Below are 59,265 nucleotides of genomic sequence, written 5' to 3'. Positions count from 1 at the left end.
ATTTGTCACTGATGATTCAAACGCGAGTTTTTTGGGCAGTGTGGAGTAGCACTTGTTGTTTGTCATTTCTCTGATCACAAATGCAGACAGGGTTTTATGTTTGCGCGGCGCAATGCAACGCAACGCGTAAACAGACAGTATAAGTCATTATAATCCGTATTTATGTCCCCACTGGATGCAACAAATGCCTTGTTTGTAATGGGTTTTAATGTTTATGCCTCGTCGCTCCGGCTGGACACGGCATCAGCAGTATGTGAGGGGCGTAACATTTCTGTCTCACGCTTGAGGTATTCGGCCAATCACAACGCATTGGATAGCTGGCCAATCAGAGCACACCTCGCTTTTCAGACCGATTAGTTTTGTAAAAATCGACGCGTTTCAAAAAGGCGGGGCATAGAGGAGAAACAATAATGTACAGTATGTGGAAAATAATGTGTTTTTTGAACTTTAAACCGCATAAACACATTTCATTACACCAAATACGCAAAATAATGTTCTTTTTAGCAGCATCATATGACCCCTTTAAGTAACAAACATATTTTAAACATGCATTTAACCTACACTACTGTTCAAAAGCTTGGGATCATTAAGATTTTTTTTTATTATTATTGCTTATACATATAAAGAATTATTACTTACTCATCAAGGACACATTAAATTCCTTAAAGGTGACAGTAAATGTATCAATTTCAAATAAATACTGTTCTTTTTAACTTTCTAATCATTAAAGAATGCTGAAAAAAAGTTTCCATGAATTTCTGAAGGATCATGTGACACTGAAGACTGGGAGTAATGGCTGCTATCGCAGTAATAAATTAAATTTTAAAATATATTGAAAACTTACGTTTAAAAGAAGTCTCTTATGCTCATCAAGTCTGCATTTATTTTATCAAAAATATGCAGACTTGATGAGCATAAGAGACTTTTTAAAAAAATCAAACCAATCCCAGTGGTATTCCACAAGCTAAACACATGATACGAGTCTCCAAATTGAAACAAAACAAGCAAACAGATGGTCAAACCGCAGTGGGGGGTGATTCCATCCACAAACACAATTTACACAGGCTCATTAAAAATGCATAGATCTATTTCAGGTGTCAACGATTCTGCTACCAAAAATGTATACGTTTTTGCCAGCAAAATCATCGGGGCTTTCCACTAAAGATGGTAAAGTAAAAAAAATTTAAAAATACACAACGAATCAGTATCTCAGAGGATCTGCCAAATTACGCATCAGGTTTGGCTGCAGAAGGCCCTCTCTCTCTTTCTCTGCATGCGTGTCCCTGCTGCTTAGACATATAGCAACTCATATAGTCTCTATAGAATTGAATCAAAAGCTAAAGACACTAGAATCCAAGCAACAACAAACGCAACTCATCTGAAAATACATAACACACTTCAGCCTTTCTGATTACAATCCTGCAGTGCAAAGATCACACACTAGTTAATGCATCATCTGATATACATCAGCGAGGGTGGGGTGGCTGAGTCTTTAAATGGACAATACCAACAGAGTTACAGTTACAGTAACACCATTGCAGTAAACTCAGGGAGGGGAGGAGACCGTGCATTCTGGCGCTGCAGGTCTTTTCCATTACCTCACAAAGAGAGAGAAAGTTATTACTCCAGGTTGTACAGACCCTGCCTGGAGCTGTGGAGAAATAGCAGAGCGAGTCACCTTAAAAACTAAAAGCAAACAGTGGCATGAGCACTTCAAATGCCGGTATCAAAGTCCATCCAACCTGCCGCAGTGTGTTCGCACCTCACTTGAGCACACACACAGTACAGTGCGAATGTGAAATGAGTGTGTACAGTTCGCTGGAAACCCTCTCATGCAGGTAAAATAAGACTCAGCACTTAGGATACAAGATTAATATATAAATTAGCTTTAAATATACATCTGGATCTTGTCTACCACTTTGTTCGCTATGTTTCTGGAATCCCTCTGGGATGATGTTTCACGTGTCATAGACATACACTCCCATCCGAAGGCAAGTTTCTTCACATTTATCACTGTTGTGTGACATCTGTGTATTTTATCAAGATCTAAAGCCCTTTCCCTCTCTGATTAAATCCTGCTTGCATTCTCTGCATTACATATGCATGCTGAGTCTTCATGGGCTGCTGAGATGTTGAGAATAATTGATTAAGTACTTTGGAAAGGTGCCCAAAACTGCCACCCTATCCTACTTATGAATAAAGAACTTATAACCCCAAACAAAAGAACTGTTTGTGTTTTTCATACCGTTCAAGAGCATTTAAGGCAGACCTGCAAAGAATGAATGTTTCCAATGCAACAGATGCATTTCAAAGTCATTCAAATGGCCAGTGTACTTCCAAGTCAACTACGTTTGCACGAACAGCATCAGGAAATCTTCGAAATGGTGACTATGCAACATGACTATTTTACATTTATTCATTCATGCTTTCATCCAAAGCGACTTAACTGCCAGTCAAAATTCTCGTATGTTTGCCGAGGCTGCATTTATTTGATCAAAAGGTGTTTCCAAAACAAAAATACTAAGCAGCATAAACATTTTTCAACATTTATAACAATAAGAAATGTTTTGAGCACTTAATCAGCATATTTCTGAAGATTTCTGAAGGATCATGTGACTGAAAGCAGTAATAACTGCTGAAAATTCAGCTTTTCCATCACAGGAATAAATTACATTTGAATTCAGATATATTCAAATAGAAAAGTTATTTTTAATTGTATTAATATTTCATTCTATTACTGTTTTTACAGATTTTTGTTAAATAAATGCAGCCTTGGTGAGCATAAGAGACTTCTTTCGAAAACATAAAATGTAATTATTCCAAACTTTTGACATGGTAGTGTAAATGAACAACAATATATGTAGCACACAATGCCAAGTTTTAAGTATAAACTGGATTAATACTCAAGCTACAGTAGAGCAAAAGTGGAATGTTGAAAACTCTTCCCTTACGGTTTTCAAAATGGGACTTCAAACCTACTGTAAGGTTAGAGCTCTAACCTTGTCTGAACACATCGGATATTCTCATTAACTCTGAGGGAGTCTGTAGCACCAAAGATGAAGTGCAGAGAAAGAAGATAAATCCTGCTGGATCTTCAGGTGAGTCGATGAATATGCTCAAATCGAGAACAGGTTTAGTTGAAAACTAAAGGTCCAGATGTCATTGGGCCAAGAAGAGAGATGTAGAAGAAAGTTTTGTGGATGGCATTCTGAGGTGGGATATTTGGGTGCTGAGATCCACCGCTTGTTTGACATTTTGTCGACATCTAACGCAGCAACTCTTAATGTCAATTATTTGTTCATGCTGTGAACAAGACTGAAAATCAGAGAAGAATGAAATTCGATTTCTACCCCGTGAAGCAAATGATTATGGGATGTCTTGATCTTATTGTATTGTAGAACTGAACATTAACTTGATCTACCAAATTAGAGAAACACAAGACTACACATCATCACCCTCTGCTCTGGAAAAAATCCTAACTTGGTTTGCTCATCTTATTTAGTCTTCCAGGCTGGTCTGTTGCCTGGTTTCAGATGGGTTTGCAGCACTTTACATCTGGTCAGGGCCTCTTAAACCAGCTAAAAACAGCAAAACAGTTTAGGCTGTTTTAAGCAGGATTTCTTAAGAAAGATCAGCTTGGCATAGGCAGAAAATGTCTTCAGAAGTTCTTTTCGATGGAAAAGGTACAGCCAAATAAAACTCAAACTTCCACAAATCAGATCCCAATAATATTGAATCACTCTGAGACATGTTTAAAATCTCTCTGCGGCATCACACTGCGAATCGCTGCTGTGTAGAGAGCCTCAGGTACATCAGTCTGCTGTTATGTGCTGAACCATTAAAGAGTCCAGAGCGATGAAGAGCCATGGGGTTTGTTTTTTCTCCACATCCAGCAGTCAAGGTTCCACAATAAAAACAAACAATCTGGAACTCAGAAACAAACCGCTTCAGTTAAAAGAGGTCACTCTAGACTAGGGATATGCCGGTATCAAATTTTCATGTTGCGATTAATTGCTAATGCTTTTATTACGGTATACGGTATTATCACGATATTGAAATTAAGTTAAAAAAAAGTGCTGTCATAATACAGTATAACAGGTTTAATAACTTTTTTCTTATAACAAAAATAACTGAACATTTAAATGCAAAATTATCTTTCACGCAGCATACAGCGGTGTTGTGCATTTTGACCAGTTTATTGGAAAAGTATTCTTAAAATGCATTCAAAATTCTGAATAATTTGTAATATATATTATATAATAATAATATTCACGGTATTTAGAAGTGCCCACGATAACAATATCATGCATATTCATTACCGTGATATATCCCATTACCGAATACAAGCACAAGTCTACTCTAGACGTGATTCTAACATGATTCAAGTCACATTAATTTAGGACTACAATTCCCAAGCTCAAATGGAATAATTTCAGCTACTTGTCGCTTTTATAACCAGATTACAACACTGAAAGTGTCTTTTCACTGCAAATTGACACATTACATGCAAGTTCACTATGTATTCCAGAGATGAAATTTTACAGCACCTGCACACATGCTCATACATATGAATACCCACAATGCACACCTGCTCAGGCTCATTTGCATGAGGACACTATTGGCTGTTGATTTAAGTCCATAACCTTCATGCTAGCAGCTTTTACAAGAGTAACAAGTAAAAGTAACGGGGAGAGGAGAGGTATGAAACTGTGTTGCCTGGGGGAAAGATAGAGTGAGATACAGAAGAGTGACGGAGGGAGGCAGTTCTGCAGCATGCCAAAGTGTCAGTGATTGTCATTTTTACATAATTTATCATATTCAAAATGGATAAAAATGAGCGTAATGTGTGTGATAATGTGAATATAATGTTTACTAATGCTTTAGCAATGTAAACCTGGGGTTGTCATGCTGATCGCTTGTCATGCCAATAAACCTTTGAGTGTGAGCATGTGATGACTAAATTGTTCTGATCTGAGGACCAGAGATATTTTTTTGTTATATGCTATTATAGTTACTATTATAGTATTATATTTTTTAATAATATTTTCATTTATAATAGTTTTTTATAATATATTTTCCATTTTCATTTTTGCTTTGTGTGTTTGTCATTTTATTATTATTATTATTTAATATCATTAATATTAATATATATTTTAAAATATGTCTATATAGTTTTTATTCATTTTTATTCCAGTTTTAGTGAGTTAACACTAAAACATCAAATATTTAGTTCATACTAAATAAAAAAAGTTTATTTTATTTCAGTTAATGTTTATTTTATTTCAGTTAATGTTTATTTTATTTCAAGTAAGAAGTGTTTTTATGGTTTTAGTTTTCTAGTTTTCCTGGTATCTTCCAAGACATGGATGACCTTTTTTAGGGTCATGTGCATTTTTTTTTTAATAATTATATTTTATTCCTTTCTTATTCACATTCTCTTGCATAATTTTATCTCTATATAGATTATTTTCTTCTATCTTGTCTATTGTCTACATAAATATTATTTGTCTAGTTGTATTTTTATTTTTTCTATGTAGCCTACTGGAAGCTTCAAGACCATTTTGTGTGTGTGTGTGTGTGTGTGTGTGTAAACATACTTGGCAATGAATCTTATTCTAATTCTGTTTAACATCGGATTGTTTGCTGAATGACACATGCCCTGCCAAATTCCCTCACAGATAGCTCAGCGGACAAACACATGTAACAACCATTTCTCCTCATAACATGCCTGAGATCTCACAATAAAACACACTGATATGCGTATAAGTGTGGCCATAAACGCTGTGGAGGGTTATGATGGTGCCGAGAGGGGCTGCATGCTGCTAGCCAATGACTGCAATGGTCATTATTTACCAGCAGAGTGGACTATGAATCCCACATCTCATCTCACATCACTGCAAACACACAGCACGGAGAGTCGCAACTGGTTTAACACATTTTCTCAGCACCTGCTCGCTCTCGCATTACACACTCTACACTTTCTGTGTCTCTCTCACACACACAGAAAAACACCCATATTCATTTAAACCTGACGGGGTTACGTTGCCTCCAAACATGAGTGCTCGAGGCCGCTGCTTTACTAACGTTACGTGGACCAACAGTTCACTCACGCGCTCGCGCTAATGTACTGCTATTGTTGTCTGAGAGGCGCTTTCACGCGAACATCTTTTATCAAAGATAGAAACGAGTAGCACATGCCGATTGAAATGAATCGCGGTAGAAGATGTGGTGGAGATAGTTGACAAACAAAGCAGCTGACAAGGAGAGCCCGCGCGGCGTTAAATGCTGCAAAGGCAAAGCGGCTCTCCTGGCATCAGTCGCCACGCAAGGACATAATAGAATTCGCGCGGTACACCTACAGAAATGAATGGATAAAAGCATATGGCAGTAGTATCGGATGGTCAGCCAAGCAATAATGCAACGGGGTGTGTGACATACCTTCATAATTCCAGCCTTCCCCCCCCGCGACGTATTGCCTTATGGCTGTAATCCTTAACAATTCTCTATCAATATTGATTGCCCATTGGAGTCGCAGGTGACTGCAGATATGCTGTATTGGAAGAGCACTTCGGTTTCAGGTCCATAGCTCTGCGCTGCTGAGGATGAACTGGCCGGAGAGGGAGGACAGTGTAGCATTACAGTCCCGCGCGGTAGCCTCGTGCCCTCAGGGCCGCTCAGCTAATGGAACATGGGTCAAAATTACGCTGCATTCAGTACAGCCCTGTCTTTGCAGGTTTGGCAATAAGGAAGCGATGATAAGGCAGCCAAGCGGAGGGGAGGAGAGGAGGAGGAGGAGGAGGCAGGGACGGGGAGGAAACGCTATGTGAAACAGGGACGGATCGGACCGCCTATGGTTGGAGGTGATTGGACAGCGCCGCGCGACACTGGGAACACATGAACGCGCCGTGACTCTTTACCCAAATACTTCAATCAAGAAGATGTATTTGAATTGATAATGAATAGGACTGCATGCCTCTCATTAAGCACGCGAAAGCCTATCAAATATATTTATTTTGGTGACACTTTGAAAATCGCTCATCTGAGATATACTGTCAACAAGTGCAAATTAATTCACGGACGAATTATTTTTTAAATAATAAGCACTAATTGTGCATTTTCATTCTTGGTCAGTCTTCTTAAAACAAGAACACTTTTACTTGAGTTTATATTATTTTATTTTATTTTATTTAACCTCATGTTTGGCTAGTTGGTTTATGCAGTTATTTCTATTTTTGATTTTATTTTTTGTTAAAAAGTAGAAACGTAAATACATGCTATTAACATTAGGCTGGCTAAATAAATATCCTAAACAACACAAAAGTTAATTAATAACAAAAATAAATAAATAAATAAATTATTTTAAACATAAGAATCCAAACAAACTTGGAGGTTCCCACAGAGGAATGCCATTAGATCATTAAAACGTATTACTTAAAAAAATATATGTTTTACAATGTACTATTCAGTTTGTCAATGAATAGGTTTAGCATTTTTACTCTTTTTTCACTTTTACAGTTGAGAATATGTACAGATTGAGAAAATATTTTTTAGAGTGCAAAAAAGACTTCAAACCATGTCTATGAAATTTTACTCCTAAATTTTACTCCTTTTGACCTAAACTGACATAGTCTATGCATTAATAAAAAGCGTTTATATACATTTATAAAAGTTTTGTATTTGTAACGAACTGTGGCTGTTTTTTTCCCTTCACATTACGTCGATGAGCTTGCAGGTGGGTGACACTCTTGGTGGTCTGCTCGCTGCAGCAGCCTATCGTTGATCTAATGGCTCCGTTTCAGCTGACATCAGCGGAATACGTTCACTTTTTACGGTTCGTTATGACGTCGGCGCAAACTCTACTAAAGACAATCGAAACTCTCTGTTCCAGAACCACAATGACGTGTGTGTTGTAAAACACGGCATGAACATTATTGTAATCCTCAAAGATTCGCCCGCCATTATTACACCACTGTTTTGGAAGAAAAAAGGAAGTGTCGTAAGCGTCATTACTACTGCGCACACTTTATCCATGTGCTCTCTCCGGTTGCTAAGGAAACTGTGTGGGTATCTTGGAAACAGTGCAGCAGCAGTAGCGCATGCAACCCGTAAGCAGCACCCACCCCAAGCAAGATATCATCTTTGGATAGATTATTTTCCAATACGTCCAATTGCCTCATAAAATACATTAGACGATATCAACGAGAGTTAACGGACAATTGCATCGAGCTGCTTGCGAAGAAACACCCGAGTATTTCTTCAATAATGCATACAGCCCTTCGGTATCATAAATAACATGGGGCAATTAACAAGCCATTCTCTTCATAACAGAGGGGGTGATGGAATGCCAGTGCCACAGTTGTGTGGAAGCGTGTATGTGTTTGACTGGGGGTTAAAGTCAATGAAGTACCTAAGAAAGTGCTGACTCAGTTTTAGTACAGAAGCGCCTGCTTACTGCAATCCCAGTGCACCTCTGAGTATAGACTGTACATGATAGGAACAAACTAAAACGCACTTACATACAGTTAAAAAAAACAACACATCACTCAGATTTAAACACACAATAGTGTGCCCATAGTTTATTATTCTTTCACGCTACTAGCACTTGTATTAGGTTCAATATCTGAATATACAACCCAGTTATGTTCCAGGTCAAACAGACCCTTATTGGATTCAATAAAAAATAACAAAGTAACAAAAATAAAAAAAAGAAAGAAAGAAAACCTTGTAAAACCAGCAACTGTATTGCTTCTCACACATTACAAATTAAATGTTTTCTTGCAACTCTCCCATACAAGCCACATTTGTGGAGAATTTGTGATATTGCTGTCACATGCACACAATGACCACTCTTTGTCATAAATTCCTACAACTGCTTCAGAGTTGCTGTTGGCCTCTTGGTAGCCTCTCTGACCAGTTTCCTGATCCAGGGAGGGTCTGTGTTGTACCAAATACCTTCCACTTCTTAATAGCCTAATAGACTTCATTGTACTTCTTTGATAAAGCCAAGCCTTTAAAATTTTTTTTGCATCCATCTCCTGACTAAAGCCTTTGAAAAATTTTTTTGCATCCATCTCCTGACTTGTGCCTGTCCACATCTTTATCCCGGAGATCTTTTGACAGTGTTTTGCCACCCATAGTTGATTGTTTGCTTCAGTTGCACTACCAAGGACTGACATACTCCGGGAGAGCTATTTTCATGCTGAGCTAAACAAAATGACCACAGCTCATCACAGTTGAAAGTCAAATGGTTTTGTGTGCCATTGAGAAGGTGATAAGCTACACCTGATTGAGTCATTTAGGAGGAAGGTCATCCTTTTTCCAACTCATTGATTCTGTTTTTTTATTTTTTATTTTTCTGACATGTTGGTGTTATATCTTTCACTTGGATGTTATAAAATACAGTTAGATAAAACAAAAACTGTGTCCGTCTTAATTTCAGGCTGCAAAGCAACAAAATGTGATTATTTTAAAGGGGGTGATTCTTTTCTATACCCACTGTATATGTAATATATTGGCTAAATATAGGAACTGCAGTTCTCAAGAATAGGTCAGCGAATCTAACATGCTAAAATTAGCAGGTGAAATCACTGACATTAAAATGCAAAACCAAACCCCCTTGCTTTTATACCAATGTCACATGCATTCATCTCATCTCAGTTTAAGCTCTAATCTAACAGAGCACAACATGGCACTCACTGAAGAGAGAAAGAGACACTGAGGGAGAAATAAAAAAAGAGAAAGCAAGAGAGAGGGAGGATGAGTGAAGACAGTGAGATAAATCAAAGTAATTAATCTCTTCAGAACACGATAGCAGATAAATAGGCGAGATCATGTGTGATTCAAATGAGAGATATGAGGAAAATAAAGACTTATCATTTTCTTGTGTTATGAAATGTTATATGATATCATATGAGAATAAAAATCAGGAAAGATCTAAACATTATTAAAACAAGGTGATTTAAGGGAATATTTTGTGAAAGCTGAATGCATATTAGTTAAGAAAGCTGAATACATGTTAGGTAATTATGAGAATCTTTGAGTTTAAACAGTTCAAGACAATTATTTATTTATGTAAAATGGCTTTTGACATATTATCAGATTATGAGGTAATCTTTCAAAATCCACATGCACCTTGTTTTATATATTTTTACATATTGTATGACGTCATCCTGCAGAGAGCTGAGAATGTAACCACTAGAGGGCAATAACTGTCCACTTTTATGTGTCCATTTTAACAAGCATTTGTTTAATTAATTCACTACAGCAGTGCATAGCAGTCTATAGTAGACTGGTTTATACCTCTGTTCGTTACTATATAGTAAGTATATATTTAGTAAGTAGGCTAAGATCATTCCAAAAATTATGAAAAATGTTCTCACCCTTAATCAGAAACAGAGAGAGCCCTCTGATTGTTTTCCTTTATTCAGATGTGTTTTGTTAGTGTTTATAAAAGAGTGACCTTGACTGCTAAATAGGCATAAGACTTGAGAAATAAGATAATTTGCACTTGGACATCAATATAGTTGTGAAGCAAAAAGGACATCAAAGTGCGTTCAAATGGGGGCATTGCCCTTGAGCAGTGCACTGCACTTAACCCACTGTTACTCCAGAGACTGTCTCTGCAATTAGTGTACTGTACATCCCTCTGGGTGACAAGTGTCTGCTGAATGGTGAATAACTGACAGCACTGTCTATTTAGACCATCATAAGATGGAAAACATTAAAAACTGTTTCTTGTTTGAAGTTAAAAGTTACCCCAGCATTTTGAGTTAATATTAACATGCAATATGTTTTTTAAAGGTGTTCGAACTTGCCTTGAATCAAACATGGTAGGCCTACATGCATGCAGCGATTACAGCGACTTAGACTTAGAGTATGTCATGGGATTGTCAGGAGGAATTCATTTGCAGACAAAAGCTTCAAGCTGATTTTAATGTACGACAAGTGCAGCAGGTAACCTCTTCCCCAGGGATAATTGGGCTTGATAAGCTGACCTCTGTTCCCACTTGTCTTTGAAAGACAGACAGAAGGTTCTAGGTCTTTGTACAGGTCCAATATGTGTTTAGGTTTAGTGAATGCATGCAGTTCCAGAATTCACATTTGTTTGAATTTTAGCAACTTTTGTTTATTTGACAATTTACTTCTTTTTCTTATTTTAGTTATCAGTAATGTACATTGCAGTGTTTTATGATGATATGATGATCATTTTATATTATTAAGTTAATGTTTACTGCAATATATTTTTAACAGCTTACAAAGGTTGGTACATTAACATCATGTAATTTCATGACATGTATTGCAGCTACAGGAACAGTATTATTTCCAATGTGGAAACACAGCTAACAGTTTTATGTATAATTTACAGTCTATTATTATAGTCCATTATCTGGGTTGAACAGCTTGAAGTTGATTTTTTTTTTGGAAGGGAATTTTTTTTTCTCCCCAAATACCTTCTCCTATTATGATTAAGGTACTTGTTCTCTGTGAACCTTTAAATTAAAATAAAGATGGAATTAGTACAACTGACTTTTGATCTGCCATGCTCACACATCCTAACATGCAACCGCGCGCGGACACGCGTAGAGCCAGCGCTCTTGTGTGTGTGTGTGTGTGTGTGTGTGTGTGTGTGTGTGTGTGTGTGTGTGTGTGTGGACCGATCCGTTGCGTTAGAAAATGAGAAAATACTCGCCCACATTTACTGTCGACACTCCATAAAATCGTTTGCCCAATATCCCTCCCTTTAATAAATTTCTAGGCTGCCTGTCCCTTTAAACGAGTCATTTTTCTTTAATCCTGAATTGATGGCTTAAATGCGGAGATAGACTGAGAACAGAGGATGCTCTTTATTTATCAACGTCTATCATTTTTATTTTTGTCCCAAACGTCCTCAAAGTTCATTTTTAGAAGACGGGAAATAAATGAACGCTTCTGTTTTTTAAACCATCTGAATACAACTTGATTCAGAATGAAAAGCCTTTAGGAGGTGACTGACAGGATCCTTGGATACAAGTTCAGGACTGCACAACTGGAAAACTTGACGCTTTCTTAAAAAAAGCTCATTTTGGAAATATGTCTTTAAAAATATGAGTGAAGAAACTGCCGTGAGGATCATGCGTTCTGCTCCAATGAGGTCAAAGTGACAATCTCCGACATGTATGAGGAGAACCGAAAAAGTAAGTTTTATCACTTAATTCATGTATTTTGGTTTAGTTTATATATATGTTTATATATATATATATGTGTGTGTGTGTGTGTATATAATATATATATACTGTATATAGTTTTACATGAAATGTGCACAGTAATTTTATTTCAGTTTAATTTAGTAGTTAATCGTCAACAGTTTTAACTAAACGACTTAAAGACTAAACGTTAACTAAACAACAGAAAATATTATAAAACACCCAATGAACATAACTAAACAAAAATAATAAGAAAATAACTTTAAAAAAATTTCAACACTGTTATGATGGTTTATGCAGGAAATTTTGGGAATATCTCTTCTTCATATATTAAATTTAACAAGTATGTTAACTTTTGGATGGGTTACTTAATAACTGAATTTTAATAGTAATTTGCTGTAACAATTGTACATATTGCCTTGATAAATATATATATATTTTTTCAAAAATATATTTTTCACTTCTAAAAACATATGTTTACTATATACAGTATGTATAAACACACGCACACACACACACACACACACACTTTATATGTATAGGTAGTTTATTAACAGGTTTTTACTGTTACATTTTTGCATTCTTGTTAAAATTAACACTTTAACCATTTTAACCATGTCAAATGGTAGTAGAAATAGGGAAACAGCACCTCATCTGTCAGAATAATTGACAGTTGTACTAATTACAGGAACACAAAATGTTATACATGTTAATTATAATGAAAGATGAAGGTTTTGAGCCATGAGCTCTGTGGAGATCAAAGTATGAATTTATTTTTCCAATTTATTTTACGTGTTCGCAGCACCAGATGTTTCACCGCCACAGGGTCATTTTCAGAGCACAACCTGCACATGCGCTTTATGAGGACTTTCTGATTGCAGGCAACCTGCAATTACAGATATCATTTGACTTCCATCATAGCCAAGTAACCCCAGCACTGCAGGTTAATTCACAAAGTAGAGTGTAGTACAAGGCCTCTGGAGACGGCAAATGAATATTCTGCTGGTAGTAAATTTGATTAAATGGGCCTCAAATCTTTGTTCCCTAACTAGCTCAAGAACCAAATCCTTCTGCTTTAGAAACAAGCGTGCACATGAGAATTGTTGTATGTGTCTCTTTGCACATGTTTCTACACCCTTTAGGTCACTCCATTAAGATAAATAAAATATATATAATATACAAAAGCATTAACCTATGTAATATAGCAATATGCAGAGCACTTAAATTGGTGTTTTAGCCATTAATTGAACAAATAATGCCATACTGCAAGGTAATAATGAATTTTTTTAATTTATTTTTTATTTTTTTGATTAAGTCCAAACCAACTGTCTCGCCAAATAAACTAAGCTTCATGCTTGTTTAATCATCATCTATCAGTGAGAATCATAAAATTGTCTCAGTATCCACAGCCACACAACTAAGAGTTTGCAGCTCGCTGTCATGGTCTTAAATTACTGATGAAAATTAAATGAAAAGTTTATGCTTTTGAGGTCAGTTTTGTTTATTCGTTATGTTCAGAAATAGACATGGATAAAAACTTATTTATGTAAATTTCCTAACTTTAATTTTCCAGCTCACCCCTATGTGAAATTATGGACACACAGCAAATATAATGCCATGATTGAAAACTCAACAAACCTGTCTTTAAAGTAGAAAAGAGCCTGTTGGCTTGTGTTAGCCGTCACAGTTGCACAGAGGGTTACACAGAGCTGCAGCCAAAACAAAAACTCATTTTTCATAATACCTTCTTTTAATGATGTGCTAAATTGGCCCCTCAATTTCCATTTGGAGCGTGTCCTTATCAGCACAGCGCAGCAGTCATGATAGCTCACTTTACAAACCTCACACAGGAGTTTATTTCTCTCTCCTGCCTGCCCATTTGAAATGTTCAATGAAAGTACTGATTGCTGTTATCTCTGGCTGATAGGATTCCCTTCGGTCTCACTGAGGTCTTATGCATATAATGAAGTTATAATTCGCTATCTGCACAGTGTCCTCGCGATTTCTCTCTTACCCCTCCCCCTACCTATGACTCTCTCTGTTAGCTGTCAGCTAGCTTTGCTAGAGGCTAACATCATGAATCCACAGGTACTCACATATGAAACCGCTGGCCCAGAATCCCGCTCTGCACCCCCTCTCACAGTGGGAAGTAGGTCACAGCTGTTACTGTGTGGTTCTCCTCAACTAGTACAGAGGCCTCTTGTTCATCAGAGACTGTGGCAGATTAGAAAGCTTTGTCTTCTTTATCTCCCTCACCCTCTTTAATATGACCGGAGTCAATCGAGTTTCATAGTTTTTAGTTACTTCGCTCTCTATCACTCCTTCCCGGTGTCCAGATGATGAGGAACATATGCTGTAGTACTAGTGACTATTGAAAAGATTAGACAACACCATGGAAAATATAGTGACTTGCCGTACTCTTTCTAACCAATACTTGTTACTCTTTATGCTGTGTCCTAAATAGGTGTGAGGTAGACCCATGGCTCAACAATAAGGGTGACCCACTGGCCTGGGGCAGTTTGGGGAGAGTTTCGGGGCAGTTGACCGAACTGTAACCTGCCCTATTGGGCCAGTTCTATATCTTAAGATTTGATGAAAAATTACATGTATGAAAAATGTATAATAATAGATAATATATATATTTCAATTATAAAATAAGTAATAAAAATGTAATATTATATATTTAATATTATACATTTCAAATTCTAAATGTAAATATAAAATTATACATTTAAATTCATAACATTTAAAGGCATACTTTTTTATTTTTAAGAGTTTTTATAGTTATTATTATAGTTATTATAGGTTTAGGGCAAATAAACAAGTAGAAATCTGAACAGGAGTGGAAGTAAGCTGAAAAATCCTGATTGTTAAGCTCTGGTGACAAGTAACCAGCAATTTCTGTTGACACATGAAGAAAAATTGTAACACATTCCCAGCCAATCAGGACTGACATAATGTGGAGCAGGATTTTGGATATGACAAAAAAAAAAAAAATCTGATTAACATAGAAGAAAAGCTTTTTTCATCTGACGCTTTATCACATCTCAGGACAAAGGAGGCAACAGAACATTTTTTTGGGTTTCACTTTTATAGGAAACTCAACCGACAGCACATTTTTGCTATATGTATGTTCTTATTGGTCCTTTAATGTGCCTAAGTAAAAAAAAAAATACAATTTGATGAAAAATACAGTAAAAAACGGTGATATAACACAATTTAAAAGAACTGTTTATATTTTAGTATATTTTAAAATGGAGTTCTTCTTCACTGTAATATGATCCTTCAGAAATCATTCTAATATGCTGATTTATTATCAATGTTGAAAACAGTTGTGCTGCTTAATATTTTTGTGAAAAACGTGATACATGATTTTTTAAGGGTTTTTTTGTGAATAGAACGTTCAAAGGTTCAGCATTTGATTGAAACAGAAATCTTTTGTAACATTGCAAATGTCTTTATTGTTACTTTTGATCAATTTAATGCACCTTTGTCACTTATTGACAATGCATTAGTTAATTTTAGTTCAGAGACTGGTTGTTTGCTGTGTCATCCAGACATATGACCCTTCATTAAGTGACTAAACCTCTCTCTTTAGGGAATGGGTACTCCAATGAGGAAGAGGAGGGTGGTGGCGAAGCGGAAGAGGAGGAAGAGGAGGGAGGTGGAGGAGGAGAGGGCGATGAGGGCGACGAGGAAGAGAAAGACGAGTGGGAGGAAAATGGACGGCCGAAGATGAACCGTACGGAAACGCTCAACTCCACCACCAGCTCTACTGGAACGCAGAAGAAGAAGAGTCAGCATGTGAAGAAGCAAGTCCAGGGCTCCAACCAAGTCCAACGTGCCCCCAGAGCTCTTTTCTGCCTTAAATTGAACAACCCCATCCGCAGGGCCGCCCTTCACCTTGTGGAGTGGAAGTATCTATTACAACTTAGTCAATGACAGAAAATAAAGCTTCTACTAATAATAGTTCAACTACTGCTAATAGTGATAAATGTAAAGCTTTCAAATAGTTTACCACTATCTGTTGTAAAAACAACTCCTAACTTGCTAAATAATGTCTGTTGAATGTTATGGCACTCTAATAAGATCATGTTTACCTTAACATATGGCTCCAGACCATTTGATATCTTTATTCTCCTTGCCATCTTCGCTAACTGTGTTGCTTTGGGGGTCTCCAAGCCTTTTCCTGAAGATGACTCGAATGCCACCAACCATGACCTAGTAAGTATTGCTCTCTCTCTCGAGACTGTGAAATTGTGGTGGTGTGAATTTCAGTTCAGTTTAGAACTGAAAAGGGATTGAAGAACATTCATGGACAACCAGCTTCTAGGTTTTGGTGCAAACATTAATGGTAAGTTCCTTTAGTAGGGTAGAGTGGGGGAAAACGCCCCCTTTGGGTAAATCGCCCCCCTACTGTTTTTCCCAAAATGACCACTAGATAAAGTCAAGATAAATTTTTGTTGTAATTATAGACTACGTTGACAAGAGTGATGTAGAAGTATTCACCATGAAGCTTACACTGGTGATGTACCTGAAAGATTTCACAGTAAGTGATCTAATTTTCAACAGTAAGAAAAAAGTGTTTTAAAGCTTGTTGTTTTGTAGAACATCACAGTTATATGATACAAGAATAGTAAGGCATGTAGATAGGGAGTCTCCCCTACTCTACCCTGGTATTTTGGATATCTTAAGAGGTTCTTGTCCATAGGTTTAAAGTGGCTGTATTTTATTGAACCTTATGGAAATGCTCTGCTCCACCATGAGATATGGTTTGTAAAATTGTATATTGTAAGGTAAAAGTGTGCAAAAGTCACCAGAGAGAGCTGCGAAAAGGTGTTTTCCTTCCCAGGTGTTGTTTCATAATCAGATATATTGGGATGGTGCCCGGAACAGAGCACTGACCGAATTCCTGCTGACCCATTTGGGAGGTGTGTTATAAATCTCAGGTGCAGTCAAAAGCATGTGTGTGTTTATGTATTGTGTAATGTACATTTCTTTTCTATTGGCATATCCTATCTGGTCTTTTCTGGTCTCATTCTGGTGTCTTTTGGTAGCTCACTAGGTAATTGTTTCCTGTTTCAGATGTGCTGGATTTAAGCTCTGCTCTTTTTCTCAAAAAAAAAAAAAAACTTTGATAAAGTTTTTTTTTTGTATGGTATTTTACATTTTATTTAGAATGTACTACCATCCAAAAGTTTGGGGTCAGTAGGATTTTTTTTATGTTTTTGAAAGAAGTCTCTGCTCCACAAGGCTGCATTTATTTGATCAAAAAATACAATAAAAACAGCAATATTGTGACATATTTACAATTACATTTTTTTCTTATATAACATGATTAAATCTTACCCTAAACTTTTGAACAGGAGTGTGCATTTTGTTATCCCTCTGAAAATCCACAAATCCACAGAGAAACACACACACACACACACACACACATAGAGGCATTGGCCTCAAGCAAAAGACTTTTGTCATGTGACTCACTTCAGCCACACTATTTCGAGTCCTACTGCTGTCCCAGTGTCAGAAATTTCTGGAAGCTTTGTACTTTGAATATAACAATTTGAAAATCAGGTGCCATCAGGTGAAAATCCATATTTTTTGCTGTTTGGTTATGTGGTATTACTCTGTAATCCTCCTCATCTCACAACCTCTCATTGTATCCCATCAGAGAGCATCACATTTGATCCACTCAGCAGCCATTCTTAAAGGGACAGTTCACCCAAAAAAAATGACAATTTTGTCATTGTTTACTCACCCTCATGTCGTACGAAACCTCTATGACTTTATTTCTTCTGTGAAACACAAAAGAAGATATTTTGAACTTTTGTCTCCACTGACTTTCATCGTATGAGCAAAAAAACATTTTTGGCATGAGGATGAATAAGTGGTGACATACTTTTCATTTTTGGCTTAATTTTTTATTTAAATCTCCCTACATCAGCATCCCTGTGTTTCTGTGATGTTAGCACCTGTATCTGAGACTGCAAGGCTTTAATTTGCTTGCATGTTAGTGGCATCGAGGAAACAACATTTTTTTCTCCACGGCTGCAGTGAGGCATGCAACAATATGAGGCTGCATGAGCTTGTGCGCACTACAGCCGAACCTCGGCATGCAAAGGTCACTGAGATGAGAGAGAAATCGTAAATGAAAGAGAAGCGCCCCTAGCTATTGTTTCTCAGTAGGGGTCGAACCAAATTAAATACCTTTCGTTTAAGTCCAGAAATCCACATCTAGGCACAGTAGCACTTTCACTGTACTTTGCCAAATCAGCCATGAGAGCCTCAGAGTTTGTCCCGCTGTCATCTCGAGTGTACAGGCGCGTGTGACTGCGCCCCATTCGTACTGAAATGCTCGACGTGTTGTGAAGTTCTGTAGTGGAAGGGATCTTCCCTAAGGCTTGTGTGAGAGAAACAGGAAGAGAAAGAGAGGAAATGAGAGAGAGGAGACCAATCGTGTTGTATGCGATCAGGACCCAGGACACGACCCCCTCGGGCATTGCCTCATGTCTGTCCCATCAGAGCATCGCTTTCTTTTTATAGAAGAAAAAATTGCATTCAAATGTAAGAGAAGTGACACTGCAGTGACAACAGGGCATAATGTGCAACCCAGATGAGAAATCACAGCATTCGTTCATTAGCATGAACAAATGAACGAATGACAGTGTTTTCTTCCAGAGTCAGCTTTTTTTCATGGGGTTGTAATATTTTCTTGCTGAATTGCATACAGACTAGATTTACATTTCAAGAGAAAAACACCAATGCTTTCTAGGAAGCAAAATAATAGTGTTGATGTTTAAAGTAAGTGTATGGGCTTTGGTTTTGAATAAATGCAGTTAGCCTTTGTGTCAGCCGTTTTAGAAGCATTTTGTTTGAAGAAGAAAAAAAACAAACTCAGAAATTTTAGCAAATGGGAACACAAATGACCCTAATGGTGACTTAATTTTTTATAATAAAATATCACAAAAAATAAATAAATAAATAGAGCTAAAACATCTTTTAATTCTAAAAATGAAAAAAAAAACAAAAACATACTCATTAGTCCCTCTGCTTTGACTAAACATACATAACAAAATTATTCAAGTGCAAGGTATTATGGGTATTACCGCAGTCACAGTGCTTTTCACTGGGAACGCTCAGTAGCAGATGTGATGATATGAAGTTCATTTTACTTAGCCTTTCTTTCCATTGCAATTGTTGTATTTAATGTTTTCGTTTCATTGTTACATGTACACACACACACACGCACACACACACACACACACAGGTCAAAGTTTAGATTAATTACAATTTTTTTCATATTTTTGAAAGAAGTCTCTCATGCTTATAAAAACTGCATTTATTTGATCCAAAAATAAAGTAAAAATTGCAATATTGTGAAATATTTTTGCAATTTAAACTAGTATTTTCTTAACTATTTTAAAATGTAATTTATTCCTGTGAATTTTCAGCATCCATTACTCAAGTTTTCAGTGTCACACAATCCTTCAAAAATGGTTAAATGTAAAAAATTACAGATCTTTTCTGTGATACAGTATATGTATTGTATGTTCACTGTTGGACATTGTTAGTGGACTACTTAAATTAACTATTGAATTTAAAGGGGAAAAGTGTGTTCAAAGTGATTTTAAAGGGATAGGTCACCCGAAAAGGGTGTTCCACGAAGATGTTCCATGAAAAAAAGATATTTGGAAGAATGTGTCCAAACGACATTGAGGCCCTCTAACTTCATTTGTATAGACAAAAAATAAGAAATTTCTCAAAATATCTCCTTTTATGTTCCACAGAAGAAAGAAAATCATATAGTTTTTAAATCACTCACGTGGGTGAGTAAATGATGACATCATTTGTCTGTGGGAAAGCTTAAACTTGAAGTGGTGGAAATGAAGGAGACAGAGCTCGGGAAACGGCTGTGCAGCGCACGTAGTTTATTCATACAGTTCATTTAAGCTTTTCAGCTTCAACTCAAATTTCAGCATACAAGACACTTCCTTAGCGCAGCTCCCATGCACAGTTCACTCTCAAGGCAGCCCTTCTCTGCACTCACGCTGCTCCTTTTCACCTGTCTCTCGACTCACTGCAAAGTGCAAACACCAACCAGAGGGGCTTCCCTTACCATTCAATTCCCCCGCACTCACTCTCCACCTTCAGCGGCTACCAGACCACTCCCCTCCTTCCACACCGTCCCTTTTTAATTACAGTTCACAGTGCCAATAATGCCCTCAGAAGAAACAAGTTTACTTTGAAATCGGAAAACAGAATAATGCATGATGTAAGTTTAATCTTGAGTTCAGTATTTTAAAGATGTCAAATTCACCTGCATTGCCTTCCTCTTTGGGTTTTTGTAGGATAACAGGACACCCAAATGATGTTAAAGAGAAAGAGACAGGGAGGGTTATAAAGACAGTGAGAGCAGAGAGAGTGGTGGTCAGGGGAGATTGTACAAACTGCCTGTTCGTTTGGCTGCTCTAAATGCTCTTGGTTCTGATAAGCAGCTTACTCTTCCTCCCCTGTCTCTCATCACCCTTCCCCCATCACCCCAGCCCTCTCTCTCTCGCTCTCCATCTTTGTTCTGATGCTTAAAGCCACATCCTGGATTCCAGGTGCAAAGGAGGGGGCATGTATTTAATGAGTGTGTGTTTGCTCTCAGTCTCTTCTCTCACAGAGCTGGTTGGTCTTTTCCTCTGCCATATTGTTTGTTATATTTTACTAACCATCATCTTGGTTTCATGTTGTCTTCGGTTCATTACTCAAAAGGCATTCAGCACTCTTAAGCTTGTGTCTAATTACTACGGCTGTCAATCGACTGCAAGTTTTAATTGAAATAATTACATGATTTGCAGATTAATTCATTGAAATAATTGCGATTAATTGCACCAATATATGCTGACAAACTCCCCCAAAAGAAGATAATTCAAAGAGGTTTCACTATTGTGGCAGACAAGAAAGCACTGAATAGATAGAAATTGACTTTTGTTTTTTGAAGTGAAAATATTACCTGTTACCATTTAATTCCCCTTTTTTATTATTAAAAAAGTAATTTTATTAATTTCCATTTTATTATTATTAAAATATATTATTATTATTACTACTACTGTCATACAGTAATCCAAAAAATATTTAACTTATTTGAAAAATAAAATAATAATAATAATAATAATTATTATTATTAAATTAATTGCATTTATTTGTTAATTATACTACATGAACATTAACTATTAATTTATCAATCATTAATTTCCAAAATGATACAAAAGAAAGGTTTTGAATGATCATTTGCAGTTGGCATTAATGTTGGGCATGGTTGTGGCCAAGAGAATTATATTAAGGGATTGGAAAGCCACTGCTCCCCCATGTTTTCAGAAATGGCTTGTGGAGATGGTCTCCGTTTTAAACCTTGAAAAAATTTGGCTTAACGAATCAAAGTCTCTTAATTTTTCCAAGATCTGGGGTCCCTTCCTCCAATATTTACAGAATAGTTGAACTTAAAGATTACTATACTATTTATAGTAATTATCTGTTATGGCTACGATTTCTGTGGTGATTTTTGTCTCTGTCCTTGCGTGATCTATATTCATTTTATGTATTTTAATTGCATTTATAAATTCATCTGGCTTTTTTTTTGGGGGGGGGTTTCATGTTGTTTGTTTGTTGTTGTTATAAAACGAATAAAAATAATAAATTCGTGGGTGAGTAAATGGTGACATCATTTGTCTGTGGGAAAGCTTAAACTTGAAGTGGTGGAAATGAAGGAGACAGAGCTCGGGAAACGGCTGTGCAGCGCACGTAGTTTATTCATACAGTTCATTTAAGCTTTTCAGCTTCAACTCAAATTTCAGCATACAAGACACTTCCTTAGCGCAGCTCCCATGCACAGTTCACTCTCAAGGCAGCCCTTCTCTGCACTCACGCTGCTCCTTTTCACCTGTCTCTCGAATCACTGCAAAGTGCAAACACCAACCAGAGGGGCTTCCCTTACCATTCAATTCCCCCGCACTCACTCTCCACCTTCAGCGGCTACCAGACCACTCCCCTCCTTCCACACCGTCCCTTTTTAATTACAGTTCACAGTGCCAATAATGCCCTCAGAAGAAACAAGTTTACTTTGAAATCGGAAAACAGAATAATGCATGATGTAAGTTTAATCTTGAGTTCAGTATTTTAAAGATGTCAAATTCACCTGCATTGCCTTCCTCTTTGGGTTTTTGTAGGATAACAGGACACCCAAATGATGGTAAAGAGAAAGAGACAGGGAGGGTTATAAAGACAGTGAGAGCAGAGAGAGTGGTGGTCAGGGGAGATTGTACAAACTGCCTGTTCGTTTGGCTGCTCTAAATGCTCTTGGTTCTGATAAGCAGCTTACTGTTCCTCCCCTGTCTCTCATGGTGTCATGTTGTTTGTTTGTTGTTGTTATAAAACGAATAAAAATAATATGGCAAAAAAAAAAGAAAGGTTTTGAATGCTGCCATGGTCTATCTGTGCATCTAAGGAAGGGAATATGCAGTTGAGAGCTTCAGAAATTGCTTAAAGCTTCTGCATACTTCAGACAGAGACATACGGTCCAGCAAATGGAAGTTTATGTTGTATGCCACTTTAAGTCAAGTCAAGTCAAGAACAGCAGTGTGTGTGAGTATGGTTGTTACTGTGCATATGGTATTGTCCTCTGTCTTATACAGATGGTGTTGGGTTTTTTTGTGGTTAGTTTGCTATTTCTCTCTCTAAGTTTTGTTATATGGTGGTAGTATGTGTGTGCACACAAGTGTGCTGCCACTGTGGACAGGCTGCTGTCATACGCCAGCAGCGGCAAATGAGAGGGAGGGAGAGACAGGAGAGGATGACAGATTAGTAATCCTTTGAAACGCTCACAGATTCCCCATTTTAAAGTCCAGCTCCAGCTCAAGAGCGGCCCTCTTTGTCTCTCTCACTTGTGAACAGGTCATGGGGTCATGCCAGTGCACACACGTACCTATTATAATAGCCTATTTCATTCTGTCACCAATTAATATTAATATTCTGTCAACAATTCCATATACATGGAATATTTGTACTTTTAAAACTTAATTTGTCATTTAATTCATTTAAAATAAATTAATAAAGGCAAAAAAAAAATGTTTAAAAAAGTATCATCTATCCTTATAAAACACAAATAATCATTTACAATCATTTGTAAAATTACAATATGATTAGGCCAATGTTATAATAATCTTATTGGTATCTGCATCCATTTAAATTGTATGCTGTGTGTATGTGTGTTTGACCCTTTCTCTTTTCTTTGTGTCTCTTCAGGAACAAGTTGAATATGTGTTTTTGATCATCTTCACCATCGAGACGTTTCTGAAGATCCTTGCGTACGGCCTCGTCATGCACCCGAGCTCCTACATCCGCAACGGCTGGAATTTACTGGACTTTGTCATCGTCATCGTAGGGTACGGTACCATCTTCGCCACTCTGTAGCCATCCATCCCCACTTGTTTATTTACTGTCTTTTTCGTTTAAAAATGAGTCATAATAACCCGGAGTGACATCACAGCCTTTCCTCCCATGATTCACTTGCATATTAATTTTCGTATTTGATTTTTATTCAGGTTGTGTAATGACCAGCAGCAGCTCTCTTATTCACAATTCTCGTCTTGTCCTGCTGTTCTCTTTACCCCCTTTTTTCCTAATTTCTCCTTTTTCGCAACCTCTCTCTCTCTCGGATTATCCTGTCAGATGTGGCTGTCAATCCTCTCTCCCGCTCACTCGCTCTCTCATTGTGTCTTAATCTGACCCTTAATTTCACACACCATGCTCTACAGCCCTGTGGTAAATGTTTGTGTATGTGAGAAGTGTGTAAATACACGTTCCATCCACTAAAAAATAATCAATCTTTCATAGTACGTCACTATTTAAACTCAGTTGCTTCCTGCGCACACCATAGAGTGTATTTAAAGAGCTACGATCCCAGAGCTCTGTCTGTCCTGCTAAAATGGGACTAAACAGCTGTTCTGGGGTCATTAATGGCCAGTTGGTCACAGTGATGGTTAATTATCTAAAGGAAGATGACTGTGCCAGGCATTTAGCGTCTTTTTGAGTATAATTTTGAGAGCTTTTTTTAGTATTGATTAGAGATTTCATTAAGCTCACAGACAGAACCGCTAATGGGCAGGTGGATCTGTTCCAAACACACAGCATTACACATCATATTACTGCTGCTTATAATACTGATGCCACCCTAAGAGTATTTGTGCTTGTATGCATGAAAGCACAAAGATATCTGGGATAGATGCCACAAATATTGTTGCCCAGCCAGCTTCTACAACACATTCATTTGGGAATAGAATTTTGCTAGTCACGCTGTATGTTTTCAAACCACTGAAAAGAACTGGCTTGTAAGAGTCATTAATTTGGGAATCAGGCTACTCTGGTCACTTTGTATGTTTTTGACTCATTAGCAAGAACTAGCTTATAAGAGTCATGCTTTCAGGAATCAGGCTACACTGATCATGCTGTATGTGTTTGATTCACAAAAAAGAACTGGTTCATCAGACTCATCAGGCTATACTGGTCACGCTGTATATTTTGAAACCCTAAAAAGAACTGGCTCATAATACTCATTCATTCGGGAATCGGGTTACACTTGTCACTGTACTTGATTCACTAAAAAGAACCGGCTCATAAGAGTAATTCATTCGTAAATCAGGCTACACTGGTCATTTTGTATGTTTTTGTCTCCCTAAAAAGAACTAGTATCCTAATCAGACTATACCAGTTAGTCAGGTAGCTCTATTTCAGCTCTATTTTATGAATTCAGTAAAAAGGACCTAGTTCACTTTTGGCAATTCATATTAATTAGTTTTAGTCTGTTTTGCTAAAATGACTAGTTGACATGGCATCTAATTTTGTTCTATTTTCAGATTTAGTTTTTTTTAATATATGAAAGTAAGTGCAAAATTAAACCAAATATTCAAACACTCTAATTGTTATTTTAAACATACCTCAAGATTTAACATATGAAAACTGTCCATATGAAAAAGTTTCTAATCTTCAATTTGACAAATATTTGAAGTTCAGATTTTAAAGTGACAGTTCAGAAGATCGTAATTTTACTTTTCATATTACCTTATACATTTTAGTTTTTGATATATATTCAGTGAGCCATATTTATGTGAATTTGGTTTTGTTGTTTGTGTTTTGCAGGTTGTTCAGTGTGGTATTAGAGACTGTTACTCATAAGTCTGGTGAAACAACTACCCACATGCCAGGGAAACCAGGAGGTCTGGATGTCAAAGCTTTCCGAGCCTTCAGAGTCTTACGACCCCTCAGACTGGTTTCAGGAGTGCCCAGTGAGTTTGTGTTTGTAATAGAAAGAAGATGAAACGCGTTTGTAAATTTGATGCCTGATTTAATCTGGTTTACATTGCTATGAACTATTCAGTAATGGTATTTCATCTATACAAGAGTGTTTTATTGTGCTCCTAAAAATGTTTTCTAAGAGAAAACAGTCATGGAGATTTTGTATGGAGTGATGTGCTTGTGTGATGCACCAGTGTTTTGAACAGTTAATAGTTAATAACAGTTAATCAGAGGGGCTGGTGTAGATCAACCAATCTTGCGTCAGGATAATTTAGGCCTGTAGATGCATTCAGCATTCTCAGTAAGTTGAGCTTGACTCATGATTGCTGCCTGAGGCTGTGCTGTTTTGCAGTCATTTCAAAATCAGACCCACTGCCACACACTCCTGAATCATTGACCAATTAACCAAAAAGTCATTTATTGCTTGTCTTTACAATATTAAGATCCTTATTTCTTAGAGCACTGTCCATGGTGCTGAAAACACAATTCCATTAGCTACTGTACAACAGAGCACTGGCAAAGCTGGTCAAGATGGCAGAAAACAGGATCATGTAAACCACTGACTTATTCCACCACAGTACATTTAGAAGCTGTGGTGTGGATCTTTCCTGCCTACCGGCATGTATGATGTTATCTCTCCCTCATGTGCTCGCCTGCACGTTAATCCTGGCAGTTCTCCCAGTAAGGCAAGATGACATAGAACTTCTTGTTCAAAGACCCATTACATTTACTGGAAAACACACATTAAAAATTCCTCACTATGTGCAACTGAATTTCTGTTCTAATTCATTCAAATATTTTCAGTATTTTTAATTAATCAGAATATTACAATGATTTCTGAAGGATCATGTGACACTGAAGACTGGAGTAATGGCTGCTGAAAATTCAGCTTTGCCATAACAGGAATAATTTACATTTTAAAATATATTAAAACAGAAAACTATTTTAAATTATAATAATATTTCACAATATTACTGTATTTTTGATCAAATTAATGCAGTCTGGGTAAACTAAGGGACAGGGAAAATCTTACCGACCCCTGACTTTTGAACATGTCATGTTAGTTACAGAACAATTGGCCTAAAATAAATAAACGTGTCTTAATGAAATGCTGACTATTTTAAAATACATTATTTGCAAAAATACTAAAATACTTAAATTGATATAATGGACATAAACAGTCAGAATGGGAATGCTTCTTCTTATGCAAAAATACAGGTTTTGGGTTACAGATTGTGCTCCGTTATGATAATTTCTATGCTCTGTGTGTGTGCAGGCCTGCAGATTGTGTTAAACTCCATCATGAAGGCAATGGTTCCCCTGTTGCACATTTCTCTGCTTGTCCTCTTTGTCATCATCATCTACGCCATCATTGGACTGGAGCTCTTCATCGGACGAATGCATCGTACCTGCTTTTTTATGGGCACAAGTAACCACATATACTCTCATAAAATATTTATGTGCATTTCCTGTCACTCTCTGTCTTACTCCATCTGTCTCTCTCTTATCTTTCTCAGATAATTATGCAGACGATGATCCAGTCCCATGTGCGTATGCGGGTCATGGTCGCCAGTGCGCTGCCAATGGCTCAGAGTGCAGGGGAAAGTGGGAGGGACCAAACGGCGGCATCACTAACTTTGATAACTTCTTCTTTGCCATGTTAACTGTGTTCCAGTGCATCACAATGGAGGGCTGGACAGACGTCTTGTACTGGGTAACTACGTAAGCTGTGTCTTCAGATTGACTGTAATGGTCCATAATTCTCTTTTAAGGACGTGATTGTGTATGACACTGATACAGTTGCCTTTGCCTGTGTGTTCATCTCTGTAGATGAATGATGCAATTGGTTTTGAGCTTCCGTGGGTTTACTTTGTCAGTCTGGTCATCTTTGGATCCTTCTTTGTTCTCAACCTTGTGTTGGGTGTGTTGAGCGGGTGAGTTTATAGGATAGATGTGTTTGTGGGCAAGCAGTTTGCCATGACTGATTTTGTCCCTTTATTTACCACTCTACCACTTTTGTAATCTTAATGTTATTGTTTACGTTTCAGTTTTGACTTGAAAGCATGAATACCATGATAGACACATCACATGTGACAATTTATGTATTAAAACAGTTAGTCCATAACCCAATTAATATTTATGAGCTAAGACTTTGTCATTTCATGACATTAAAACCTGTGCATTCTAACTTGCTTGCATGCCTGTGTGAGTGATTGTTTAACAGAGGACAGCAGTAGATGAGCAGATATCAGATGTTTTACAATCCCCAGTTGCTGATAGTAGCAGATTTGAATAGTTTGATTTCCTGCACACCGTAGGATTCCCCAAAGATTCTGCTTACCTCTCCGTTAAATAGAGTGTGAAAGTTCACAGTGCATGTTTGCATCTGTATTGTGCGTGTGTGTGTTTGTTTTGCTTGTCTAACAGGCCATACTTGTGTGTAGAGAATTCTCTAAGGAGAGAGAGAAGGCGAAAGCTCGCGGAGATTTCCAGAAGCTTCGTGAGAAACAGCAGATGGAGGAGGATCTGTGTGGATATATGGACTGGATCACTCAGGCTGAGGACATTGATGAGTTTGATGAGGACGGGAACAGACGTGAGATCTCTTCCTCTGTTTAACCATCTAGACCCCTTTGTCCTTCATATCACTTGTTCATTGTCGATCACCTGTTTCTCCTATACTAGTTTACCATACAGAGACAATTAAGTAAGACAGGGTTTTTTCAAACGTTTTGATCCCAAGGGCCCCAAATATGTTGATCCCTTTCTGAGGGCCCCCTAACTAAAATGTAATGGCAGCTATATTATTTATAATGACTCATTCACATCATATGAGAACATTATAAAGCATCATATTATAAAGACTAAGGCCAAAGCAAGTTATTAAAATATTATCGGTTGAACATTTACTTTGCAAGATTTTTTTAACACTATTAATGTTAGATATAGTATTTTTTCTTGCTGTTTAAAACAATGGTTGTCAATAGAATAAAATAATTGTGATTAATCTGATTAATGATTTCTGACCAGAGTTTTGAAAGCAAAATGAGACAGTAACAATAGAAATAATCTAGATATTAAAAAAATATTGTGCACATTTAATTAAAATGTAAAGTAAAAATGTTAACAATTTTTTGTATTTAATAGAAATAAAGCTGAAATAATTTAAAATAAAATTTAAATATTAAATGAAAAACTTAAACTTAAAACATTGGAAACTGAATACAAAAATTACTAATAAAAATGACAAAAGCAAATAACAAAATTACTGAAACGTAAATTAAAATGAAAATTTAACATGTAAAAAAAAAAAAATTTTAAATTTATATAAATATTATTAAAATAACTTTGCCCTGGTCCTCAAAAGATGAATCATTAAATGTTTATTGTGTTTTAAAAGATTTAATGTGGAAAAAGCAAATAACAAAATTACTGAAACGTAAATTAAAATGAAAATTTAACATGTAAAAAAAAAAAAAATTTAAATTTATATAAATATTATTAAAATAACTTTGCCCTGGACCCCAAAAGATGAATCATTATTTTGCAGTTCAGTTTGGAGTCGTTAGTGGCAGAAATGACACATTTTACCTTTAACTGAGTACCCGATATACTGTTAATAAATTAAACATCTCATCTCACTATTGATGTTTGAGGTAAAGATTTCCCCAACGCCACACGTTTGTGTGATATAAGACATCTACAAACATCTTCAGACAGAACCATGGTCATTTTTCCCCCTAACCTGCTTTTCCATCTCTTCCATTTCTCATTTTGTTCTATTCCATGTCTCTCACTCTTTTTCTCTCCATCTTTCAATCTCCCCTCAGGTGTGACCTTGCGTGACCTAGCTGATAAGAAGAGGGGGAAATTCGGCTGGTTCAGCCACTCAAACGAAACCCACGGTACGGCCAATCAGAACGAGACGCATGACCCCTTCACTCCCCCGCTGTTCTATATATAGCCCCCCTCAACTTTGTCTGGTCTAATTGTGTAATTTACATCTGGGGCTAGAAATCACATCTCTCGGCTGGACCCATATTAAGTGCTTTGACCCTATTTCAGAGAGATTGCTTTTCTCCAAAACTGTGTCAATGTGTGGCCGACATTTTTCTTTCTCTTTGTCTCTCTTATACCACTCTTTTTTACTGTCCTTTCCTGTCTCTGTGTATATTTCGCTCTCTTCCTGTTTTTCACTCGCTATAGCAAGTCTTCCAGCCAGTGAAACAGCTTCCGTGAACACTGAAAACATAGATGAGGAACACACAGATTGTTGTGCTGCTTGCTGGTAATAATATACGCACACACACATACCCATTATAATTAGAAACAGCATAACACATTATATTTGTCATTGTGTTGTCCTGCCGGCTTACTAATGGAAGTTGTTATCAGCCATAATGGAGTGTCATCGCTTAATTTCTCAGTTGCAGCTCATTATGTTCTCTTTTCTTTGTATTCTTTGTGCTCTTACAAGTCAGTTCACTACTCTGGGTTCTTTGGCTGTCTTTGTTTCAGTATCTGAACTGGATCTTTTCATTTTGTCATCATTTTGCCAATTGCTCTGTGTTGTGATTGTCTTTGAGCTCATTGTCATTTTCTTTTGTTTTGTTCACTGTCCTTTGACTTCAGTGCTCGCATTATGAAGATCCCGTGCTGGTGAGTCACTGTGAGGAAAAACTAGTAGTTCAGGGTCCGCCAACTGGATATATAACAAAACAAGAAATTTGCCATTGGGGCAGTAAAATCTTAAATGATTAGTTCACCTAAAAATTTAAATGTGCTAGAAATGTATTCACCCTTAGGCCATCCAAGATGTAAATGAGCTTGTTTCTTCATCAAAACAGATTTGGAGAAATGTGTAATTGAAAAACATTATATCATTTGCTCACCCATAAATCCTCTGCAGTGAATGGGTGTCGTCAGAATGAGACTTCAAACATATATATAACATACAGTATATCTCCATTGGTGAGCATGTGATGTTATGCAAAATTTCTATAAATTTGTTCCGATGAAGAAACGAACTCATCTACATCTTGGATGGCCTGAAGTTGAGTAACATTTCAGCAAATTTTCATTTTTGGGGGGGGGAAATATTCCTTTAATAAACTTAAGATATACTCACTGAAAATAAGTCTTATCTTATGCAGTTTTGCTTTTCAAGTACATTTCTATTGGTATAAAGATATTTTTGCCAGAATAAAATATCTGTATGCATGATACATCGCATCAAGACAATGTATCTTACAGATATTTTATTCTGGCATAAAGTACAAAAATGCAGATTATGCAAATAATTTTTTGCAGTACATGCCCTCTATAACAGCTTTGATCACATGCTTCATGACTTATTGTTCTGGACTTTATGTATATCCATAACAATATGTATATTTTGGTAAATATACATACATATAATACACAATAATATATACATGTGTATAATGGAATTTTTTATTTAACTGTAAAAAAAAAAATCTGTACAGTGATTAGTACTTTTGTGTGTGTTTGCTTAGTCGTGCCCTGCGCCGCTGGAACCGTTGCATCCGTAGAAACTGTCGTACAGCAGTGAAATCTGTTACATTCTATTGGTTGGTCCTGATCCTGGTCTTCCTCAACACGGCTCTCAGTGCCTCAGAACATTATAACCAACCAGAATGGCTCACAGACGTTCAGGGTATGTAGGTGTTTCCAAACATCACCTTACTGACATGGCATGTGTACTGTCTCACAGCATCGGCAAACTATTAGCTGCTCTAAAAGCTGATGTTTTCTTACTGCTGTGTCTCTCTCTCCTGAGGTTTAAAGAAGGAGTCCATCATGGTGTTACCAATTACCTACATGTTGACAAAAAGGTTGGGCTGTGATCACATCTATATATCTGCCTCTCTTTCTTTTTCCGTCTCTCTCATAGATATTGCCAATAAGGTTCTTCTCTCGTTGTTCACGGTGGAGATGTTGTTGAAAATGTACAGTCTGGGGTTGCAGGCATATTTTGTGGCATTTTTCAACCGTTTTGATTGTTTTGTCGTGTGCGGTGGGATTCTGGAGACAGTTCTAGTGGAGATGGAGATCATGCCACCTCTAGGCATCTCAGTGTTGCGCTGCGTCCGCCTGCTTCGGATCTTCAAAGTCACACGGTACTCAGGCCTCTTAAACAATTTGCCACTTCCTTTAATTGGGTACAAATTAGGAAACTCTTTAAAATGCCTTTTTTCTTTTTTTAAGAAACTGAATATTATATAAGCTGTTTAATTTTCTATTGATATTTTTTAGGTTTCTATCGTTTGCAACCCTGTAAAATATAGAGCATGTCTAAAAACAATGTGTGATTTTGTTATTTTCTAGAAGAAAAAAATGAATTCCCCCTTTTCTCTGGTGTCTTTGTGTTGTTCCTGTTGTTTCTCTCCTTCCCGATCACATTTCCACCCTGCTAATTCTTGCCCCTCTTGTCCTCCTCAGCCATTGGACGGCTTTGTCCAATCTGGTGGCCTCGCTACTGAATTCAATGAAGTCCATTGCCTCCCTGCTGCTGTTGCTCTTCCTCTTCCTCATCATCTTCGCTCTGCTTGGCATGCAGTTATTTGGAGGGAAGTTCAACTTTGACGAGACGCAAACCAAGAGAAGTACCTTTGATTCCTTCCCTCAGGCCCTGCTCACCTGCTTTCAGGTAATAAACTCCCCTACAACTGTGAAAACATTATGTTGTGTTATTTAATAAGCCGAAAAATAATTACAAATAATTAAAAATCTGTCATGTACAATGCTTTTTAAAGAAGCATGATGCATTTAAAGGGTTAGTTCACCCAAAAATGAAAATTCTGTCATTAATTACTCACCCTCGTGTTGTTCCAAACCCGTAAGACCTTCGTTCATCTTCGGAACACAATTTAAGATATTTTTGATGAAATCTGAGGGCTCTCTGACCCTCCCATAGACAGCAAGGTAACTACCACGTTCAAGGTCCAGAAAAGTACCAAGATGATCGACAAAGTAGTCCGTGTGACATCAGTGGTTCAACTGTAAAGTTACGAAGCTACGAGAATACTTTTTTGTGCAAAGAAAACAAAAATAACGACTTTATTCCACATTTTCGTCTCTACTGCGTCACTTGTGGACGCAGTAGAGCGCTGACTCAAAAATATCTTAAATTGTGTTCCGAAGATGAACGAAGGTCTTACCGGTTTCGAACAACACGAGGGTGAGTAATTAATGACAGAATTTTCATTTTTGGGTGAACTAACCCTTTAAAGCATAAAGTTTAGGAAGTCATTGTTTTAAATTTTTTGTATAGCTGAGCTATTAAGGTTTTTGTGCTAAATGTAGGTCTTTTTTTCTCTACAGATATTAACAGGTGAAGACTGGAATGTAGTAATGTATGATGGTATCATGGCATACGGCGGCCCGGTTTTCCCTGGAATGATCGTCTGTCTTTATTTTGTGATTTTGTTCATTTGTGGTAATTGTATCCTTTTCTATCTGAAACCAGTTTCACTTGCTTATTTATTATGCTTTCATTTTGTTTATCTGATATCATCAATGAAACACCAACAGTTTTATTCATTTACATTTATTACATTCATTAACAAAGCGACTTTCATAGCATTCTAGATATACATTGGATTGATTAAAGCATTCCCTGGGAATCGAACCCACAGCCTTTGCATCATTAGTGTCATGCTTTACTGTTTGAGCTACCACAATGCAGTTGTCTACTAGTTTCCAACTTAACACTATTTCAACAACGTTGTTCTTTGATTGAAAAGCAAACATATCTCACCATCCTTAGTGCAAATCCTGATTTCTGTTTTGTCGTTGATGTTGGTCTTAGTTTGCTATTTTTCTGTTTGTATGGTTGTTGGGTCTTAACCTCTGCTCTCTAAGATATCCTGCTGAACGTCTTCTTGGCCATTGCTGTCGACAACTTAGCAGGAGGGGATGGAGACAATAAGAAGAATGAGTGTGTTTTTAAACCATCTCAGATCATATTAAATCTCAACTCGTCTATCTTTTTAAATATGACAGAATACGCAGTTATCATTCTTAAACATACACTATGGGGTCCAAAAGTTCACACTGAAAATCTAAGATTCAAAAATCCCATTTAAACCTAGAAAAAGAAAAAAAGAAAAGGTTTAAAAGAAGAAAAAAAAGATCTATAACAGACACCTTACGAACTAATAAGAATTAAGTTTCTTTCATTAAAGCAAAAGGGAGATAAATCAAATGCTAAGACATTCTGACATTCATGTTAATTTTTCATTTCAACATTTTACTGAAATTTTTATGCTGATAATGTTTTTTTTTTTTCATTACACCAAATACACAAAATAATGTTCTTTTTAGCAGCATCATATGACCCCTTTAAATTAAAAAAAGTGCAAAATATAAGCATTTTCACCCACTGTACTGTATATGCAAAAACAAACAAAAAATATGACATGCGGTTCCGTTGATCCTGACAGAGAAAAAAAAGAGGGACCGGGTGAAGGTGAAAGAGAGAACAAAGAGGTGAAGGTATGGAAATCAAACTCCTCTGTCTTTGTTGTTGTTGAATAATTGTCACATTGAGGTCTTTCTTGAATTCTGTTTTCAACAGGTGGACATGGATGATGAGTATGAGGAAGAGGAGGAGCCTGAAGAGGGAGATGATGGAGGTAAAGTCCACAGACATTAGACAGCATATTGCATTGGAACAGTTTGTTCATTCTGAAATGTTTTGTAGTGATTTAGAAGACATTTGTGACCATATTTACTCATCTTACGGCACACACTCATTGCACTAACAGTCCCTCTCGCTGAGTGTCCTGTGGTTTAGTGTTGGCTACTCAAGGGCACAGTGGTGATAGAACTATATTGTGATCTCATTAACTCTCTCGGCCTATCTCTCCCTCTCTTTTTCTTTCTGTTCTTCTCTACTAGAAGAAGGGATAACTGAGCTCAATGTTGCTGACTTCGCTCCTCCTAAAGAGAAAGTTCTACCAATCCCAGAGGGCAGTGCATTCTTCTGCCTCAGCAAGACCAACCCGTGAGTGTGCACTTTGAACCACTCACACACTATTACAAGACAATGCTTGACCATTTAAAAAGCTATTTTACCCCCCATTTTACCTCATAATTTACTTGTGTCATTCCAAACCTGTAAGATTTTATTTTCCTTAGAACACAAATATAAAGATTTTTTTTTGTTTCTGTGTTTTTCGTCCATACGATGGAAGTCAATGGTTATCAAAACTGTTTGGTTACATTCTTCAAAATGTCTTCTTTAGTGGTGAAGAAAGTAGGTCTGTAGGTACAGGTTTGGAATGACTTGAGGGTGAGTAAACAAAATACATTTTGGGTGAACTATAATTCAATCTTTGTTACTATGTTATATAAATATATATTTGTGTAAATATTTTCTTTATGTAAAATACTTTACACAAGGATTCCAGGTATTCCACAACTATTCCAAAATACTTTTGGGGGAAAAAAAACTTTTTTTTTTTTTTTAAACCAGTCATATAACAGTATTTTGCGTTATGCCATAGAAATTACTTTGCCTTTTCCCCCATATACTATATTTTTGGCACTCACTCCACCTTAAACATGTAAATAGTGTTTCCTCATATTTTCACCAGGAATGTGTCAGAACAAAGTTCTGGAGTTATTTGTCAATAAAATAAAATGTTTGACTTCTCAGATAAATTTCACCCTATGTTCAGTAAACAAGTCAAATCTCTTTAACTTTGTCAAGATAAACAGTAAAAATCATATCTGACTCAAATCTGTTTTATTTTTGTAGTTTAAACAGCAAGAACACGAGTTTTCCCTCTGTTTACAAACTCAATCGCAAAATCTGGACTTATTTGGAATGCAACACATATGTAACATAATTCAAAATGTACGATAATGTCTGGAAATGCATCCAAATACATTAATTTTCACTCACTCGATGATTTTTGTGACATTCCCTATTTACTTAATAGTTAACAAGTGGTTTTGGACACAGCGTGTTCATGATCGTGTAAAATGCCTCTGTGGCTTATGTTTTCTCATGTACCTCGTGAGTTGAACAACGTGGAGAATAATTTTTTAAAAAATTATTCATTTTAAATTTTGGACCATGTAGACAACACACAGCTAACCGTAGTTCTCTTTGTGTCTTCCTCCAGAATAAGAGTGGGCTGCCATACCCTGATCCATCACCACATCTTCACTAATCTCATCCTGGTCTTCATCATTCTCAGCAGCATTTCTCTGGCTGCGGAGGACCCTATCAGAGCTCACTCCTTCAGGAACAATGTGAGTTTCCTGCTCACACACAAGCAGCATCATAAATAGCTATTTACTGCAGCTGTCCTGATTGGCATGTTGGACGAGCTCTTTAGTGCCAGCTGGGGAACGCCATCCCTCAATCAGCTGACCATCAAACACATACACGCACGCACACACATAAACATATAGCTTGTCCTAAGTAGGACATGTTCTTTGATCAGCATCCTTGTTAGTCCTGGAACAACATTGGGATCAAGCAATCAGAATTGGGATTTGGGGTCAGGACTGGGGTCAAGGGCCTGAACAAATGGTTATCAACCTATTATTTCCCTGAAGGTTTCGGAAGACATTATGGTGAGGGTTCAGACCATGATTGTTTGGTAGGAATCTTCAACAGCAATGGATGCCACAAATCTGTCACCATACATCATTCATGCCAGTGAGAAATAATTTTTTTCATATCAGGGGAACTGATTTTTTGCTCTCTACAGGTGTTGGGTTATGCTGATTATGCTTTCACTTCTATATTCACTGTGGAAATCTTACTGAAGGTACTGATCAATCAATCACATGTTTTGTAAACAACTGAAGTGTTGCTACACTGAAATGCCCTCATGTTTCTTCAAATATCCCTTCGCTTTTCTCTCTGTAGATGACAGTGCATGGCGCATTCCTCCATCAGGGTTCCTTTTGTAGAAACTGGTTTAATTTGTTGGATCTTTTGGTGGTCAGTGTGTCTCTGGTCTCCTTCTTCTTACAGTAAGTCCACTACACTAATATAGATATCAAAAGTTCCCAATTCATAATTACTGTGCATCTGTGAGATATCTGATGTATGGATCAGTGTATGTAAGTGTATGCATCGCCCTCTGGTGGATAAATGAAGATGGCTCCCATATCCAGCTTTGAATGCAATGCAAATGTGAAATGTGAAAATAAATAAATAAATAAAAATCTGATGCCCAAATGTTTTCAACTATTAATTTAAGTATTGATAGTATTTACTTGGGCGCATAATTGTATGAAAAAGGTGAAATACCCGTATTCACTCTGATGAGGTGAAAGGCGTAATGACTTGATTGCTTATGAAACCATATAAATCACACTGTTAAGAGACATTGAAGAAGAAATGAAGATCAGTCTATGCTTTTTGCGTCCACATGTACAAATTCAAACCTCTCTTGCATTTTCTCTCTCTTAGTTCGAGTGCCATCTCTGTAGTGAAGATCCTAAGGGTGCTCAGAGTTCTGAGGCCTCTTCGAGCGATCAACAGAGCTAAAGGACTCAAGGTACATCTTTTAGTGTGTTTGTGTCTGTGCTTTATCTGCACATGTAGTTGTTGGCAAAAGTGTTAAATGCATGTATATATGTAATTTGCCAATTATGACAATATTTCTGTAAATTATAACTTACCTTGTTCCTTTTCTTTGCCTCCCAGCTTATCACATTTGCATACTCTTTATACATGCAAAATTTTGGGCTCTATAAGTTTTTTTTGTTTTTGAAAGAAGTCCCTTATGTTCACTAAGGCTGCATTTATTTGATCAAAAATACAGTACAATATAGTAGTATAAAATACAGTAATATTGTAATATTATTACAATTTAAAATAAGCCATTACTCAGCAGCCATTACTCCAGTCTTCAGTGTCATATGATCCTTCAAGTCATCCTAAAATGCTGATTTGGTGCTCGTGAAACATTTGTACTGATTAATAGTGTTGTGGAAACCATGATACATTTTTTCAGGATTATTTGATAAATAGAAAGTTCAAAAGAACAACATTTATTTGAAATAGAAGTATTTTGTAATATACCTCTTTACTGTCATTTTTGAACAATTTAATTCGTCCTTAATTAAACAACAGTCTTACTGACCCCATACTTTTGAATGTTAGTGTAGTTCATATTCACAAAATAGTTTGAGTGTTTCTCTGTCATTGTTATTATGCAAACTCCATTTCTCTCTCTGTGTGTGTGTGTGTACTGTATGTAGCATGTGGTACAGTGTGTGTTTGTGGCTATAAGGACCATCGGGAACATCATGATCGTCACCACTCTACTTCAGTTCATGTTTGCCTGCATCGGTGTTCAGCTTTTCAAGGTAAAACACACACAGAAAAGGCTGTCTACATCCTGTGCTCCCACAAGTTTAACATTAGCATACAGTATACCGATATACTAATATGTACTAATGTACTTTGTAATGCATTATTACTGTTGTATTTTGTAGGGAAAATTTTATCGTTGCACAGATGAAGCTAAAAACACTCCAGAACAGTGCAAGTATGTCATATTTCTGCATCTATCATTACTGTTTAATTATGTTCTTACATTAACCACATGTGTGTGCATTTGGCCAACATGTATGCTTATGTGTCATGAGTGTTTGTGGTCTATTTGTACATCCATTTGTGCCTACAAATTGGTTCTGCTTGTGTGTGTTTGTGTGACACAGGGGCACATTTGTGGTGTATAAAGATGGAGATGTGAGTCATCCAATGGTGAGAGAGAGGATCTGGATCAACAGTGAATTCAACTTCGATAATGTACTGATGGGAATGATGGCCCTGTTTACAGTCTCCACTTTTGAGGGTTGGCCAGCGTGAGTCTGCTCTTCTGACATCTTTCTCCATATGTCACTGAAGCCCACCATGACCATGTTTGTACAATATGCTCCACATCCCGTTTTTTCCTCGTTCAGGCTGCTCTACAAAGCCATTGATGCCAATGCAGAGAATCACGGCCCCATTTACAACTACCGTGTGGAGATCTCTATATTCTTCATCGTCTACATCATCATCATCGCCTTCTTCATGATGAACATCTTCGTGGGTTTTGTCATCATCACTTTTCGTGAGCAAGGAGAGGCTGAGTTCAAGAACTGTGAGCTGGACAAAAATCAGGTTGGAAGAAAGGCTATTTTAAAGAATATTTTACATGTTCCAGTATTTTACATTTTGCATTTAAGTTCACAACCAATTTTACCTCTGTAATGTGACATGCTATTTTTCAAAAGTTTGGGTTCAGTATGATTTTAAAAAAAAATTAATACTTTTATTTAGCAGGGATGCATTAATTTGGTCAAAAGTGACAGTATAATGTTAAGATTTCTATTTAAAATACATACTGTCCTTTTGAACTTTACATTCATCAAAGCATCCTTAAAAAGTGTCATAATTTCCACAAAAATAATGTATCATAGTTTACACAAAAATACCAAGCAGCACAACTGTTTTCAACATTGATAATAATAAAAAAAAAATTTTGAGCATCAAATCATCATATAAGAAAGATTTCTGAAGGATCATGTGACACTGAAGACTAGAGTAATGGCCGCTGAAAATTTAGCTTTGCCACCACAAGAATAAATTACATTTAAAATAGAAATCAGTTATTTCAAAGTGTAATAATATTTCACAATATTACTGTTTTTACCGTATTTTTGTTTTAGAAAAATGTAGCTTTGATGAGTGTAAAAGACTTTTTTCATAAACATTAAAAATTTTACCAACCCCAAACCTTTAAATAGTATTGTATATCTTAGTAAGATAGGGTATTCAACAAAAATGGCTTTTATTCATCAGAAACTGATTGGATGGTGTAAAGTGGGTCTTTCAGACCAGAATGGAGTCAAAACAAATGCATGTTTGAATAAATAGCTATTTTGCTATTGCAGTCTAAGTGTTATTATGCACAGATAAATCGTTCATAATAAGAACTGAAACTTGTATTAAGAGCAAGTATATAAGATTTCATGTTGACTTTTCATTTTGAATAAAAGCCCATTTGAGTTGAGTTGCACTATTGCCCTCCAGTGTGTATTTTTTTTTACATTACGTCTCCTTCTTTTTGTTACTTACAGAGACAGTGTGTGGAATACGCCCTAAAGGCCCAGCCGCTGAAGCTGTACATCCCCAAAAACCCAGTGCAGTACAAGTTCTGGTCTATAATCAACTCCACAGGGTTTGAGTACATCATGTTTGTGCTGATTCTCCTCAACACTGTTACTCTCGCTGTGCAGGTAAACAGCTGAGTCTGAAAAGTCTTACAAAAGCTGTATAATCAGCATGTAGAACCACAGACAAAGTCATTTTAGTCTATTTTTGGTATTGCGAATCTGAGCTTATATGAGCATACTTAAAATCCAATATGAACCCTGAGGCCAGTGCTGAAATAGTATTGAGAATAAAATAGTATGGAGTAGCACCATTTGAAAGAGAAGTCAGTTGCACTGAAATGTTTGAAGAAGGCCTCTATAAATTGACATAAATCTAAACATATAAGTCTACGAAGTAGAAAAATCAAGACCAAATGATTTGAGGCTGATCCTAAGTCAAATGCTGAATGTAGACTCACACTCTTTCTGGATTCTTTCACAGCACTATGACCAGTCAAAATTTTTTAGTTATCTGATGGACATCCTCAATATGGTTTTCACCGGCCTTTTCACTGTGGAGATGATTATTAAACTGATGGCTCTCAGACTCAGGGTCAGTCATTTCACTTGAATATTTCAAGTATGTTCTTCTTAATATCTGGTTGATTTTAATAATTTTTTTTCTCTGTTCTGCAGCATTACTTTATCGACGCATGGAATTCCTTTGATGCTCTGATTGTGGTGGGAAGTGTGGTGGACATTGTGGTTACAGAGTTCAGTGTGAGTTTCTTTATTCCTTATGCAACCAACAAGACTGAAATAGATATGGTTCTATAATATAGGCTAAACTTGCACAGATTACTTGCCATATTGTGCAGTTCAAGTTCAAATCAGTGGTAATTTTTTTCTGTCTCAACTATCATTTGAGTCTTATTAACTTCTAATAATGATTCTATTTGTGTTTAATGCAGACATTAGCTCACTTATAGTTCATTTTCTCTTTTCTTTCTCCTTAGAGCTCAGAGGACAGCTCTCGTGTGTCCATTACTTTCTTCCGCCTGTTTCGTGTAATGCGATTGGTTAAGCTGCTCAGCAAGGGAGAGGGCATTCGTACCCTGCTCTGGACTTTTGTGAAATCACTCCAGGTCAGAGGACAATGATTGCTAAAACAGTTTTCATATTTTGAGCAAATGTTGTAGTCTAAATGTTCTTGTTGTCCCTCAGGCCCTGCCGTATGTTGCTCTTCTGATCGCTATGATCTTCTTCATCTATGCTGTAATTGGAATGCAGGTAATTGAAGGTTATTTTTTATTATTATTTTTATATTTTATATATGTTTTTTGTTATATTTTTAGTTTATACTATTTCTATTATTTTTAAAGAAACAGGTTGTTTTTTATGAACAACTAAACCATTTAAAAAATAATTAATGCTTTATTCATCAGACCTTCGGAAAGATCGCCATGCATGACCACACACAAATTAACAGGAACAACAATTTTCAGACTTTTCCGCAGGCTGTGCTGCTTCTTTTCAGGTGAGAGAGTGTTTTTCCGTCACTTACAGTCAGAACAGATGGGCATGGTACTAGCAACATCAAGTTCATGGATTTGAAATGCATGAACTGATAAAAATGTATACCTTGAATACAATGTAAGTTGTTTTGGATAAAAGCATCTGTGCTCTTCATGTGCAGGTGTGCAACAGGTGAAGCGTGGCAGGAGATCATGTTGGCCAGTCTTCCAGGAAAGCGCTGTGACCCAGAGTCAGACTTTGAACCCGGGGAAGAATTCTCCTGCGGCAGCAACATTGCCATTATCTACTTTATCAGTTTCTTTATGCTCTGCGCCTTCTTGGTAAAATGCTGTTGTTTATTAAATCAACTCTATTCTTCATAACTTTCCCTTTATAACTTTTGTCATGCAGTTACATTGTGGCTGTATGATTTCCCAGCTTTATTAAAAATTAAAAACCTAATGATGTTTTTTTTTTTTGTTCTTAACTTGTTCATTTTTTTAAAGAAAACTCTTACATTTTAACTTTTTTCTGACAAATGAAACTATAAATAAATATTTGTACAGAAAAAAAATAATTGTTGAGCTCTTCTTAGTAATTATTATGCAAGGCACGATAGCCTTTTGTTGGCTGAAATGTTTTCAGTGATTTGCATAGTGAAATGCAAATGTTTGTCTTTGTTGTGATTTTTCAGATTATTAATCTGTTTGTTGCTGTCATTATGGACAATTTTGACTATCTGACCCGTGATTGGTCAATTCTCGGGCCACATCACCTGGATGAGTTTAAAAGAATCTGGTCAGAGTATGACCCTGAAGCCAAGTAAGATTATCAGTCTCTCTCTAATGCGTTTTTATTTATTTTTTAGTTTAATTAAATGTGTGTTTGTTTTCCAGGGGTCGTATAAAACATTTGGATGTAGTGGCTTTGCTCAGGAGAATCCAACCGCCACTTGGATTTGGAAAACTCTGTCCTCACCGTGTGGCCTGCAAGGTACAGATACACACACAAAATCCACATGGTCTGTTCGCTTTACTTTCTTTCTCTCTCACTATACCTCCCTCTCGCTTTTTGTCAGAGGCTGGTTGCCATGAATATGCCCCTGAACAGTGATGGTACGGTGACCTTCAATGCCACCTTGTTCGCCCTGGTCAGAACTGCTCTGAAAATTAAAACTGAGGGTCAGTATGGGTATACACACAAACACACACACCCTCTGCATACTCATCCACTTCACCTCTGTTTGAGCTGCAAGTAATTCATATGAAGGTGTGCTTTGCATATAAATACTGGAGGCCTTCTTTCATTGTCATCTTTTTCCTTTCAAATTAAACCACTGAATTCAAACACATATAGGTTACCATGCAGAATAACAATATGCTGTAAAGTTGTTTGAGAATGAATAAGACAATCTGTGTCATGGTCAAAGGACATGGTCTTAGGTAGCTGTGTAAGCTGATGTGACTGTAATGTGTTGTTTTCAGGGAACCCTGATCAAGAGAACGAAGATTTGAGAATCATCATTAAGAAGATTTGGAAGAGAACAAAACCCAAAATATTGGATGAGGTTATTCCACCCCCTGCTGGTGAGTTCTTTATTGATTACATTTATCTAGTTCTTTAAATCAGTAAAATTACCACAATACACCAGGGTTTGGCAAAATTCAGAATTTATGAATTGGCTCCATTTTAAGTGTGAATTTGAAATGAATTTTCTATATATTTTGAATTTGAAATGGAATGAGGAACTTCCTAAATTGCAAAATGATCACACATAAACAGAATACACAAGAATAGATCATTCAAGTAATCTGTCTCAATTCCTATTTAACTGTCATTTAAAAGGCATCCTCAATTCAGTTCTGAATGCTGCAAAACCCAAACAAACACAGTTACACAAATCAGAAACATTTTTCAACTTCTTGTGCTGTTTTATTTGCAACATTCTATGTTGGTTATTTTACAGAGGAGGAAGTGACTGTGGGTAAATTCTATGCCACATTCTTGATCCAGGACTATTTCAGGAAGTTCCGGAAAAGGAAAGAGATAGTGGGTCTGGGAGATTCAGAGAATGGTAACCCTTTAGCTCTACAGGTAGATCTCTATCCCAGCTTCTGCATTTTATTTCTGGAGAGTCATTTCCATATTATCTGGACACAATAATACCATTGCATTTGCTAAATCACACATTTTATGCAAAATACCCCGCACTTGCACAAAATAAAATCACAAAGACAGATGACTTGAATTAGGGCTGCACGATTAATTGAAATTAAATCGCAAAGGCGATAAATCGCGATTAGGCAGAAGCTGCGATTGGCATGCGTATCTTTCAGTGAAGCACGGTTCTGTGATTAGCAGTAAATCTCCACCCGAAGGCCAGAGGAAACTCCAAATACGCCTGGCAGAAGAAACCCAGGAAATCCCTATAGGTTCCCTATAGGTTCGTCTTATCATAATTTTTATTATAAGAAAATATATAATAATGCAATGCTAATCGACATAGTCTTTATCACTGCTTAGAATACTGAACATATAATGAAATATGTTGCGTGCCTTATTCACGTGCTTTCAGATGGAGCAGCATTTACTACACAGAGCCGTAGTTCGCTGACAAGCTACGCAAACAGCTTTCATAATCGCAGAACGATTTCTTTGATTTCATAATCGTGCGTTTAAATCGTCTGTGATTATGAACGCGATTTTGCATAGCTTGTCAGTGAACTACGGCTCTGGGTAGTAAATGCTGCTCCATCTGAAAGCACGTGCTGGAGATTTACTACTAATCACAGAACCAGCTTTACTGACGAGATGAGCATGAAAATCACATTCGATTAATCGTGCAGCCCTAGCATTTAGCTAACTGGCTACTAAAGCCAAACAGAGTTGGCCTTTGTTTATGTCCTTGATATAACCAAAAAATAACGACAGAAACTATATAGCTTGTCAGGGAACTACGGCTCTGGGTAGTAAATGCTGCTCCATCTGAAAGCACGTGCTGGAGATTTACTACTAATCACAGAACCGGCTTTACTGACAAGATGCGCATGACAATCGCATTCGATTAATCGTGCAGCCCTAACTTGAATTATTTAATGGCTTTGTACAAATCCCACATTGAGAGATGATCCACTGAAGCAGACTAAACTAACAAAAGTCTTCACTATAGAACTGTGATCCTCACTGTCTTCATGCCAAGTATCACCTTACACAGTCTCTGATTATTATTCTGTGTGGGTGTGCTGTCATTGGTGGGTTGAGGTTACATGTGTGGGTTTGTGGCCATGCTGCATGCATTTTATCATTCTTACAGGTTGGTTTTTTTTCACAATCTGCCAATCTTAGAGTAAAAGTTTTGAAAAACACTTTTCACCATAAAGGAAACTTATCGTATGACCCAGGTGGGACTTGAACCCACAATCCCCAGCCCCGGAGGCTGATACCATAGCCATTAGGCCACTGTTTTTTAAAAGCTTTTTCCATGTAGTCTCAGTCAATAATACTAAGTATAAACCATGAAAACAACAGCAATCCTTTTGCAGCCCTACTTGGTTTGAAATTATCATTGTTATGTTTGCGACCTCAGTCCTTCATATGATCCTAGCAAACTCATCAAGCAGGACTCACTGCAGTTTTAACTTAAATTTTCTGTTGCAACACAAAGTTTTAGGTTTGCAACCCAGGTGGGACACGACCACACAATCCCCAGCTACGGAGTCTGATGCCTTATCCATTAGGCAACTGGACCCCCCTTTAGTTGCTGCAAACTCTGTTAAACTGCTGGGCCAAAATTGAGCAGTTTCTGTTTGTTTGTTTTTTGTTTGTTTTTTACATAAATTGGTGTCTGAAGCCTGATTGTCTGTACTGTATGTATTGTGCCTGATTGTATGTATTGTATAACTCAGCTGTATGCTGAGCTGCATATATACTGTGGCACCTGTCTCTTTCCGCGTGCATCTGTGTCAGGCGGGGCTGCGAACTCTGCAGGACCTGGGGCCAGAAATGAGACTGGCCATGAACGAAGATCTGGAGGAGGAAGAGGAGGGCCTGGAGGAGGAGCAAGAGGAAGATGATCCTTGTTATAAGGTGCTTATCACTTGGACCATTAATCGTATTTTGGAGCACATTTCTGAAAGTGTAATTACTCTGTTTTTCAGTCAATTAACTGAAGCACACTGAAGTCATCTTATAAATTTGCTGAATAGAAAATAGTCCATTATATCCAAATAGTCAGAGACAGAAGGCTTAGATAATTTTTCAGAGTAATGAGGCACTTGGTCTATTGAGATGGATGGTAATTTGAGTACCAGACAGGAGCAGATATCAGGTAATGAATAGAAGTTTGGGCTGAGGATTTTGTGGTGTAGGTGTAAATATTGTGGTTTGGTTGGTTACATGAAATGAGTATTCAATTCAATTCAATTCAAGTTTATTTGTACAGCGCTTTTCACGATACAAATCATTGCAAAGCAACTTTACAGCAAATTAAGTTTCTACAATATTTAGTGGTAGCTTATCAGTGGTGACTGTCAGTCAATGTACAACTGGTTAAATATAACAAATAGTTGTGTGTCTGATTGGTCCAAATGCTACAGAGATGTGTCTTTAATCTAGATTTAAACAGAGAGTGTGTGTCTGAACCCCGAACGTTATCAGGAAGTCTATTCCAGAGTTTGGGAGCCAAATGCGAAAAAGCTCTATCTCCTTTAGTGGACTTTGCTATCCTGGGTACTACCAAAAGTCCAGAGTTTTGTGACCTTAGGGAGCGTGATGGATTGTAGCTTGGTAGAAGACTAGTTAGGTACGCAGGAGCTAACCCATTAAGGGCCTTATAGGCAAGTAATAATATTTTGTAACTGATACGGAACTTAATAGGTAGCCAGTGCAGAGACTGTAAAATTGGGCTAATATGATCATATTTTCTTGACCTGGTAAGGACTCTAGCCGCTGCATTTTGGACTACCTGTGGCTATATAAACTATTGCATTCCCTTCCCTTAGTCATTCAAGTTGCCAGCATTCATCATATATCTAGGTCAATCATAGAGTGCATGATTGCTAATAGTTGCTTTCCTTAGTAAATGTGCGCCACCTGTAGTGTAAGTTAAGTAATTTGTGCTCAAAGGCACAATAATTTTTTCACTTTTAAAGTGTTGTGAGTCCTTGCACTGTTAGCAACATCAAAAGGCTTGAGACCCAAGTGGCACTTAAACCCACGATCTCCAGCTCCAGGGGCTGATGCCTTATCCATTAGGCCACTGGGCCTCCGTTTGGTTTTGTTTTTGTATAGGTTCAGCCACAAGCAAATGCTAACATAGTCTTCAGTGTCACATGATCCATCAGAAATCATTCTAGTACGCTGATTTGGTGCCCAAGAAACATTTCTTGTTGCAAACAGAATGCAAATAGGATGTTTAAAAAACAGCATTTATTTGAAATTGATTTAATTTTTTTAACATTATAAATGTCTTTGCTGTCACTTTTGATTAATTTAATGTGATTTTTTTTCAAAAACAAATTGTACTGAGAACAAACTTTGAATGGTAGTGTAAATATAATTTATAAATATATATATAATAAAAAAAATGGCTATGATTTGGAATGTTTTGTTGTTGCATTACATATATTTTAATACAATATTCTGTTGTTGTTGTTTTTTCTCTCATATCGCTGGCCTCTTAGAACGAAAATGGCTATGCAGGCCACACTGAGCCCTCAAGCAAAAGCCGGCGCTCCTCTTTGGCCACTACTCCCAGCGGTGCTCCTGTTCCTGTCTCAGGAGATGGCATCCTAAATGGGGGACTGGGACGTAGGAGCTCCTTAACAAAAACACCAAATGGGAACGGCACTCTGGAGCACGAGAACTTCAGAAGAAGAGACAGCATGCGTTCCTCTTTTCATTACCAACACAAGAATGGTGTGACTGACCAGCTGCCCAGGAGGTACAACTAGTTGTTTGTACTGTATTTATTTATATTATACCTCATATTAATTATGCAATTTATTGGTAATTTATTTTACATACTGTTTTTTTTGTTTGTTTGTTTGTGTGTTTGTTTGATAGACCATCATACTACAAATACCCAAGGTAAGCATTCAGCACAGTCTGCGGAATCACCCATTACCCTTCTCTGTCTGTTCCTGTCTGCTGTTCTCTCAGTCTCCTGCTGACTGCCGGTTTCCTTTTTTCTCCCTCAGGAGGGACTCCAGGGACAGATTCTCTTCTCCACTATCTCGGAGAGAGGAAGATGGTGAGTACCCTGGAGAGCAGCGCTTCTATGGAAAAGATGAGGACAACGAGAGTGTCATCTCTAGAGAAAGGTACTCATAAAGTCTTACCTGTGCCTGAATAAATGAATTCATATTTGGATGCTGATTAATTTTATAGATTATAATCCATAAAATCGTTTTTGTCCTCAGGCACAGTTATCCAGAGGACAGCACAATGTTCCCAGGACATAGAGACATGTATGATGGACACTCTATGAGGCACCCTGTCTACGGTAAACATTATGGAAACAGTTATGGTGAAGGCAGGAGGACGGCACGGAGACGCCTGCTGCCAGCAACACCTACTGGTAAAATGATCAATTGTGAATTATTTATTTAAAAATTGTTATTTATAATATTTTATGTAATAAAGGGTTGCACTGAACCTGTATAAGTAATCTGTAAATGCCACTGCTTTTCATTATTTTTTGTCCGTTTCTCAGGGAGAAAGGCTTCATTTAACATACAGTGTTTAAGAAGGCAAGGTAGCAGCGATGATCTGCCCATCCCAGGAACGTACCATCAGAACTCCCCACCCTGCAGAGTGCGTTCACAGGTAATATTACTAGATATCATTTCTTGTCCATGACACACTATCAAATAATGTGTTTTTTTTGTTTTTACATCATCTCCAATGTTACAGTTACATCATTTTCGTATTTAAGTTCACACATGGATTTTATTTATTACACTGTATTTATGTTTTATTCGCTGACTAAGGTGGCATGGATTATAAAATAAAACATTAAAATGAATGACATGAAAATAATTCAGTTTTTGTAAAATGAAGATCACATTAAAACTTTTTTTCTGCTTTTCAAATGCATTTGATTTTTATAGTTTGTTCCCTTTTCCCAGACCCAGGCTTTCAATTGAAATATGAATTAAATAGTAATTATTTCAACAACTATGAAAACAAACAAACTGCTAAATGAATGTACATATCTTAATATGCATTGTGTAAAAATTATTTTTATATATTACATATTACGTCTCGCATATCAATCTCAAGTATGTGCTTCACTAACACTGCTCAGTAAATACATTTTTGAAAAAAGTTTATTATGGGCTAATTGTTGTGAATATATGTGACCATATGTGAGATATGTTTGTGTGAAAATATTTTCTTTTAATGTGTTTATTTAGGATGCATAAAATGTTACTTGTGAAATAAGTCTTATAGCAGACGAATTAAACAAGCTTGAAAATGTTCTATAAGGATTTTTTTTCCCAAAAGTCCACAGGGTCTAAACTTGCCAGTAGTTGAAGAAACACCTTATCTTCACACAGTTCACAGTTCCTGATTGTCAACTGCTTTTTATAACTGAAGTGACTTCCTTGAATATTAACGAGTCACAGCATTATGAAAGTGAGTTTGAACAGAATCTATGTGACTCAGTTTCTTTCTCTCCCTTTTAGGGATACGGCAGCTACGATTCTCGTCAAAGCAGCGCTAGATCGTCCACGGGTTCAACAGCATCCTGGGCAAACACCGGCCCTCGACGGGGTCGTCTCCTCTACGCTCCCCTCATCCTGGTAGAGGAGGAGGAGGGAGCAGGAGGGGCATCTGTGGGCATCTGGGACAATGCAGCGCTGAATTTTCAGCATCATTACTCCAGTCTTCAGTGTCACATGATCCTTCAGAAATCATTCTAATATGCTGATATGATGCTCAAGAAACATTTCTTATTATCAATAATGAAAACAGTTAGTGATACATTTTTAGGATTGATAGAATTAATATAAAAAACAGCATTTTTAGAAATAGAAATCTTTTGTAACATTATAAATGTCTTTACTGTCACTTTTGATCAATTTAATTCATTTTTGCTTAGTAAATATATTAACTTCTTTTTAAAAAATCTTACAGACCACAAATGTTTGAACGTATAACATATATGTCATCTGAGTTTGACATGGATAGTGCCATCAGTCACTCCAGATCTTTCTCTTTTTGTCTTCCTCAGGTCTTGATCTCTGAGGGTTTGGGGTTGTATGCCAAGGACCCAAAATTTGTAGCCTTTGCCAAGCGTGAGATTGCAGATGCCTGTCACATGACCATAGATGAGATGGAAAGTGCTGCAAGTGATCTCTTGAGTCGTGGGGGCCCTGGGGAGAGCCATGGCTTCTCAGCCATATACAGTGATGAGGAGCCGATAAGGAGCCACGAGGAAGAGGAACTAGCTGATGAGATGACTTGTGTTACATCTTTTTGAATAACAGAAAAAGAGCCAATCAGGTCATCAGTAGGTGGAGCAACAGAATCCTGACTGACCAATCATGCTGTTCTGAGTCACAGAAAGATTCTGGTGAGAAAAAGGTTTTGCTCTGAAATATTGTGACCAGTTCATGCTCAATCTGTGAAAGAGACCAGCTCCAATTTACCCTGTCAACATGGCAGTTTTAAATTCTTTAAATTCAGATCTCTGAAAAGACTTGTTTTATAAACAGCTTAACAGAAAACAAGACCTTGGGTCTGGACTGATTATGTTGAATCAAATTAGAAAAATAGGTCGCCTTAGCCGATTAGCTTATCATGTTGAACATGTTTTATATATGTAAATGTGTTTTTACTCCATCATTCATGTCTATGGTTGTCTGTTTATTTTTAAACGTCATTTACAGATGGATTCTCCTACCTAAAATATATAAACAGTATTTTAAATTATTCAAATAAATAATTTAAGAATTTTATTAATAAATAATTGAATATATTAACACTTATAATCATTGTACAGGTTTGTCTGGCATTTTCTGTAAACAGTATGTGTTTATTTTTTCCCAGTTTTTTTTCCATGATAGGCTCCAGTATTGCTTAATCGTCTCTGAACATGGTTTCAGTCTTTAAGTGGTGTTTGCTCCAATTCCAGCTTAATAATTTTAAAATATAAACATGATATTGGAACAAAAAGCACACTGTTTAGAAGAAGCAAATTACTTGTGTTGGGTTGCACAGAGCCTGGCCGGACTTTCAAGGACACTTTTTTTAGAACAGTAAAATAAAAACAATGTATTTTTTGGGAAAAGTTGTTTAATTTTGTATTTTGTTACTATTATTTAATTGGTTGTTTTCATTTTTTATTCAAGTTTTATACATGTGGTTGATCTTGACATATTGCTGATATGCCTAGCCACTTTAGTCTAGTCAGATTCCTTTTACTGATCACAATACCCATAGGACAGCCACAGCAACAGTGATCTATTCAGAAGGAGAACACTGCGCCCTATCCATGGGTCTCATACAGTAAAAATGGAAATTGCTGAACATTTTCTAAAAATAAATGACCACTGATTGCAGCTGAGAACTTTTCTGTCATACCACATCTCTATGTTATCCCCAGCGTTTGCTCCCTACCCCAACAATTTTACTTCATTAGTGTAAATATGCAGAACATTATTAATATAACCACTTCACATGGAATATTCTAATAACTAAAGATTTATATGTGAGATTGAATGAAAGTTTTATGAAATTCTGAATGATGTTTGTAAATAAATATAAAGATGAAATGTTTCCACACTTTGCAATCTGTCATTTTTATAATATCTGGAGAATCATGGCCATTTTTAATTCTGTACGACATTATGATGAAGGCCCAGTGGCCTAATGGAGCAGGCATCAGCCTCCGGAGCTGGGGATTGTGGGTTCAAGTCCCACCTGCGTCGCTTTATACGCTATATGTGTTTATTAGATGTGTGCCCAAATTGTTTGAGGAAAAATATATGCTTAATATTAAGTGTTCTCTATCAAGGGAATGTAGAAAAGGTTGAAGACAGCCAGCCTGACCTACAGTTTACATTATTATTTTTTTTGTTAAATATAAGCTGTGCTGATGCATTGTATTGTTACTTCTACACTGATTTGAGACCAGACCACTTTGCAAGCCACTGACTTCAATTGTAGTGGTGCATTGTGTGGGAGGACACTTTCTTTAGCCCTACTAGCTCAACTGTCCCACCCCTTCTTCCAGACATCTGGATCTATGAAAAATGTTCTGCATCATTACTTCTTTATCAAAATTAAAGGGGTCATATGATGCGATTTCAATTTTTCCTTTCTCTTTGCAGTGTTACAAGCTCTTGGTGCATAAATAAGATCTGTAAAGTTGCAAAGACTAAAGTCTCAAATCCAAAGAGATATTTTTTATAAAAGTTAAGAGTCAACCACGCCTACCTAAAACGGCTCGTTCTAACACGCCCCCACATGTCTACGTCACGATGTGGGAAGATTTGCATAACACCGCCCAAATGTTCACACAAAGAAAGAAGGCATAACTTTTATTCTCACTGTAGTATCGTTGCCGCTGCAGCCATGTCGTGAAGACACTGTGTGCTACGTTGTGAAAGCGAAACTACTTTGTTTGGCCTTCCAAAACAGGACGATATCCGCTTCGTCATGCTTGGAGCTGATCCGTGCTGGTCGCTGAGAAAATACATCAACTTCGCGCTGTGGATCGCTGGATCCGCTCACTCAAGCCTGCCGTGTGTGACGCTGTGTTTTGTTGTGAATGCGAAACTTGTTTGGCCTTCCAAAAGAGGACACAACTAGAAATCAGTGGTTAAGTTGTATTTACTGTTCCAGAACAGTTCAACCCAAATATTCCGATGTGTGCAGCGCATTTTATGGAGGACTTTTTCCTGATCCTGGGAGAGTAACTACAACGCCGGCTGTTCCGACTCACAGACTGCAAGTACGTTTTTATATTTAAAGAATTTGCCACTGATGATTCAAACGCAAGTTTTGAGTAGTGTAGAGTAGCGTTTGTAGTTTGTCATTTCTCCGATCACAAATGCAGACATGGTTTTATGTTTACGCGGCGCGATGCAATGCAACGCATAAAAAGACAGTATAAGTCATTATAATCCGTAATTATGTCCCCACTGGATGCAACAAATGCCTCGTTTATAATGGGTTTTAATGTTTTTGTCTCATCGCTCCGGCAGGGACAAGGCATCACAATATGGTAGGGGCGTAACATTTCCGTCACACGCTTGAGGTATTCGGCCAATCACAACGCACTGAATAGCTGGCCAATCACAGCACACCTCGCTTTTCAGAACGATGAACTTTGTAAAAATCGAGGCGTTTCAGAAAGGCGGGGCATAGAGGAGAAATTCGTTGTGAAAGCGAAACTACTTTGTTTGGTCTTCCAAAAGAGGACGATATCCACTTCGTCATGCCTGGAGCTGATCCGTGCTGGTCGCTGAGGAAATACATCAACTTCGCGCTGTGGATCGCCAGATCGGCTTTCACCATGGACGAAGTGGAGTCCAGCCCGGGGTCATCACATGTGGTTGCAGCAAGCCTGCCGGCCGCTCACTCAAGCCTGCCGTGTGTGACGCTGTGTTTTGTTGTGAATGCGAAACTTGTTTGGCCTTCCAAAAGAGGACACAACTAGAAATCAGTGGTTAAGTTGTATTTACTGTTCCAGAACAGTTCAACCCAAATATTCCGATGTGTGCAGCGCATTTTATGGAGGAGGAGAAACAATAATGTACAGTATGTAGAAAATAATGTGTTTTTTTAACCTTAAACTGCATAAACACATTTCATTACACCAAATACACAAAATAATGTTCTTTTTAGCAACATCATATGACCCCTTTAAGCATTTTTCAGTCTCATTTACAATACTGAGGCTAGGGATATTGAAGCACATCAGTTTTGCAATGAGACACGCTCAAGAACCTTTAATTAGTGTTTTATTAGTAATGAGAAAAACAGCTGCAGTGCTTTGGGCTTCAAAAGGAGGAAGTAGGGAGTGAGGAAATGATGCTCACTCTGGAAGCCATATACACACACACACACACACTGTATGTGGATGTTATTTAAATAATAGTATTATTCAATATAAAACATAATATAAAATTTGATATATAAAATATATTATGGGTATTAAAAAATCTATTTAATTCTCACAACTGTATCCATAGTATACATGCTCTTGAGGATCAACCATTTCAATACTTTTTAGCTGAGATGTCAGAAATATTTTCATGTATTAGCATTTCTTTATTAAACAGGAGTGTTTATTTTTTTCCATCTCTAAAAATAGTGTATGAGTAATCTTTGTCAGTCCAACTCTGTATGGTTACTTCCCACAAGGAGAACATTCTATTCACACCTTCCTTAGTCTGTGAAAGATCTTATTATACGGTATATAGTATGGGTTCATTATGAAATTTTAACAAGATATGGTTAAAGAAGATATAAGTTCTATATAGGCGTACAGCTTGCCATCTTCTTTAGCCCAGTGAAATCCTGAGTTAACAACTGTCGCTCCAGAAACAGTCCTACATCATCTCATGTAACATTAGACCGAGTTATTCATAACTGTGATGTTTTTGTTGTTTAAGACTCTCATGAATTATTATTTCCCAAATGGCATCTTAGCGTTCCTCCGAACCACTGCAAAATGAAACGATCTAATTCAATCTCAGCACTTAACGTTAGTGGATTTGGTGTTGAGTGATCAATCACATTCATAATTTAGGGCCTCTGCAGCGCGAGCAGCCTGCCATCGAAACAACAACTCACAATTAGAAGGGGAAATATCATATTTGAGAGCATCACTGAAGATAGAGCTAGAAGAAGCACGTAAATTATGACAGGTTAATGATCTCATTGCTCTATTGCGATCAGCGTCGATCGATTCATCCGCTCCTGGCGCAACAAAATAACGCCTTCTCGAAGCGCGTGACGCAACTGAAGCTGTTCTGTCTATTTTCCCTCCCCCTCCGTGGGCTGTTCCGCTTCCATCACTCGCCTCCCCCCCCCAAGTTATAGCTGTTTCTCCTATCTACGAGCAGGCGACTAACATGGATATTGCAAATCAGGTAGGGTATTTTGGGTTCAAAATGATTTTAGTATATTTTTGCCGTGTTTAATAATGTACATGTTTTTCGTTTGTCTTTCAGTCAGGCATTCGTAGTATACGATAAAGATGCGCTTAAAAATGGTGGTGGAAAATTCTTATATAGAGAGGTGCCCTGCTGATGCTGTCCGTCTGTTCACTGATACAGTATTTCAAGGGGCTTTCTTTCGTGACTTCCTATATTTTCGTTTTTATAGTATGGTATAGTATTTAAAACAGATCTGATGATGGGCTAGATTTGTTAGACGTATAGACGTATTTGTAGAGGGTTGTGATACATGCAATTATACATTTACTAAATGCACATTTATTTGTATGATATCAAATTATATTTTGCAATTTTACATTTTGTTTAGTGCTAAAGCGTAACATCAACCCAAAGCGAATGCACGAGGCCCTTTATCACATGCAGATACGCTCGTAGATATGCTTTTAAAATGGCAGCTGACTTCCATCCCAACACTGTTACTGTGTGACTTTCAGCTCCGAGCCCAGGCCCTTCTGTATTATTATTATTATTATTACATTAGTTTTTTTTATATTATATAGGCAGGGATCGAGAAATCTGTGTCTACTGAATATGACACACAATCATATATTGGTTATTGATGCTTACATTTACAGAACATCGTCTGATACACATTTTTGCAAGGTGATGCAAACTGCATTCATGTGTAGGCCAATATTATATATTGCAATGAATTATTAAATTGCGTAAAGAGGAGATCTAAATCGTTGTATTGATCGATTTATTTATTTGCATGGTGTTTAAAGGAGGACCATCCTCACGGGCAAACAATGGTGTCGTGTGAAACCGCACCTTCCTACGTCACTCATGTCCGAATAAAATCGGTATCACATACTTCAGGTCTGATGAGCAAACATTTCCCAATATCATAATAATGCCGTCATGAAAAAAAAACGGTCACATTTAAGCGCAACATTTAATATGTTTGCCCTTAATTAAGGGCCGTGCAATTTTCCAGATTGCTAGAGAAGAGCGCCATCATTTTTTGTTAGATTTTGGCGTTGAAAATGGTTTGAGAAATCTCTATCGCTTGCTGTTCAGAGGCTCTTGGGCTCGAGTATAGCGGTGACGCGCGCGCAGGCAATCTGGCCAAGGTTCAAGGTCCTCGCGACTCACCTTCCCTTCCTTTGCTTCGAGCTTCAGAGATATAATGAATTGATGACTTGAAATAATGTTTTTTTTTCACCCTGTTGCTGCTTTGATACAGGTTTTTGTATTGTTTTTTTGACGATGCTTTACAGTAGCAGCAGATGCTATGCGTATGTTTCACAATCACTTCAAAATAAATAGCGAAGAGGCCTGTTTGTGTTAGGAGTCATCGTGGTGAAGACAGATCATCCACAACATCTATCTATCTATCTATCTATCTGTCTGTCTGTCTAACGTTTTTCAAATTTTGTTCTTTTGACAGTTGGTTGCCGGTGGGCATTTCAGGGTGCTGAAAGTCCCATTGGGCTTCATCAAAGTCTTAGAATGGGTAAGTCTTGGAATGGGTTCATATATATGTATATATGTGTGTGTGTGTGTGCGCGCGCTATATATAAAATGGTGTGTTCATTAGTTTTAGTCCATATAAGATTTTAAGCCATTAATTTACTTAGACCTGGAACTAGAGGTTTAAGCACATATGTCCCCCGCCTGACGTTTTCCGCTCTTCATTCGCAAAAAATTGAGTATTTCTCACGCTCTCAATGCTTTCTGTTCCCGAAGGAATTAATTGAGAACGCCCACTCTGCGCCAGGGTAAGCGCATCGTATACACACCGTGAACGCACCGTTACCTAGATGCACGCGGGAGAACACGCACAATTGCAGAGTATTAGTGCCCTCTATTGGTCACACAGTGCTTCTAGTTTGTACATAGTGGAAAATGGCATCAAATAACAGGCTACGTAGTAAAATGCTGAACAAAGGCACATTTGTATCCTGTCTACATCATTCTAATTATACATACAAGGCATTTATAATTCTCCAAATTGCTTTTTGTGTATAATAAGCTCACTTAATAATCACAAAACTCAGTTTAGTTCATTTGGGTCGGTTTCTGTCTGGGATCAGTCTTTTCTGGGCTTGGTAATGTGAGCTGATCTGATTTTGTTTGATTTTATCAGATTTTATTTGTTTGGTCTGTCTTGTGTGGTGTGTTTTTTTTCCTGGTCTGTTGTAGCTTGTGTGGCCTGACTAACTGTTTAATAGTCTCGCTTGGACCTTGTCTGGTCTGGTGGTTAGGCTATGTGATTTGTTTGTTCTAACACAGTTTGTTTAGGCTTTTTTGTTTGTTTGTACAATAACTGCATTAGTATGTCTTGTTATGGTTCCTCAGTTGGTTATCAGTCTTTGTTGAGATGTTTTTGTTCTCTTGGCCTCATTTGATTTGTTTGGTTTGATGTTTATGATGGTTTACTGTGGCTTGATGTGTGTCTATTGTTTTGGTCTCCTGTGATGTTTCCTGGGTTCATAACACAGCCCAGCTCAGCGATATGACAGATGGCAGAGTATCTCAGTGAAATTTAATATCTTCATTCACCATTCAGTCCTTCCACCAGCCATAAGTCCATAAGTAATCTCTATGACTCTAAATCCTGAAAGGAAAAATAATGTGCTTTTGTCCATGTCAGGATGTTAGTGTCACATGGTGTAAGATGATTTCATTTGGTTTATTTAGTCTGTATTTTAATTGCATTCATACACATCTCCTACAGTAAATAATTTTAATATGTAAAATATGACTATCACATTTGCACCAGTCTTCACAAATTTCATCCCTGTCTGATGTGTGATTGTAAGTGTTCAGATGAAAATGTATAGAAAGCATTCTATTTTTTCAGTATTTTTTCCAGTCACTAAAATATGTGAAACACTTGTTAACCTTCCTGTAGCTCAAATAAAAGAGCATGGTTCTAGCAATGGAACCCAGGTAGCTAAAATGGTTAGACCGAGTAAAATGGCCCGAAAATGGCCCGGATCCGGCAGGCCGGAAGAAATAACTCGGCCCGGCTGCGGTTGCCAGACTCGGCATGGACATGGGATGAATGACGCCCCAGAATCGGCCCAAATACACTGGCCCGAGTCTGGCTGCCAAAACTGCCGGCATTGGGCCACAATCACGCCGACAAGAATTGAAACACTTAGCCGGTACTGGCCTGAGTCTGGGTACTAAAACTGAGACAACAACACCGGCATTGGGCCACAATCACACCGACGAGAAATGAAACACTTAGCCACAAAACGGTTTGGCCCGATAATGGCCCAGATCCGGCAGGCCGGAAGAAATAACTTGGTCCAGCTACGGTTGCCAGACTCGGCATGGATATGGGATGAAGGACGCCCCAGAATCGGCCCAAATACACTGGCCCGAGTCTGGCTGCCAAAACTGCCGGCATTGGGCCACAATCACGCCGACAAGAATTGAAACACTTAGCCGGTACTGGCCTGAGTCTGGGTACTAAAACTGAGACAACAACACCGGCATTGGGCCACAATCACACCGACGAGAAATGAAACACTTAGCCAGAACTGGCCCGAGTCTGGGTACTGAAACTGGGCCAACACCACCAGTATTGGGCCACAATCACACCGACGAGTGGCCCAATGCCGGTGGTGTCAGCTCAGTTTCAGAATCTCCAGGAGCTTCTGTCCAGCAGCGTACCCTAAAAGAGGGACAGATTGACAGAAAGAGAGACAAAAAGGTGAAGAGACAATGACACGTATGGTAATTCAGACAATCTCAGAGTGATAACGTGAATGGTAACTCTGGTAAATATTAACATTTGGAACATACCTTTGGAAGAATTTGTTCAGCACATTGTAAATGGAGACCTACCCCCAGCACTCAACCTAAACTGGTCCAGGCCTGCATGCCCATATCTCAGCCAAAATTAGACCAGCCCTTATGGTCCGTAATCGGGCCGAATGTGGCTAAATGTGCCGTGTCTCAGTGCAAATCGGGCCAGGTCTGCACATCCAAAGCCTAGCCAAATCTGGCAAACATTACTGGGCCAGAGCTGACTCACTTTCGGTGAGCTGCCAGAACACAGCCGAGTGAGCCGACACTCAGCCGCAATTGGCCCGATTGCACTGGCTACCTGGGAAAGGTCATGGGCTTGATTCCTGAATGCATGAACTGATAAAATGTGTACTTTGAATGCTTTTGAACATCTGCCAAATGCATAAATATAAACCTTTTTTCCAGGTGTTTGCCATCTTTGCTTTCTCCACCTGTGGGAGCTACTCCGGCTCCTTCAGGATGAGCGTGGAGTGCAGAAACAGATCAGACAGTGACCTGAAAATAGATGTGGATTTTGAGTATCCCTTCAGGTAGCACTGTCTTTTTAGACCTGTGTGGCAATATCAAAGTTGTACTTGTTCATCAGTATGCATTTACTTTTTCAAGAATAGCTTTTAAAACAGTAGGGTAGAGTGGGGGAAAAGCCCCCCCTACTGTTTTTCCCAAAATAACCACTAGATAAAGTCAAGATAAATTTTTGTTGTAACTATAGACTACGTTGACAAGAGTGATGTAGAAGTATTCACCATGAAGCTTACACTGGTGATGTACCTGAGAGAAAACAGATTTCACAGTAAGTGATCTAATTTTCAGCAGTAAGAAAAAAAAGTGTTTTAAAGCTTGTTGTTTTGTAGAACATCACAGTTACAGTGGGTATAGAAAAGAATCACCCCCTTAAAAATAATTTAAAAAAATTGCTTTGCAGCCTGAAATGAAGATGGACACTGTTTATTTTATCACAGTTGTTTTATCCAGCTGTATTTACTCAGTGCAACTTATAACATCCAAGTGAAAGATATAACACCAACATGTGAGGGGGAAAAAAATCAGAATCAGGAAAAAGGATCACCCCCCTTGTGTCAGTATTTTGTTGAACCACCTTTTGCTTTAATTACAGCCTTTAGTCTGTTGGGATATGT

The 59,265-nt window shown here is 37.4% G+C and overlaps 2 protein-coding genes and 1 pseudogene across 2 annotated transcripts in view; 2 read left to right on the top strand and 1 right to left on the bottom strand.

Annotated features, from left to right (window-relative positions):
• LOC107745821 (membrane-associated guanylate kinase, WW and PDZ domain-containing protein 2-like) overlaps positions 1-6,769 on the bottom strand; it is a 41,534-nt pseudogene extending 34,765 nt beyond the window's left edge.
• A 5,050-nt stretch (positions 6,770-11,819) lies between these two features.
• On the top strand, positions 11,820-49,886 carry LOC107745766 (voltage-dependent L-type calcium channel subunit alpha-1D-like). Its single transcript, XM_016559737.1, has 48 exons — positions 11,820-12,173; positions 15,781-16,099; positions 16,301-16,406; positions 23,469-23,608; positions 25,362-25,507; positions 26,794-26,946; positions 27,035-27,231; positions 27,348-27,451; positions 27,962-28,113; positions 29,348-29,422; positions 29,724-29,805; positions 30,150-30,176; positions 31,034-31,194; positions 31,432-31,657; positions 31,980-32,187; positions 32,862-32,982; positions 33,402-33,477; positions 33,983-34,034; positions 34,117-34,174; positions 34,443-34,545; positions 35,672-35,801; positions 36,266-36,325; positions 36,427-36,533; positions 36,976-37,063; positions 37,770-37,877; positions 38,007-38,059; positions 38,232-38,378; positions 38,478-38,679; positions 39,639-39,797; positions 40,156-40,266; positions 40,350-40,433; positions 40,670-40,798; positions 40,878-40,943; positions 41,099-41,190; positions 41,350-41,509; positions 41,863-41,990; positions 42,065-42,161; positions 42,247-42,349; positions 42,653-42,754; positions 43,135-43,262; positions 45,135-45,254; positions 46,850-47,109; positions 47,232-47,255; positions 47,366-47,488; positions 47,588-47,745; positions 47,881-47,993; positions 48,857-49,062; positions 49,308-49,886. The coding sequence occupies exons 1-48, from the start codon at positions 12,152-12,154 to the stop codon at positions 49,651-49,653; spliced, it is 6,132 nt and encodes a 2,043-aa protein (XP_016415223.1). The 5' UTR covers positions 11,820-12,151; the 3' UTR covers positions 49,654-49,886.
• Positions 49,887-54,182: 4,296 nt separating this feature from the next.
• Positions 54,183-59,265, top strand: part of LOC107745764 (synaptophysin-like) — a 12,140-nt gene continuing 7,057 nt past the window's right edge. Inside the window, exons 1-3 of the mRNA XM_016559736.1 lie at positions 54,183-54,274; positions 55,752-55,817; positions 58,532-58,656. Of these exons, the coding sequence (XP_016415222.1) occupies positions 54,257-54,274; positions 55,752-55,817; positions 58,532-58,656 (209 nt within the window). The 5' untranslated portion in view covers positions 54,183-54,256. The remainder of the gene's footprint in view (positions 54,275-55,751; positions 55,818-58,531; positions 58,657-59,265) is intronic.

Source organism: Sinocyclocheilus rhinocerous, unplaced genomic scaffold (genome assembly GCF_001515625.1).
Source record: "Sinocyclocheilus rhinocerous isolate Xijiao unplaced genomic scaffold, SAMN03320098_v1.1 scaffold558, whole genome shotgun sequence".
Taxonomy (NCBI): Eukaryota; Metazoa; Chordata; class Actinopteri; order Cypriniformes; family Cyprinidae; genus Sinocyclocheilus; species Sinocyclocheilus rhinocerous.
Note: the sequence above shows the minus strand (reverse complement) of the source record. Positions and strands in the feature narration are given on the sequence as shown.

Coding starts and splice junctions, on each gene's coding strand:
- LOC107745766 (XM_016559737.1), top strand. CDS start 12,152: ATGTATGAGGAGAACCGAAAAA. Junction 47,256..47,365: donor TCATACTACAAATACCCAAG/GTAAGCATTCAG, acceptor TTTCTCCCTCAG/GAGGGACTCCAGGGACAGAT. Junction 47,994..48,856: donor CCTGCAGAGTGCGTTCACAG/GTAATATTACTA, acceptor TCTCCCTTTTAG/GGATACGGCAGCTACGATTC.